General features: G+C 41.1%; 1 protein-coding gene and 1 long non-coding RNA gene across 2 annotated transcripts; both read right to left on the reverse strand.

The window, feature by feature from the left end:
- Positions 1 to 9,615: 9,615 nt before the first annotated feature.
- Positions 9,616 to 10,596, reverse strand: LOC128774277 (uncharacterized). The gene is made up of 2 exons (XR_008418829.1): positions 10,038 to 10,596; positions 9,616 to 9,798 (listed from the first exon to the last, which is right to left on the reverse strand). It is a non-coding gene; the product is annotated as an uncharacterized LOC128774277 (long non-coding RNA).
- Positions 10,597 to 11,297: 701 nt separating this feature from the next.
- CRLF3 (cytokine receptor like factor 3) lies at positions 11,298 to 54,026 on the reverse strand. Its single transcript, XM_019423857.2, has 8 exons — positions 53,811 to 54,026; positions 39,424 to 39,631; positions 36,369 to 36,456; positions 35,700 to 35,877; positions 32,930 to 33,152; positions 32,118 to 32,250; positions 13,618 to 13,730; positions 11,298 to 12,755 (listed from the first exon to the last, which is right to left on the reverse strand). Exons 1-8 carry the CDS (start codon positions 53,925 to 53,927, stop codon positions 12,499 to 12,501), a joined length of 1,317 nt encoding a protein of 438 aa, XP_019279402.1. The 5' UTR covers positions 53,928 to 54,026; the 3' UTR covers positions 11,298 to 12,498.
- Between the last annotated feature and the right edge of the window lie 2,010 nt (positions 54,027 to 56,036).

Raw genomic sequence — 56,036 nt, forward strand, 5'->3', positions numbered from 1 at the left:
AGTTGACAGTTCGGCTGCTCTTGGTTGGTAATAGCCTGTGGCCCATATGCAGGTTGCTGTCTTCTTTGAGCTGAGTGCCCCTGTGCTTCCAAAGCTTACTGTATGTAGTATCTTCTAAGCAGTTGCTTCGCCTTTCATTACGTTGCAAGGCCCATCTCACTGGCCTTAGTACTGCCTCACGGTTTTAGTTGGTGCTCAGATATTTGGTGACACGAACTCGGCTTTATAAGCCATGCTGTGGGTTTGGATTTCAACCAGTAGGAGTATTTGGAGATTACGGCACAGATAGGACACAAACCAACCTGTGTTTTTGGTGAGACGTGGCGGTAAGAATCTGGGAGGGAAGAGGCTCTGCACAGGAAGAATCAATCACTAGGATGCTACTGTAATAGCCCAGGTGAGATATGCAACAGCCCGTCCTGAGAAGCCCTCGTTCAGCGGTGTTGTGGGATGAAGGAGTGATGAGGCGAAGAAGAGTACTGCAGAAAGGAAGCAGTAGTCCTGTAGTGTAGAGAAGGAGTAAGCCACTTGAAGGGAGTGAAGTGCTCGGAAACAGTGTTGATGCGTTGAATGCATGGGAAAGGAGGCTTAGGAAGAGTGTGTGGAAAATGGGGCTCTACCAAGACAGGCAAAGAATTTGGGGGAGAATGGATGGGAGGCTTAAGCATGAATGCAGACTAAGACGAGACAGAAGCCAAAGATAAAAGTTACCAGAAAGGGAAAGAATAAGAGCAAGAACACAGATGGACTCAGCTTTGCTAAAGGAGGAAGTTTTGCTAATACAGTCATTAGAAAGTCACTACCGGCACATCAACAAGCACTCAAGACATTTCCAGTGGGAAAATAAGTTGGTACGAGTCGAGAGAGAGCAATCTGGTATGTTCTTTTAAAATCATGCATTTTGCTTTTGCCCTAACAATTCCATCTTTAGGTAGTTATCCTACAGATAAACTAGAACATGTGTAAAATGACAAATTGCTACCACTGTTGAAAACAGGTTAGACAGAAGTCATCAGGGAACCAGTTAAATGATACACTCCATATGTGGAATACTATGCAGCAATGAAAAAGGATCAAGGTTTTTTGCAACGATAAAGGGTACAGAACAGTTTCTAGCATGCTTCAAATTTAATTGAAAAACGAATATACCCCATTTGGTTATAGAATATGTCTGAAGAGTACATAGAAATAGCTGCTTTGGGGGAAGATAGCTGGAGTAGAGAACAGATGAGGAGTCTTTTCACATTGCCATTTTTGAAACATCTCAATTTACTATGTATTTTTTATAGTTCATGTTTGAGAGAGAAACAGCGCGCCAGTGGGGTAAGGGCAGAGAGAGAGGGAGACACAGAATCTGAAGCAGGCTCCAGACTCTGAGCTGTCAGTACAGAGCCCGACATGGGGCTCAAACTCACAAACCATGAGATGGCCTGAGCCAAAGTCAGCCGCTTAACTGACATAGCCACGAAGGAGCCCTAAGTTCTTATATGTTTTTTTAAGTGTTTTATTTATTTGGGGTTTGGGGAGCAGAGAGAGGAAGATAAAGAATCCCAACCAGACTCCACACTGTCAGCACAGGGCCTGACACAGGGCTTGATCCCATGACCCTGAGATCATGACCTAAGCTGAAATCAAGAGTTGGACGCTTAACTGACTGAGCTACCCAGATGTCCTCCAGTTTTTTTTTAATCTTTATTTATTTTCGAGAGAGAGAGAGAGACAGTACGAGCAGGGGAAGAACAGAGAGAGAGAGGGAGACACAGAATCCCAAGCAGTCTCCAGGCTCCAAGCTGTCAGCACAGAGCCTGACGCGAAGCTTGAACTCCCGAACCGTGAGATCATGACCAGAGCCAACGTCGGCTGCTCAACCGACTAAGCCACCCAGGCGCCCCTTCCTATAGTTCTTATATTTAAAAAATCTTTAAAAAATTAAGTCCAGACAATAGAAAAGGTAATTGAAGAAGGATGGTGTTCTCACTAGGAAAAAGGCAAAATGGGTAAGTGTGTAGCACAGAGCTCTGAGCACAGTAAATTTCTATGACGTAAAAATATTGTCATTGTCAAAAATAGTTTCTAAAAATTCAATTTGGGGGCACCTGGTTGGCTCAGTCGGTTTTGTTCAACTCTTGACTTTGGCCCCCAGGTCATGATCTCAGGGTCATGGGATTGAGCTCAGCATGGAACCTGCTTGGGATTCATTCATATTCATTCTCTCTCTCTCTCTTTCTCTCTCTCTCTCTCTCTCCCTCTCCCCCCGCCCCCGCTCATGCTCTAAACTTAAAAAAAAAAATTTAAAATTCCATTTTATTAAATATAAATAGTATGCTGCTCCTAGAAAGGTGGAAATATGCGAGGTTCTGTTAATTACACCAAGTACCATATTAAAGGAGAGATCTCATTAATGGTTCCTGGTTGTTGTCAGAATGAAATTCATACTCTTCCTGACCTGACTTTATTTATCTTTCCAGTCTTATCTCATGTATGCAGTCTCCCCTCCAACCAAGTGGAGTACCAGGACATGGCAGAAGTTAAATACACATCATGCACTCTGTTGTTCTCAGGATACAGTCTATGATCCAATTCCTGGAGTATCTTGGGTTCCTATTTACTGCTTCCTATGAGGGTAAGGTTGATTTTTATAAAAGGCTAAAAACTCACTAAGTACATTCTTAGACAAGCCTAAGATTGTTACTTAAATGTCACATGGGATGAATCACTTTATAAAGCTGGTTCTAGAAAACAGGGTTGATACTGGACTATTGTATTTATCTTTTCCCATTTTTAAAAAAATACTTATTTTGAGAGACAGAGAAACCATGAGCAGGGGTGGGGCAGAGAGAGAGGGAGAAAGAATCCATGTTGAGCGTGGAGCCTGATGTGGGACTCGACCCCATGAGCTGCGAGATCATGACCTGGGTGGAAACCAAGAGTCAGAGGCTTAACCAACTGAGTCACCCAGGCGCCTATAGATTAAAAGCTTTTATGAGAGATTAGTTTTAGCGAATACAGCTTTTGTCTTTTAAGAAGAAAAGTACTAGGTCTTCATTTAAAAGTATTTCTCAGGGGTGCCTGGGTGGCTCGGTTAAGCAGCCCACTTAGGCTCAGGTCATGATCCCACGGTCTGTGAGTTCGAGCCCCGTGTCGGGCTCTGTGCTGACAGCTCAGAGCCTGGAGCCCATTTCAGAGTCTGTCTCTCCCTCTCTCTCTGCCCCTCCCCTGTTCATGCTCTGTCTCTGTCTCAAAAATAAATAAACGTTAAAAAAAAGAAAAAAAGTATTTCTCAGATGCCCAGATATCAGGCAATGTAGGGTGTCGAGGAGGTCCCACAGTTGTGTATTTCACAGACCAGTAATACACATTTTTCACATTGCTGACTTTTTGTTTTGTCGGGTTAGACGATTTGCAAACAACAATCAAACCTGACTGACGTCCACTGGCACTTTCACTTTATAAAAGGTCAGTACATAAAGAACAGGAGGGATTATTTCAGAATAAAGGATAGTCTTTTTAGTAGAATACATTTAGATTTGCAACAGAATTACTGTGGAGACTGACTTTTGGTTACTTTGGAGCAGTTGCTCCCAAATCTGCCTTCCAAATAGAACCATTCTGTTTCTTAAAACACACACACACACAACAACAAAAGCCTGATCTCCACTGATACGGATTACATCAGAATTTGTTATTTTTAGAAGTTCTCCAGGAAATTTTAGTATGCAGCCAGGACTGAGAACATCTGCTACAGTAGATACAAAACCTCAAGGAACTTACAATCTAGTGAGTTCAAAGCAGGTTATCACCAACTTAAATACCCACAAGGCCAGTGAAATGGGTTACGCAGCTGACTGTTACACCAACTTGGGAAGACCAGGAATAAAGTTTTCCAGACAGAAAATAAACATACAACATACAAATGAACAGGCAACAGCAAAGCACCGAGACTTCTCAATACTAGAAGCTAGAAAGAGCGATGCCTTCAAGTTCTCAGGGGAAATGATCTCTGATCTAGAATTCTTAACCAGTCACCACCACTCAAGTGGAGGAAAAAGGAAGGAATTTCCACATCTCTTTCCCCAAAATCTTGCCTCCTGGGTAATGATTCCCAGGAAGTGGAGGAAATGCTTCACTAAAATAATGGAAGAATCCAAGGAAGAAGACCTGGAATGTGGGGAACAGAAAGGGCGGCACTGGATGCGAGCTGAGCAAAGTCCACGTTCCGGCGTGGAGCTCTACATGCATGTGGCTGCCTGAGCCAGGTTGGGAGACACCCACATGAGTGTGTTTCTGTCAGTAACAGTCGTCACAAGAGCTTGCTGTTACCAATAATTTAATACATTTCACTTCTTGACCTTGGACTAATCCTTCATGTAATAACAGAGGCCCTCAGGTGCTTGCTTTTACCCCTCTACAGGGAAATCCCTCCTAAGAGCTGCATTTACTTTTTCTATTTACTGTTCTATTTTTATGTTTTGACATTAAATCTATCACATAGCTTCAGAATTTATGCTTCTCCGAGAAAACGGAGTATCATGTCTTCCCTATTCCTCCTGGTAAACACAACTAAAAGTTCTGGAAAAAAATGTGAAAAAAAAAAAAAGCCACCTAAGAAGACTCTGAAGATCCGGTCAACTGGCTCGGAATCTCAGAACCCAAGGATCAACACAGTGGTGAGTTCCTTGGATTTTCTTGTCTCGTGTATCCCAGAGCTGAGGCTGAGGAAGCCAGCAACCAGGAAATGCCAACAAAGAAAGACAAAAAAAGCCCCAACAAAAGCCTGCTCTCTCTAGCCAAAGGACCACAAAAGGGGCAGCCTTGTAAGACAGCCTTTAGCCAACCACAGCTCTCTTCCAGGCAAACACTACTGTACAGGGTTGAATAGTGGCCCATAAAACAATATGCCCACATCTTGGAACTTGTGATGGTAGCCTCATTTGGAAAAATAATCTCTGTAGATATAAATAAGTTAAGGATCTTGAGATAAGATCATCGTGGATTATCTGGATGGGTCCTAAAGCCAAGACAAGTGTCCTTGTAAGAAACAGAAGGTGGCCGTGAGAAGACAGAGTCAGACTCCGAGATTGGAGTTATGCAGGGGCAAGTGAAGGAGTATCTGAAGCCACCAGAACCTGGCAGAGGTAAAGAATGGTCCCCTGTAGACCCTTTGGAGGGAGCACAGTCTTGCCAAAACCGTGATTTCAGGCTTGTGTCCTCCAAAACTGTGAGAATAAATTCCTGTCTGTTTAAGCCACTGAGACTGTAGAAATTTGTTACGGAAGCCCTAAGATTAACAAAAATAACTACAGAAAAGACTGTTTCCTTATCCTGGCCATGTTGGCAAAGGCCCGGGGTAGCCTAGACTTCCACATTCATGAGGCTGTAATGAGATACCCCAACACCTCTGCCAAGATGGTGTCAGAGAAGACCAAATAGGGAGGCAAAACTTTCATCCCACTGGGCAGCAAGGAAGCCACTTCCCACGGTGAGAGAGGAGCCTGGACCTCCACACCCACCACCAAGATCCCTCTCCCCCTCTCTTATACGCAGTCTTAGAAGAAGCCTACTGAAGAGTCAGGACTTCCACCACTGCTGAGGGGAATGAGGCCACCCCTGCTGCAGTGTCAGCAGGGGTCACAGAAGGAACCCCCCATGCCCATGCGACCAGTAACAGGCGTCTGGTCTCCTCCTGGCTGTCAACAGAGGCCAAGGGGAAGCTAATCTTCTACTCCACATGGCAGTAATGAGGCAGTGCCCAACACCCCCACCCCCCGCCCCAACTTCTCCCGCTGGAGTGGTATCAAGAGACCAGCTGAAAGAGATCCAAAGTCTCATAACATAATACAAAATGCCCACATTTCAATAGAAAATCACGTTGTATCAAGAACCAGAAAGATCTCAAAAGAAAGACAACAGATGCCAACCCCAGGCTGACAAAGCTATTTGAATTATCTGACAAAGATTAAAAAGCACTGTATTAGAGTTCTCCAAAAAACACAGAACCAGTGCACAATTAGAGAAGCTGAGAAGTCCCAAGATCTGCTGCCTGCAAGCTGGGAACCCAGGGAAGCCGGTGATGTAGTTCGTAGGCCTGAGAGCCAATGGTGTAGATTCCAGTCCAGATAGGAAGGCCCTAGAGCCAGTAGCACTGAGGGCAGGAGATCCATGTCCTAGCTCAACAGGCAGAGAACGAATTCTACTTTCCTCTGCCTTTTGTTCTATTTAAGCCATCAGCAGATTGGATGAGGCCCAACACACTGGGGACAGCCACCTGCTTTACTCAAGTCCATCAATTCAAATGCCAATCTTTTCCAGAAACACCCTCACAGAACACCCAGAATAACGTTTTAATTAGCCATCTGAACATCCCTTTACCCAGAAGAACTGACACGTACAACTACACATCACCAGAGCCATGATTAAAATGTTTCAACAAGCAATTATGAACACACTTGAGCCAGATGAGAAAATGAACAGCCTCAGCAAAGAATATAAAAAATCTGCACGGAAACAGAAGATATGACTATGACCCAAATGGATGCTTTAGAGCTGAAAAATACAATAACCAAAATATATAACAAAGAGCTCAGTAGGGGCCCAAAAGTAGAATGAATGTGATAGAGGACAGATCAGTGGACTGGAAGTACAACAAGAGGAATTACCTAAAATGAACAACAGAGAGAAAGCCAGCTTCAAACAACCAAACAAAACCTCAGGAGTCAGTGGGGATATATGAAAGATGTAAAGTTTGTGTCACTGGAGTCCTAGAAGAAAAGGAAAAAGGGCAGGGCTGAAAAAAGTACTTGAAATAATGGCTGACAACTTTCCAAATTTGGCAAGAGATATAAACCTAACAATTCAAGAAGCTGAGGAACCCAAACAAGATAACCCCAAAGAATCCCAGGCACAGACACATCATAATTATACTTCTAGAAGAATGCCGAAAGTAGGTTCCTGGAACAGAAGGGAAATGGTAATGGACACTTGGAACATCATGAAGGAAAATAAAACACAGTAAACAGAAATACAGATAAATAACAACAGACACTTCTCTTGAGTTTTCTGAAATATTTTTTGTTAGGTCAACATTGACTATGTTCTAAATGTTTATAGAGAAAATATTTAAGAAAGATAATTACTGTACATGGGGGAGGATAAAGACATGTAAAGATTATTTCACTTGAATGGATAAAACGATGACACCAACAGACTGGGAAGTTTTATATCCCCCGTATCCAAAAGTGGAGCATGGCTATTTCATAAGCGGGATACCTGGGTGGCTCAGTCGGTTAAGCTTCCGACTTCAGCTCAGGTCATGATCTCCCCGCTTCATGAGTTTGAGCCCCACATTGGGGTCACTGCTGTTGGCGCAGAGCCTGCTTGGGATCTTCTGTGCCCCTCTCTCTCTGCCCCTCTCCCACTGGTTCTCTCTCAAAATAAATAAGCTTAAAAAAAAACAAAAACAAAAATTTGTGGTAAGCTGAAATGGCATAAAGTGAACAATATCCCCCGCTTTCTAAAAGTTCACATTATGCCACGTCACTTTACAAGAAGACCTACCTCAGTGCGTTTTCACTAATGCAAAGAAATCCAAAGAGGATTTATGCTTTTATGAAAAAAACCATTACCGTATTAATGTAGGTATACCTACATATGTATATCTGTAGAAACACACATACACAACATATATATGTAATGTATATGCTATACATATATTAATGTATATATACTGTGTATATCAATTGTGTATGTTATAAACGTGTATTTTTAATATCTAGAACAATTACTAAAGAAGCTACAGAATGAGACACTCAAAAACACTATAGATAAGTCAAAATGGAATTCCAAAATATGTTCAAGCAACCCACAAGAATGCAGAAAACAGAAAACCAGAGAGAACAGAAAACAAAAAAGAAAAGTGGCAAACTTAAATCCTGACAAATCAATAATAACAATTAAATATAAATGGTCTATATAGACCAAACGCAACTCAGAGACTGACGGAGTAAATTAACGACAAAAAACTGTGGCTCAGCTATATGCTATGGGAAACTGACTCCAAATATATTAATATGGAAAAGTTGAAAGCACAGGACAGAAAATATATATCATGTGAACATTAATCAGAGGAAGGCAAGAGAGGCTGGATTCATATACATAAAGTAGACCCCGAAGGAAAGAAAATTATCAGAGAGGGACATTACGAAAAAATGGTCAGTCCACCAAAAAGATACGGCAATCCTAAGTGTGTATTCATAAGACAAAAGAGTTACAAAAGATGTGAGTCAAAAACTGATTGAATAAGAGAAGAAACGGACAAACCCATTATTACAACACCCCCTTCTCAAGAAGTGATAGAGCAACAAGACAGAAAATCAGGAAAGATATATATAGAACTCTACAAGATCAAAACATTCTACTCATTAAGAGTAAGATACGCAGTCTATTTAAGTGCCCAAAGAACATATACCAAAACTGACCATATGCTGGGATATAAGTCAACAAATATGAAATAATGGAAATCATATACACTGTTCTTCAAACACAGTATAATCAAACTAGAAGTCAATAACAGAAAGATGGCAGGAAAATCTCCCAACACTCAGAAACTAAAAACACATTTCTAGGAAGTCCATGGGCTGAAGAGGAAATCTTGAGGGAGGAAAAAAACTGAGTTCAGCAATTTTGCAGGATACAAGATAAACTACAAAGACATATTCTATATATTAGGAATGAACATGTGAAAACCAAAATTAAAAATACAATACCATTTACAATCGCTAAAATAAAATAAAACAAAACACTTAGGTGTCAATGTAACAAAACTTAGCTTGTATGCTGGAAACTACAAAATGCAGGTAAAAGAAATCAAAAACCTAAATGGAAGGAGAAACATACTGTATTCATGGATTGGAAGAATCAACATAGCAAGGATGTCAACTCTTCCCAAATTGATAGGTTTAACACAATGCCTATAGAAATCTCAGCAAGATTTTTTGTAGATATAAACAACATATTCTAAAATCTACATTGGAAGGCAAAGAAACTGGAATACCTAAAACTTCTCTTTCACCTTTTTTCTTTTTTAAGTAATCTCTACACCCAACGTGGGGCTCGAATTCACAACTCCGAGATCAAGAGTAGGATGCTCTACCAACCGAGCCAGCCAGGCGCCCCATTAAAACAACTTTTTAAAAGATGAATAAAAGAGAAGTCAGCCTACCCAATTGTAAAACCTTATATAGCTACAGTAATCACACTGTGTGGTACTGACAGAGGGACAGACCCACAGATCAGTGGAACAAAGAGCCTAGAAACAGGCTCACACAAATATGGCCAACTGATTTTGGACAAAGGGGCAACAGCAGTTCAATGCAGGAAAGACAGCCTTTGCTACAAACGACACTGGAGCAACGGATCAGCCATATGAACAGATATCTTCCTAAGTGAAACTTAACCTTATAAAAAATCAAAATGGATCACAAACATAAATGTAATAGGTTAAGCTCTAAAACTTTCAGGAAAAAACACAGGAAAAACTCTTTGGGGTTCAGGGCTAGGCAGAATTCACAGACTGGAGAGCAAAAGCACAATCACAAAAGGAAAGATTAATAAATTCAATTTCATCAACAGTAGAAACTTTTATTCTGGAAAAGACCCTGGTGTAAGGATGCAAAGACCAGCCAGAGACCAGGTATTTGCAGACCATAAATCCAACAAAGCACTAGCATCTAGAACATATAAAGATAACGTGCTACTCCAACAACTGCTATCATTGATCCCATGGCTGATTCTTTTTTTCAACTTTTTTTTTTTTTTTTTTTTTTTATTTTTGGGACAGAGAGAGACAGAGCATGAACGGGGGAGGGGCAGAGAGAGAGGGAGACACAGAATCGGAAACAGGCTCCAGTCTCCGAGCCATCAGCCCAGAGCCTGACGCGGGGCTCGAACTCACAGACCGCGAGATCGTGACCTGGCTGAAGTCGGACGCTTAACCGACTGCGCCACCCAGGCGCCCCCCCATGGCTGATTCTTATCTACACCTGAGGCTTTCCCCGTAGTGTCCACTCTTCCCAGGAGCACAACGGTTATGAGTAGGGGCTCCAGACCTAATCGGGTCTGGGCTAGGATCCTGACTAGGCTAGTTACTAGTCTTGACCTTAGACAAATTAGTTCACATCTCTTGTGCCTAAGTTCTATTGTCTCTAAAGTAGAATAACAGTAATAACAGTACAGTATATATCATGTGGATTAAATGAGATAATAAATGTATTTTGAAAATTCAGCATTGTGCCTGGCACGTAGTAGGGGCTCAATAAAGATCAAGTCTTATTATCGTTTTAATTATCATCACCCAAACTCTCTCATCCCTCCAAGCATACAAATAGATTTGGAATACTGGGCTCCTTTATCTGTTTAAACAGAATGAGTTGGCTTTTAACAAAATCTTATGTTCACAGTTCAAGGGGGCAAAAAAAAAAAGCAGGGGCACCTGGCTGGCTCTGTCACAGTGGAGTATGAGACTCCTGATGCGAGACTGCTGGTGCAAGCCCCACACTGGGTGTAGAGATTACTTAAAACCTTTTTTTAAAAACTCTTATTATTTTTTAAAGTTTATTTATTTATTTTGGGGGGGGGGCTAGGGGGAGAGAGAGAGAGAGAGAGAGAGAGAGAGAGAGAGAGAGAGAGAGAGAGAGAAAGAGAAAGAATCCGAGGCAGGCTCCACACCGTCAGCACAGAGCCCAACGTGGGGCTCGAACTCACAAACCAGGAGATCATGACCCGAGCTGAAACTAAGAGTCAGACACTTAGCTTGACTGAGCCACCCAGGCATCCCCAAAAATAAAATCTTAAAAAAACAAAACAAAACAAAAAAAACCCGCAGTATTTAAAGTAGCTTCAGAGTTGAAATTTTGCAATCCACTCCTATCTAGAATTAAGTCAGGTTTTAGTCATTTTTGTGAAAAGGCAGATTCTAAGGATATAAATGTAAGATGTCGCCCTCCTGCAGAGGATAAGAAATAATGAGGTTCAATAACGAACTGACAAATGAAGGAAATGAGATGAAGAAAATAACCCATCCATATTCATTCAATCCAACTTTTACTGGACACACGTTATATGTCAGGCACGATGCTCAGTATCAGATACACAGAAGATAAAGCCTAAGTAACCTGACAACAAGTTACAGTGATATTTGCATTAAAATGACTAGAGACACAAGAAATCCTTTCCTCCCTCTACTTAAAAGTAAAGATTAAAATTGGATTCATCACATCTCACAGAAGAAAAAAATACACACATTTAACTTTGAGGTTTTTATTTTGTTTCAGACAGCTGGACGAGACATCTACACTGTAGCACATCTTCTTAACGGTCACTAAACAGGTGAAAGCAACTTACTTGTATATAAAAAGGCAAGGGAAAAAGGTCATGATTGTCCAACAGGGAATGCGAATCCCCAAATAAATTATCTTACAAAAATATCAAACTTGCGTTTCCACATTTCTACTGTTAAAAATGAAGGAAAAAAATTCACATTAAAAAAAATCTGTAGGCTGGTATAGCAAGTTAAGCTAATCATTTTTACACACTAAGTCCTTCAAATAAATATTTTAAACAAATTGAAGTTTTCCAAAAAATAGGTCAAGTATTTAGCCTATATATGTTTGGTCCACTAACAGACCGTTTATAAAACTGATATTAAACTGGACTGTAGCTCATACCCTATCAGGAGTAACACATACATCACTGAGGCTGGACATGCACATGTGCACATGACATACGTGTGAATGGCCACTGCTGTGCGTACTACTTCGTAGTTTTACCCTGTAAAAATCCTCCAAACTATCATGAATCGAACTGCAAGGAAAGAAAAAAGCAAGTACTTGCCTATTGTAGACATGTGCTCAGTAATTTAAAAAAACACAAAACCTATCACGCTTTTGGGACTTCAAGATCACTGAACAGGAGATAAAATTCAATACTGCTTACAGATACGTGAATATGGACAGCATACTCAACACTCACGTGGAGAGCACACAAGTGAAGGCATATTACAGAACTCTGGCCTCTGGCTGGTCTAGTCCTGTTGTTTTATCCTAAAGTCTTACATGGCCTTGGATCCTTAAAAGATAGAGGTTTAATAAAATAATGTTACACTAGGTTTTTCTGTTCTAATAACCAGCTTTTAAAGAAGTACAGTAGAAGGGTACAGGGCTTTCTGTATCTCCTCATACTTTAAAAGCCAATTTGATTTTTATCGTGATGTTGATATTCCAATTAACACTACGCTAAAAGTAAAACTGACTGCACTACGGTTTTGTCCACAATAGTCAAATCTTTTCTTGCTAAAATGTTCCAAATAAATCCAGTAAACAATTTCCATTTTCAATGGCTTAACTGAGAGATGAATCTAACAATTTTTTTAACCAATTTCGACTAAACTGAGCTGAGGACAGCTACATTTAAAACCCTGCAAACCAAAGCCAATCATCCAAAAATCTAGAACACCAACACTTTCCATCCAGGATAGAAAAAGGAGCATCCAAAATAAAGAGAACCACAAGATTGATCCAGTAGCCAATCAAAAACCACTTCTCTGTTATTCGAACTAATAGTTACTCGAAGCTTGAAGTTTCCTCCTTCGTTATTATTGGTGGATCCTAGAGTCACAGCTTCAATGTCAAATGTGACAGTGGACCCAGAAGTAACTGCTGGCAACTGATTAGTCATTTCTTTTCCATTTACAAAAACTGCACCTAAAATGTTAAGGTAAAGAGTCATTTACATGTGAGCAATAATGAAGAAATGAAACGGATTCTAGATTACTGATAACACAGCTAATTTCCTAAGTCACATCAAGAAAACATTCTGGAACGCCAACTGGTCAAAGAGAATGCATCTCAATATGTTAATTAACCGCCATCCCCAAGGCAGGAGAAAAAGTTAAAGCTTTAATCACATTTCAGAGTTCTGGTCGAGGGTGCTACTCTTTTAGAACAGAGACTGAGTTTCCAATGTGGATGGGATCAAAAGAAACTTGACTCCATTACAAGATTACATCCTGTGAAACAGAAAGACTGTTGTTGCACGTGAAAATAAAGAGTCTTTTTCTACCTACTGCTTGACCCATACCAGGAAATATTAACACATCTTCAGAGGGGATTTTAAAAGTGTGATTACGGTAGAGTAAGGGGCCAAAGAACCCTACGGAGATAAAACAAATTAAGTCAACACTCTCTTCGGTTCATCGATCTGTGTTGAATTTAGATGCCCTATATACACAGAATCCAGAGGTAGACTCCCTGGTGCAGATCCCACAGTCACCTCTAAGCTAAGGGAGTTTAAGCTGGTCACTTAACCTCTCTGTGGCTCAGTTTTCATCATCTATAAAATGGGTATACTACGACTCCCCACTTCAACAAGTTGTTAAAAGGATTAAATAATTTACTATTTATAAAGGGAACAGAATAATGCCTGGTACGTAGTAGCCATATAGGTATGTCATAAAGACTTGAACTTTCTCGTGTCCTGCTACAAATGCGTGATGTTGGAATAGGTTCAGATGTTACCACAGTAATTCATGTATTTCAAAGAGGAGAGCAGTTGTGTCTCTCTTACCATTTGTACTAATGCACACTGCTTGGTCACGCTGCAGAGAGTCATAGCCATTCTGTTTTTCTGCACACACTCCTATACTGTCTCTTCTGTCTGGTTGGCCCACAGTCTCAACTCTGTAAATGAGGGAGAAAGTCATTAATCTTTTTTTTTTTTAATATGATCTCTAACAGTTACTAAGGTGAAAAAGAACAATGTCATCATAATTGCTCTTAGTAATAGCTAACAATGATTCAGCACTTCCTAAATTCCAGGCACTATTCTAAACATTCTGTATCTATCTGCCAATCACCTCATTCGATTCACATAACAAGCCATGAGGTAGGTAGTGCCTCATTATTACCATACCCATTTTATATGTGAGAAGAAACAGGATTAAAAAGAGGCTAAATACCCTGACCCCGATCGCCTGGCTGAGTGCTGGGCCTGTGATGGCAACTCAGGCATTCGAATTGCAGGGTGTACGTTAACTACTTACAGCTGTGATGACGCATTTCCATTTTCTGTTCTGGCTCTGGACATATATTATAGAAAGCCTGTCATGTCATACTTGCCATTATAGTAAATGTGACTGTTACTGCCATCACCTAAACCTTGAACGTGAGAGTGTAAGCAATGGTTTGATTACTGTTTGTCAAGTTTTTAAAGCCTTTAAAAAATAGACACTCTAGTCTTTATCGAATGGATAATATAGTTACGAACATACTTTGCTTGGAGGACTTCATGTGTGGAAAGTTGAAGCATTTCTTTTTGTGTTTTAGTCTCAAAATACATCATCATGCCCTCCAGAAATAGGAAACTTAAATATATAAAGTCAACCTATATCTCTACCACCAGATGCATCTTTCCCTCTGTTCCAGAAAGCCAGACTTTGCAAGGACAGAAAAAGAAAAATTAGCAAGGAACAAGATGTAGCTTTACCACGGGAAGAGGTGATGATTTCTAGTCAGCAGAGCCTCAAAATGTCTTATGTTGCCAAGTGGCAAATATGCAAGATCAAGATAAATACGTAGGCAGGTTTCTGAAGTCACTGCACTTGTGAACTGGCGGCAGTCTTAAAGAGGACAGTGACGTCACCGTTACAGCAGAATTGGGAGTCCCAGTCCTCACTCTACCACAGAAACATGGCTTTCACAATGATACTCAGAAACACCTTTCTGAGCGCTCCAGAATCCAGTTAAGAAGTGGCAGTACCCCCGGGGGGCACAACGCTGAAAACAGCTACACTGCAATGGGTAACAAGAGACATTTCACTTTCCCAAGTCAGTCCCTCTTCCAAGCTATCACAGCTCAATGCCTGGTAAGAACACCTGGCTTCTGACTTTTTCTTTGGGGGGGGGGGGGGAGAGGGAGGGAGGAAGGGAGGGAAGGAGGGAGGGAGGGAGGGAGGGAGGGAGAGAGGGAGGGAGGGAGGGAGAGAGAGAGAGAGAGAGAGAGAGAAGTGAAGGATTAATCCAGCATTCTATTTTTTTTTTTTTAATGTTTATTTTTAAGGGAGAGAGAGACTGAACACGAGCAGGAGAGGAGGAGAGAGAGGGAGGCACAGAATCTGAAGCAGGCTCCAGGTTCCGAGCTGTCAGCACGGAGCCCGACATGGGGCTCGAACCCACAAACCACGAGATCATGACCTGAGCTGAAATCGGATGCTTAAACAACTGAGCCACCCAGGCGCCCCATAATCCAGCATTCTAACTCTTTGGAAGGTTGCCTGAAGGACTAATTTCTGTGATGCCTCATTTGGAGAACTGACAGAGTGAGCATAGTATGGCTTCCCAAATGCTGCAAAGAGCAAAGAAATGTGAGTGGTGTGACTGGGAGAAGGTTCATAACTTCAGGCTTCTCTCCCTCGCGAGGAAGGGAGAAGAGGCGAATGTGCTTCTGCACCAACTTTTCATAGGGCTGCTCAAGGCAATGGTATCTGTCTCACTTGATGTGGGCACTGCTGGGGAGCTGGCGGGCTCTGGATACCTGGCGGCTACTGAGTACAAGAAAGAGGCAGGCGGCTTGCTGCTGTCACATCAGAGAACAGCCGTGGCACCAACAGGCACCAGAGGGAGCAAGAGACTATGAGCTCCAGAAAGACCCGCAACACTCAGCCCAAGAAAGTCACGTTCTCCCCAAAAAAAGGTTTCCGAGGCCCCCAGAATCTCTAGCTGGGTTCATGTGCGAGGGTCACCTCCTATACAAAACCAGATCATAAAAACTGTGAGAGGTGCTGTTTTCTCATGTGTACAGATCCCAACACAACATTATAGGACATATAAAGAAGCTGGGAAAAAAGACCCAAACAAAAAAACAAAATAGGTCTCAAAAATATCCAAATAATTCAAAACAACCATCATAAAGATGCTCTACAAGCCCAAGAAAATAAGACACGAACAAAATGAGAATACCAACAAAGAGATGAAAAATACAAAAAATAACCAAACAGGTATTTTGGAGCTGAAGAATACAGTAAGACCTGAAAACTTCACAAGAGGAGTGCAATATCACACAATCAAGCAGAAGAAAAAAACATCAAAATACAGGTCTTTTGAAATTATCCAATCACAGGGAAAAAAAGCATGAAGAAAGTCTAAGAGACTTACAGGAGAAGAGAAAGGGGCATTGTTTCATTTAAGGAAACAATGGCTAAACACTTCCCAGATAGGAAGTTTTGGGAAGAAGCAGCCTACTGGACACCAACTAGGATGAACCCAAGAGAGCACGCTGAAACACATTACAAACTGTCCAAAGTCAAAGACACAGCGTTTAAAAGCGACTCATCATGTACAAGGAAGCTCACATAAGACTATCAGTGGATTTCGAAGTCCAAACCTTGCAGGCAAGAAAGGAATGAGGTGATACACTCAAAGTGCTTAAAGGAAAAAAAATTCTGCCAACCAAGAATACAATATCTCAAAACTGTCCTTTAGAAAAATGAGGAAGAAATAGGCATCCCTACAAAAGCTGAGGGAGGTCATCCACAGGAGACTTGCCTTACAAGAAATGCTAGAAGGAATCCTTCACGTTGAAATGAAAAGACTGTAAATAGCAACATGAAAGTATGTGAAAGTATAAAGCTCCCTGGTAAAGGTAAATATATAAACATAGAACACCATAATACTGTAATGGTGGTGGATAAATCACTTTTAATTCTGGTGTAGAAGTTAAAAGGCAAAAGATAAAAAATAATATAACTAAAAGATGTTAATGGATATACAATATGAAATGATGTATTTATGACATCAATGACATACAGTGTGGGAGTTGTTATCAGCTTAAAAGAGATTGTTATGACTATAAGCTGTTTTATGTAAGCCCCATGCTAACCACAAAGACAATACTTTCAGAAGACACACTGAAGAAAATAAAAAAGGAATCAAAGCATGTCACTACAAAAAACAAAAACACAAAACAATAAAACACAAAGGATGGCAGCAAGAGAAGAAGAGAAACACAAAGCTACAAGCAATGACAGAAAGCAATGACAAAATGGCAATAATAAGTCCTTCTCTATCAATAATCACTTTAAACATAAATGGATTGGAGCACCTGGGTGGCTCAGTCAGTTGAACAGCTGACTCTTGATTTCGGCTCAAGCAATGATCCCAGGATCATGGGATCGAGCCCCACATACGCTAAGCATAGAGCCTGATTATGATTTTCTCTTTCTCTCTCCCTCTATCCCTCCATCGCGTGCTCTGTCTCTAAAATAAAAATTAAAAAATCTAAATGGATTAAACTCTCCCACTGGAAAGATTGGAGTGGCTGATGAATATAAAAGATCCAGATACTCCATACAAATGGTAAGCAAAAGACAGCAGAGACGGCCATACTTCTATCAGACAAAATAGACTTTTATGTCACAAAATAACAAAAGAGGCAAAGAAAGACATTATATAATTTAAAAGGGTCAACTTACCAGGAAGAGATAACAATTGTAAACATATGTGCACCCAACATCAGATCAAATATAGAAAATGAACAATGAGAGAACTGAAGAGAAAAACAGTTACACAATAATAGTAGGAGATTTCAATATCCCATTTTTAAGAAAACAGAACATCCAGACAGAAAATCGATAAGGAACAGAGGATTTGAACACTGTAAACCAAAAGAATGTAATAGACATATACAGAGCATTTTACCCAAGAGGAGTAGAATGAATACATGTTCTCCACAAACACATGTGGAACATTCTCCTGGAATCATCATGTTAGGTCAACAAGTCACGACAAATTTAAGAATACTGAAATCACACTACCTACATTTTCTGACCACAACAGAATGAAACTAGAAATTAACGGCAGAAGGAAAACTAGAAAGTTTGAGTACTGTCATGCTAGAGGGCCAGGTATCCCACAGAACAATGGAAGCTTCACGTTTGGAACCCCTCAGACCTTGCACTATGGGTCTCTCCCTTTGGTGGATTCGCATTTGTATCCTTTTGCTGTAACAAAACTCTCATCATAGTGTAGTGCTTTCCTAAGTTCTGTGAGTCATCCTAGCAAATTACAGAATTTGAGGGTGGTCGTGGGAACCCTGGGATTTGTAGTTTTCCATGTAGTTAGAAGTGAGGGGAGGCCTTGGAGACCCCTAAACTTGCAGCTGGTACCTAAAGTGAGGCTACGCTTTTTTTTTTTTAATGTTTGTTTGCTTAGAGAACTTGAGCAGAGGAGGGGCAGAGAAAGAGGGAGAGAGAGAGAGAATACTAAGCAGGCTCCACACTGTCAGTGCAGAGCCCAATGTGGGGCTCGATCTCACAAAGTGTGAGATCATGACCTGAGCTGAAATCAGGAGTCGGACGCTTAACTGACTGAGCCACCCGGGCTCCCCTGGAGGACTATGCTTTTAACCTTGTGTCTGGCCAACTTGTTGCAAGTATACATTTTTTTAGTTATTAAACATTTTAAACCAAGAATTCAATTAAAATGTCTTGAAATTAATTAAAGATAGTAATACAGAAAAGGTCCTCAATGCAGTGAGAAAAAAGAAATCCTAGGAAGAAAAAAACCCTCCTAATTTGAATAAATCACAAAGTAATTCCTAAAAGCATCTTACCAAAACAGCACGTAATAAATAAGACCAGCACAGCATAAAAAGTTTACAAAAGTTGCTCTGAAAATGGAATGAACCAGGAAAGTAAATAGTCAATATGCCTGAAACACAGAATTATTTTCATAGTTCACTAAGAAATAGAACGTAAGTTTAAAATCACTGAATTTTTAAATTACAAGACAAGTAGGGAGGACATTATATCCTAAAAAAACTACTGTAGGTGTTCTTTCACATAACAAGTTTTGTAAGAAACTATATAAGAAAGAAAACTACAGGGCAAATGGGTGGCTTGGTCAGTTAAGCGTCCGACTCTTGATTTCAGCTCAGGTCACGATCTCACGGTTCGTGGGTTCGAGCACAAAGCCACTAGAAATGCATCCACTGCATAGACGAAAGTAGTAGAAAGTCCTAGGCAAAATATTCTGAGAAAGAACAGGGCCACAAAGAGGAGCAATTTCGATGGCAACAAGAAAGCTAATCTATTATCCCTATTATTCTGCACTTTGGCTAACTTTGATTGCGTTTAAGTGACACTCTTTTTATTATACAACCTCAAACTTTTTTCTTCACAGTGAATGCTTGGACAAAAATCCAAAACTTCAGTTGCATCGCTAAGAAATATATGAAAAATACCCAGCTTTATGATAAACAGAAGAAATAAAATAAAGTTTTTGTTTTGGCCTAGCAGCTGCAGATGGAATAAAAACAGCCAGGTCTGCAGCGACATGAGTACCTCACACACTGCTGGGAGGCCTGCAAGTGCTTCCAGAACATAGCCAGTCAGTCTGTGTGTCACTAACAGGAAGACTGGCCCAAGAAGAGAGAATGAGCTCTGTGTCGACAAAGAGGGTCATGGCACGGCTTGACACGTCAGGAGTAAGAGAAAGAAGGGATGCCTTGTCAAGTCATGGCAAAGAAGGATTTTTGAAATATATTTGAAATAGAAATACGTTCCTTACCATACAAATCCTAAAATAGCTTTTATCCTGTCTCAAAACAAAACTGGTAACTTGAATAGTCCTTTATTATAGAAATTGGAAATCTTCCAACAAAGAAAATTCTAGGATGGTTAACTGGTGAACTCTACCAAACACTTAAGGAAGAAATAATACCAATTCTACACAAACAGTTCTGGACACAAAAGAGGAAGAAACACTTCCCCATCTCACTTTGTGAGGTTAGCCAAAACCAAAACCAAGGACATCGTAAGCAAAAAAGACAAATATCTCTCTCATGAAGAGACATAAAAATCCCCTATATTAAAAAATATATATATATTAAAAATCAAATTTAGTGCTAAAGTATATATAAAGAATAGCACATGACTCAGTGGAGTTTCTCTGGGGAATGTAAAGCTGGTTCAATGTTCAAAAATCTATCACTGTAATTCCCCATATTAACAGAAAAAAAACTGATTACCTTAATAGATGTATAAAAATAACTAGACCAAATGAAACACTCATTTATGGATAAAATTCTCAGCAAACCACAACCAGAAAGGAACTTTCTTAACCTGATAAAAGGTATCTACAAAAAACCTGGTGCACCCGGCTGGCTCAGTCAGGAGAGCATGCAACTCTGGATCTCGAGGTTTTAAGTGGGAGCCCATGATGGGTGTAGCGATTACTTAAAAATAAAATCTTAGGGGTACCCAAGTGGCTCAGTCAGTTGAGCACCCAACTCTTGATTTTGGCTCAGGTCATGATCTCACAGTTCGTGAGATCCAAGCCCCATGTGAGGCTCTGCTCTGTTAGCACAGAGCCTGCTTGGGATCCTCTCCCTCCCTCACTCTCTGCCCCTCCCCTGCACACATTCTCTCTCCCTCTCTCTCAAAATTAATAAATGTAAAAAACATAATTTATATAAAAAAACAAGTCTTAAAAAGCCCTCAAACCTACAGCTACCATTCATACTTAATGTGAAAGACTGAAGGCTTTTTTTCAACACTGCTATTCAGAATCATACTTCCTAGCCAGTGTGATGAGGCAAAAAAAAAAAAAAAAAAAAAGAGAGAGAAATGACAAAATACTGATGAAAGACATCGTTTAAAAAACTAAATTGGGGCACCTGGGTGGCTGAGGTGGCTCAGTTGGTTAGGCATTTGACTTTGGCTCAGGTCATGGTATCATGGTTTCGTGAGTTCGAGCCCCGCATCCGGCTCTGTGCCGACTGGCAGCTCAGAACCTGCAGCTTGCTTCAGAGTCTGTATCTTCCTCTCTCTGCCCTCCCCCACTTGTGCTCTGTCTCTGTCTCTCAAAAATAAATAAACATTAAAAAAAGTTAAACAATAAAATCAAAATGTTGTCTTAAAAAAAAGAAACTAAATTAAGAAATATACCATAACCAGGGGTGCCTGGGTGGCTTAGTTGGTTGAACCAACTCTTGATTTCGGCTTGGGTCATAATCTCATGGTCTGTGAGACTGAGCCCTGCATCACACTCTGCGATGACAGTGCCAAGCCTGCTTAGGATTTTCTCTCTCCCTCTCTCTCCACCTCTCCTCTACTCAAGCTCACTTACTCTCAAAAAAAAAAAAAAAAGGAAAGAAAGAAATATACCATATCCATAGATTGGAACAATCAGAATATTAAAATACCAATTACTCCCAAACTGATTTATACATTCAAGGCAATCTCAATCAAAATCCCAGGAAAAAAATTTTTCTTAGAAATGGACAAGCTGAATCTAAAGTTAAATAGAAAGACACAGGAACCAGAATAACCAAAATAAAGAAAGAATAAAGTTGGAAAAAATCACATTACTTGATTTGATGACTTACTATAAAGCTACAGTAATCAAGATTTTAGTTCTGGGAAAGGAGAACACATAAATCAATGAAACAGTCCAGAAAAAGTTCCCCACACTGTCAACTGATTTTTGACAAAGGTGAAAGGCAGTTCAATGGATAGAGGACAGTCTTTTCAACAAATAGTGCAGGGACTACTGGACCAGATGCAAAACAAACACAATTCAACTCATATTTCACACATTATACTAAAAGTAACTCAAAATAGCTCAGAGATCTAAATGTAAAATTTAAAAATATAAAGTGTCTAGAAGAAAACATAGGAGACCTTATGACCTTGCATTTGGGCAAAGATTTCTTGGATACAACACCAAAAGTACTAGATGAACTGGTGAATTGTATTTCATCAAAATTAACAACTTCTCCACAAAAGACATTGCTAAAAGCCTCAGACTGCTAAAAAATATTTTCAAGACATATACTTAACAAAACCTTATATTCATCAAATTTCAGTAATAAAAAAAATCTTTTTAAACAGACAAGTGTCTTGAAAAGACACTTCACCAATGGAGATACATAAATGGCCAATAAGTGAACACATGAAAAGATGCTATCTTTTAGCTATCAAAGAAAAGAAAATTAAAACCACAGTGAGGTACAACTACATGATATAGACTAGCTGAACTTAACAGCCAAAAGTGGGGACGCCTGGAGCTCAGTTGGTTAAGCATCAAACTCTTAATTTTGGTTCAAGTCATGATCTCATGGTTCAAGATCACGACCGTGATCATCGGGCTCTGTGCGGACAGGGCAGAGCCTGTTTGGGATTCTTTCTCTCTGTCCCCTGCTCTCTGGCTCTCAAAATAAATAAACAAACTTAAAAAAAAAAAAAAAAAGCACAAATGGAGAACCTGGGTGGCTCGGTCTTAAGCATCCAAGTCATGATTTTGGCTTATGTCATGATCTCATGTTTGTGAGATTGAGCTCGAAATGGGGCTCTGCACTGGGCATGAAGCTTGCATAAGATCTTTCTCTCCATCTCCCCTGCCCCTCTCTCCTGCTCACTTGTGTGTTTGCTCTCCTTCTCTCTCAAAAAAAAAAAAAAAAAAAAAAAAAAGAAAAGAAAAAGAAAAAGAAAAAGAAGAACCAATACAACTGACAATACCAAATACCAACAAGGATGAAGAACAACTGAAAATCTCATATGTGCTGGAGGGAATGTAAAATGGTTACAGCCATTCTGGAACACAGTTTGACAGTTCATTAGACAGATAAGTAAACACAGTATGACCCAGCAATTGCCATCGAAGATATTCATTTACTTAAGAGAAATGGAAGCTTGTGTTCACAGAGAAACCTGTAGACAAATGTTTAAAGAGGCTTTCTTATGGCCCCAAATTGGAAACAACTCATGTCTTTCAACTAGTAAATAAACTGATATATCCACACGATAAAATAATAATAAAGGACTAAACTGCACATACTACATACATATATAATAGAGAGAGAGAACTCCATATTATTAATATATCACTCCATTTGTAGGACATTCTGAAATGGCAAAATTATACAAACAGAAAACAAATCAGTAGTTGACAGGGAGAGGCGGGGTTAACACAAGAGATAACACAAGGGAATATTACGAAGTGATGAGATTGTTTTGTACCTGATTGTGGCAGCGGATACATGACTCAACACATTTGTCAAAACTCAGAACTGTACTACAAAAAGACTTTTCTTTTTCATGTTTATTTTTGAGAGTGAGAGAGAGAGACAGAGACAAGTGCAAGCCGGGGCGGGGGGGGGGGGGGGGGGGGGGCGGTACACAGAGAGAGAGGCAGACACAGAATCCGAAGCAGGCTCCAGGCTGTCAACACAGAGCTGGATGTGGGGCTCGAACCCACAAACTGTGAGATCATGACCTGAGCTGAAGTCAGATGCTCAACTGACTGAGCCACCCAGGCACCCCGACTTTTTTTTTTTAATTATAAGCTCTACACCCAATGTGGGGGCTGCACTCACAACCTGAGCCAGCCAGGCACCCCAAGACTGATTTTTACTTCCGTAAAATTTTAAAAAGTGAAAAAACTGCCCATATACATATAAGAACGTTACTTGATCCAGACTGCTTTATGAAACCTTCAAGGAAGAGATAATCTATCACGTAAAATTAAAAAATGAAACAAAACAAAAAAACAGAAAGAAAACAGGGAGGAAAGATCACCCAATTATTTCATGAGGCTCTTATAATCTTGACACACAAATTGTAAGAGAAAAATTACAGGCTAATTTCATTCATGAATATAGATTAAATTAAAAAAAATAAAAATAGCACCAAATTCAAACCAGTACTGTGAAACAGAAAGCAATACCATCAGGTAGGATTTATCCCAGGAATGCAGAGTTAATTTAACATTGGAACACCTATTCACAGGGCACCTGGGTGGCTCAGCGTCCGTCCGATTTCAGCTCAAGTCATGGTCTCATGGTTTGTGAGTTGGAGCCCCCCACTGGGCTCTCTGCTACCAGCATAGAGGCCACTTGGGATCCTCTGTCCCCCTCTCTCTCTGCCCCACCCCCATGTGTGTGCACGTTCATTCTTTCTCTCAAAAATAAACAAACATTAAAAAAAAAAAGAACATCTCCTGGTGCACATCACTGCAGTAAGAGTTTGAGAGTGGGCAGAGAGATGCAGAGAAGATACGTAACAAAGTTCTACAGCCATTACTGATTTTAAAAAATCAAGATAAATTAGAAATAGAAACTTTCATTTCAGAAATGTTTCTTGAATTGTATTTTAAGGTGTTATGTTCCCACGGTTCTGATTTCCTTTCTCAGGGCCTCTAATTACATTTGCTGGATCTCTTTTTGCTTATCTCTTTTCTTTCATTTTCTCTTGAATCCCTTTTTGATTTTTGTTTCACTTTGCTCATTTTTCATTACTGTCCCTGCTTCCCATGCTATCAATCTCCTTTGTGCTTCTTGTAATTTGGTCTTGATTTCTGAAATAGTGCCTTTTTCTTCTATCTCTCTGCTAAGTTCTGGCAGCTAGCATTTCATAGATTCCTGCTCTCTGTGCATCACCTCCTGCTATTCAGCCATCTCTTCCCTGAGTTCTTGTATTTAATCTTTGTAATCTTCCTTCATAACTGTGATTAATTTTTTTTTTTTAATTAAGGTTGAAACACTGAATACAGTTTTCTCTTCGTTTCTGGCAATTATTTTTGCTGGGGTTTCATTATCTATAGAAAAGATTTGCCGATCTTTTTCATTTCTTTCCCTTATCCTATCTTTGTATAGATACCGTGGACATTCACTTCGTGTTGCTCGTATTAATGCATCGGGTTCCTGTAATAGGAGGGATGAAGGGGGTGGGTGGGAAACCCGGGTAACTCTCAGCTTTACAGCTCTGTGGCCTGTCATCCCCCCACTGCTGCAGAAATACACTGCCTCATAATGTGGCTCCTCTATTAGTCCTGTCTCCTCTGACACTCAAGACCTAATGTGTTTCGAAACAGCTTCTACTGCCAGACTTCAGCTTCTGTGGTTTCTTCAAAGGCTGCTTCACAGACCACTGACCATGGTCACCACTTGCTTAAGATCAAGCATTTTAAACTTGCTCAGGCATTTTCCACATCTTTTCTCTCTGCTTCCTCAATCAGAGCACTGAGGCACTGTTCAGTCCTAGCCCTATTTACAGTCTCCAGGGTGGGGCCTTCTCCTTTCGGGATTGAATATTTGGAGATTTCTACGATCGGCACCTCCACGCTAATCATTTTTTTTTTTTTTTCCCCTCAGCAAACTGTCATGATTTCCTCAGTGGACTTCCTGCCTATCTGCGGCTTCGGAAGTCTTTAGACCTAATTTGGAATTGAGTTTTCTGTATCTTAGTTTTGTTGAAAAAGCACTCACGGGTCCTCCTACCTCTATTCTCCTTATTACTCCAAAAAGTTTCTGTGAGTGGAAAAGATTCAAAACTAAGGTGCCACCACATAGGCACTGGTCGCAGAAGCTCTCATGGTCTCTTTTGAGCCCTCTCACCAAGGCTTCTCCACAACGTCCCTGGAACCGTTCATGTCAGGTCACCAACAGACATCCACACTGCAAACCCAGAAGTCAATTCTCAGTCTTTTTCTTACCTGGTGGATCAGTGCCGTCTGACATGACTGAGCCCACACTACCTCCTCTTTGAAACACTTCCTTCACTTGACTTCTAGGACACCGCATCCACTGGTTCCTCCTCCTCAGAGTCCTTTGATGGCTTTCTTCCCTCCCCAGCCGCTAAATGTTACAACCCTTCAATGTTCTCTGTCTACACTCACTCCTTGGTTGATCTCACCCAGTCTCATGGCTTTAAATTAAATACTCATCTACAATCTAAAAACTCTCAAGTTAGTATCTCCAGCCTGGGTCTCTCCACTGAATTCCAGATTTCTGTATCCAGCTGTCTATCCACATCTTTACTTGTATGTGCAGTAAGGAACTCAAACTTACTAATTTGTGAAAGAACAAACTGATATTCACTCAGAAACACACTCTAATTGCCTCTTACATACCTCAGTAAATGACAATTCTATGTCAACAGTTACTCAGACCAAAAGCCCTGAGGTCACACTGGACTCCCTTCTTTCTCACGTCCCACAAGCAACACATCCTGCCAGTCCTTCCTTCAAAATATATCCAGATTCTGACCATTTATTGTTACCTCCACTGTTCCATCCTAGTCCAAGCCACCATTCACTCTCACCAAGATTACTGTTACAGTCTCCTGACTGGTCTCCCTGCCTGTACCCATACCCTTCACAGACTATTTTCCCCACAGCAGCCACAATGGCCTGTAAAACATGTATCAGGTGATGTCATTCGTTTGCTCAACACCCTCCAACAACCTTTCACCTCACTAAGTCGGAATAGAGGCCTACGGGGCTAGACTGTCAAGATTTGAATCTCGGCCCCACTATAAACAACTGGCACAACCTCAGGCAAGTCACTTAATCTTTTTACATCTCAGTTTCCATATCTATAAAATGTGTCTACCTGATGAGGATGTAATGAGGATTTATAGATATTAACTCATTAAGTCCTTAAGAACTAGGAGCGCCCGGGTGGCTCAGTTGTTTAAGCGTCCAATTTCGGCTTGGGTCATGATCTCACAGTCTGTGAGTTCAAGCCCCATGTCCAGCTCTGTGCCGGCAACTCAGAGCCTGGAGCCTGCTTCAGATTCTGTGTCTCCTCTTTTTGCCCCTCCCCCACTCATGCCTCTGTCTCTCCCTCTCTCTCAAAAGTAAATAAACATTTAAAAACTTAAAAAAAAAAAAGAACACACAGCAAAGCTCAACAAATGTTAGCTGACCATTATTATTTTGTACCATCTAGCTCAACTTGTGAATTCATGAAAAGTAAAAAGGAGAGCATGTCTCCCTCCCCAAGAGAATGAAAATGTAAACTTCACTTGGTGAGGCCTTTGTTGGGGGGGTGGGGAGATCTCCGTATGCAGTGTCAAATATCCTCCTTGTAAATGGCCACAGGCGACCTTCAAAAGGGTATTTCTTTGAGGTATTAAAAAAGAAATATATGCAGCCTGTTCAAAAGTATAGCCTACTTTCCTGGGATCCTCTGACTATAGTGCCTATCTCTATTAACCCGATCCAGACTCATGACTTGCTATTTGTACTTTTTCTACTCTGTATCTTTGATTCTTGCTTTGTTTCCCCACCTGAACTGTCCACCTCTACCTGCACTAAGCCTCATCAACCCCTCATCTAGAAGTAACTTTTCCTCCCTCTGTATTGCAGAGTAGCTTGGATCTTCCTTATACTAATTTATAAACTGCTTACTCTACGATTAATCAAAGATTCTGGGGTTTTTTTTCTTCCTAAACTTCACACTCACGGCAATACCAAGTACTTTATGTAAATACCATCTGAATGGAGTAAAGGCTGAAGGAAATGATTAGCCTCATTCAAAGACTACAGTTGATAAGGAGAACTGTCCTTACATTTAAAAAAAAGTCATTTTAGGGGCACCTGGGTGGCTCAGTCGGTTAAGCTTCCGACTTTGGCTCAGGTCATGATCTCATGGCTCGTGAGTTTGAGCCCCACATCGGGCTCTGTGCTGACAGCTCAGAGCCTGGAGACCACTTCAGATTCTGTGTCTCCCTCTCTCTCTGCCCCTCCCCTGCTCACACTCTGTCTCTCTCTCCTTCAAAAACAAATATTAAAAAAAAATTTTTTTTAAGTCATTTTAGGGGGGCCTGGCTGGCTCAGTTGGAAGAGCACGTGACTCTTGATTTCAGGTTATGAGTTCAAGCCCTACATTGGATGTACAGATTAAATATTTAAAAAATAATAAATAATAAAGTAGTTTAACAAAGAAAGAGTATGGACAGGAAAAAGGTCCAAGAAATACTCCTTAGATTATTTGGAAGAGTTGCTATATGTGAACACTTCAGAGTAGATACACCTTCTGGATTTCATGTAACCCTCCACCTACAGACAAACTAAAAACTAGGGTATAGAATCCTAAAAGAGATCTATTTAGGAAAGGAGCTATCTTATCTCATTCAAATGTACATAATCAAGAGTTTGTGGGGAAAACTCTCTGTCTGGCATTCTCCACATCTGTCATAAAAGCCAAATTCTAACCTGAAAGGTCTACATATCATATCTCTAGAGGGGACCACTTTGGCAAAATACAAAACCCAGCAAAGCTGTATTCTCCCTAGGACAGAGCATTCTGTCTCTATAAAAGGAGGAACCGACAAGATTTCAAAGACTAATAAAAAACAAATTACCTTCTTTTTTAAAAAAAAAAAAAAAGTTTATTCATTTATACAATCTCTATATTCAATGAGGGCTCAAACTCATGACTGAGATCAAGAGTTGCACACTCTTCCTACTGAGCCAGCTAGGCGCCCCAAAACAAATTAACTTCTTAATTCAACTATGACCTGTTGGGCTAACAATTAGTACTGAAAATACACCTGGTAATGACAGAGACCAGCCTTATACAGAAAAGAAAGATCCCCTCAAGCTTAAATTTATTCAGAAAAGGTAATGCTAATGCTTAACCAAAGGCAAGCATTAAACCAAATTCACATATCCCAAGCGACCCCTTTCTTACAGCTATCGACCATGCCATTTCTAAGATAAAGCCTCCAAATTTTTTGACACTTCTCCCATCAAGAAGTGGGGTCTATTCCCTTCCTGGGATCTAGACTCTGTGAATGTACAATAGAATGTGGTAAAGTTAACACTATGCCAATTTCTAGGCCCAGGCCTTAAAAAGTGACAGCCTCTGCAGCTTCTACTTCCTATCTCCTGAGATGCTCATTCTTAGAACCCAGCGACCATGCTGTGAGGAAGCCCAAGCAGCCCGTGGACAGGCCTACACAGACAGGCACACAGAACCAGGGTTAATTTGCCAGTCATGTGAGTGAGCCATCTGGAAAGTAGATCCACCATCCCTAATCAAACTACTGCAGCTACCGACAAGCAAGCAGAGATGAGCTGTCCTTGACACTCTGCAAATTGCAGTTTCCTGAGCAAAATAAATGACTATTGCTGTTTTAAGCTTCTAAGTTTTGGGGTGATTTGTTACACAGCAATTGATAATGCTAACTGTAACATTAACTTTTTATGTTCTTTAAAAGAGAAAGTGTATAACAATAAATAGCCAGCCTACTGCCCCTTGATTTACCACCACATGTGACTTGTGGGAGGCAGATAGCACAGTGGGTAAAAGCACAGACTTTTAGGGCTAGACTGGCAGGATCTAAATAGTGACAAGTCATGTACTCCCTGTGCTTTGGTCTCTTCATCTATAAAAGATGACAGTAACCTCCTAGGCTACTAGGATTAAGGAAGGCTGTTTGAAAAGAAGCTGTTTTAAAGAAAGGAAGTGGTAGAGAAAAGAAAGTAAAAATATGGTTAAAAAAACAGGAAGATCAGGAAATCTTAGAAGCAAGGAGAGGGAGAGCAGGAATGTTCAGGCAGGAAATCAAGGAGAGGCCTAGCAGGAGGAGTTTGCTTTGCAGACCTGGCCACCAAATGAGACAGGGCTCTAGAGACTGACGGAGCCCGCCAGTAACAGGTTTCTTGGCTTCCGCAGCTCTACACATTCCGGCAACTTCATCAGGAATAGACTGGGGGGAGCAACAGGGCAGGGCCTACAGGACTATAACCTTCCCTCTAACTGCAAGGCCTTCCAACACCCTCAAAAAACTGAATAAAGTTTACCTTTAGTCAAGTTGGCCCATCTGTTCCCCACTTATACAGAGGAGGTGCCCCCCATCTCTCACATCTTCTAACTTAGCTGCTGATGCCTGCAATTGCTTTTAACACGGAGAGAAGATATTTTCTTTCCACATTCAAAGGAAAAATGACAAAAATGCAAGGGTCTGGCTATAATAATACTGAGCTGAACTAAGTTTCGGTTAATCACTCTGCCAAGTGGGGCCCGGTCAGACATCTTTGGAAAAGGAGGAAGGAACAAATGGTTTACTGAGGACTACTAAATGTCAGGTCATGGTCCACAGATAGTGAGTAGAGTGACACCAGTTTGGGTCATTTCCAACATCTTAAATATTTACTGAATGACATAAGAAACAAACCTAAGTACACCATCTATCAGACCTCCCCCTGTGTTCACAGAGGAAGCATTTAAAAGCAGGAGAGCATCAGGTCACCATCACTGGGGGGGAAATGGTCACAGAAGAGGGAAAAGGAAAAGAGCTAAGAATACTGACAGAGAAACTGTACATTTCAACACTAACTACAATCACATTTATTCTCCTGTGAAGAAGACAAAAACAAACAATACAGACTAGCTATGCCATTTACCAGTTATGTGACACTGGGTAAGTGACTTAACTTCTGTGTGCCTTGATATCCTCATCCCTAAAATGGGTAGCTATACCTATTTTATTGGGTTATTGTAAGAATCAAATGAATATAGGTGCACCTAGGTGGCTCAGTGAGGTAAGCGTCTGTCCTGGTTTCAGCTCAGGTCATGATCTCATGGTTCCATGAGTTCAAGCCCCGCATCTGGCTCTGCACTGACCGTGCAGTGCTTAGGATTCTCTCTCTCTCTGCCCCCCACCTCACTCTCTCAAATAAATAAACTTAGAAAACAAAGAAATGAATATAAGTGCTTAAAATAGTACCTCGCATGTAATAAATGTCATTTAATTATCAACTGCAGTTATTATTACTACGAGTACTATTCTTACTGTCTGAGATATCAGACCTGAATCTATCAACTCAGGAAGCCCTATCATTACAGAGGAGCACATTGTTCTCCAGAGATTCACTAATGGCAGTATTTCTATAAACAAAGGATATAAGATGAAAAAGAGTTTGTTAGCAAACAAAACTCATGAACTTCCCTTTAGGGAGTAACTAAGAGGACTTCAGGTAATAGACTCATTTCTCTCTCTCCCTCTCTCTCTGTTGGTATCTTTCTGGTTATTAAGTCATTGTTCAAAACCTAAGGTGTGAGAGGAGGTGTCAAAAATGAGCAGGGTGGCTCAGTCAGTTAAGCTTCTGACTGCGGCTCAGGTCACAATCTTGCGGTTTGTGGGTTCAAGCCCCACATTGGGCTCTGTGCTGACAGCTTAGAGCCTAGAGCCTGCTTCAGATTCTGTGTCTCCTCTGCCCCTCCCCCACTCACTCACTCACTCTCTCAAAAATAAACATTAAAAATTTTTTTAAAATGAGACAAAGCATAAACCAGTATATTGTGAGAACTGCTGACAGTTAAGATGATTTGGCTGGGGGAGAACATGGCCATATTGGCTTACATAAAGCTTTCAGATACTCTCCAAGCTTCATATGACAAAGGACTGAGAACAACAGAAACTCTAAGCAACCATTCACCATAAAATCTGATGATCTGGACTTAAAACTTAGAGAAGAGTTGGCTACCCTGCTTTTCCAAATCAAAACTGGGCTTTGGTTTCTAGCAGGACCTATTCAGAAATAGGACTATAGAGAACGCATCTCAGATAACATGAAAACAAGGAAATTGTTCTAATACAGGAAGACATGGATGAAGAAACAGAAAAATGATTGGTGGCAGAAGAGTTTGCTTTCAGTTCTATTTTACAGAGAATTATACACATCACATACATTATGTATGTAATTCTCATTATGTTTACACCAGCAGGTTGTCTTTCACAGAGACTTGCTCATATTCATTCATAAAGGAAAAAAATTCTTGGCCTCTGATTTTTTAAGATTGACTTTTAAAAAAGTTTACCTACTTATTTTGAGAGAGAGAGAGAACCCCAAGCATGCTCTGTGCTGTCAGCATAGAACCCAGCACAGGGCTCGATCTCACGAACCCTGAGATCGCAACTTGAGCTGAAATCAAGAGTGGGATGCTCAACTGACCAAGACACCCAGGCGCCCCTAAGACAGACTTCTGAGAGGTAGTCTACTTACCTCTATCTCCCAAGAAAAGAGACAAACGTAAGTATGTGCTATGTATCAAGCATAAGCGAGACATCTTATATACATTATCTTAGTTCACCTTCGTAATAACCCTATGAACACATATAAGAAAACCAAAGCAGAGAGAAATGAGGAACTCTCCCCAGAGTAACTCTCCCTACAAATGACGAAGTAAATTCAGGTCTACTTTGAATCCAAAGCTCATGTATGTTCTATGCACTTCGCTCTGCTGCCTAAGGCATAACAGATACTGTAATATCCACTTGCCTGAATGTCAATGTCTGCCCACAGAAGTAAGTCGGAGCGCTGGAGTAGAGGACACCTGAGGATTCAGAATCATTCCGGAGGGCTATATTTCTTCGACTACTCAGGCTGTAGCCCTCAAAGCCAGCTGTCCACTCTTTTTAAAAAGCAAAAATATTGAAATTATTGAAACCCTGTGAGGAGTATCTTCAATACTGACACATTAAATAAAACTTGGAAGCAGAAGAGGCTGCTCTTAGGGGTCATGGGCAAGTTCCATAAAAGAAGAGAGGCAGTGACAGGGTATCCTGGTTAACCCTACAAACCACGAAACACATGCTAGTCTATTGTGGCATGGAAGATCAAGTGAGAGCTCTCTCCTACCTCATAAAATCAGGGTGAAGCATAACTGTTTGAGCTTATTCCAACCTGATTAAGAACTAGTTAACAAATAAGTCCAAATGTTTTAAGGTAGTAATACAGGAGAGACCAATTTCATTTTGTTTTGTCTTTTTAGGAGAGACCAATTTCAAATCCTAAGACCTCCATCCTGATACTCATTCATTTGAAAAATCAGTATTCTGATGCAATACTTAAGTCCTTGGATTTAGGGAACGCTAATAATCCTGCCTGGCACTATTTTTGGACTCTGGAGAGAAGAACTGATGAAAATTTCTCAAAAGTCACATGAAGTAATTTGAACAGGGCAGTTTCCGTGTTTTTCTCATCAATTCAGGTTTTACTGTCAGCAAATGTGGTTGTCAGTGTGCTGACGGAACAGGTACAAGTGGTCTGATACACAGTGAAGCTTCAGGAGTGAGAAGGCAACAGCATACCATGAGGCACCAACGTGGAGTGACCCATTTGGGGGACGCTCCAAGGACTCCACTCCTGTCGGCCATCTCCTCGGGCGCAGACTCTGAACTGATAATCAACGTTGGGGTCTATGTGCAATACTATGAACTCAGTTTCAGAGCCTACATACACATCCTCAAAGTGATTTGAAGTGCATTTGCGGAATTGGAGCCTGTAATCTTGGGCTATAAAGTCGTCATCCACCTAAGGAGAAAGGCTTTATGTTAGGTAAAAATCAGGAAATATTTTCTCTCAGCATCATGGCTTAAGAACTCTTGGGCCAAGCACAGAAGCCCATGTACTGAATGTGGGCTATTCACAGGAAGGTCACAGAAAATATGCCATCATTATTTCCCTTCTTTCCTTTATTGAGCCATATTGTTGTACACTTCCCAGTCTGATTTAGAAAACCCTTCTTTTGAAGAATTGTATGTTTTCTATACAATAAAGCCAAAGGTAAAGTATTCAAAATTCAAAGATAAGAATCCCACAACTAGGTGCACCTGGGTGGTTCATTTGGTTGAGCGTCTCGTGATTTCGGCTCAGGTCATGATCCCAGAGTCATGGGATCGAGCCCCATGTCAGGCTCCATGCTAACTGTGGAGCCTGCTTGGGACTCTCTCCCGACCCCCAACCCTGCCTCTCCCTCACTAGTATACGCTCTCTCGCTCTCTCTAAAATAACAAAAATTAAATTAAATTAAAATTAAATAAAGAAAGAACCCCCCAACTACATCATTCATATAACCAAGAGAATTAATATCTAGAATATATAAAAGACTACTAAAACTTAAAAACCAACCAATAAGGAAATGGACAAAAGACCAAAATAAACATTCTATAGAATTAAAATATAAGCAACCAAAAATATATAAAAATACTCAACCAAATTTGTAACATGGACAATGAAATCTAAAACCAAAATGAGGGAGGTGCCTGGGTGGCTCAGTTGGTTAAGCACCCGACTTTGGCTCAGATCATGATCTCCTGGCTTGTGGTTTCGAGCCCCGCATCAGGTTCTGTGCTGACAGCTCAAAGGCTGAAGCCTGCTTCAGATTCTGTGTCTCACTCTCTCTCCTTCTACCCCTCCCCTGCCCTCTCTTTGTCTCTATCTCTCAGAAATAAACAAACATTAAAAAAAATTTATAGACCCAAAATGATGGGTGCCCGGTGCGGTGGTTCAGTCGGTTAAGCGTCCGACTGTTAATTTCGGCTCAGGTTGTGATGTCACAGTGGTGAGATGGTGCTGGACGTGGAGCCTGCTTAAGATTCTTTCTCTCTTTCTCCCTTTGCCCCTCCCACGCGTATGCACACACTCACTCTTAAAAAAAAAAAAAGATATAGAAAAAAATAAATAATAAAGAAATAAATAAAACCAAAATGAGATACCATATCGGCAAAAATACGAAGTCTGACAAAGCCAAGTATTGGTCAGGATGCAGAGTAACAGGAACTCATACACTGCTGGTGGAAACACTGGTACAATCACATTAAAGAGAACTTAGTATTATCTAGCAGAGTATGGATCCTATACTCTAAGACCTCATAATTTTACTGGGTATACACTTAAGAAAAACATCTTACACATGTACACAAGGAAACATGAATAATACTACGTTTATAGCAAAAAACTGGAAACTCTAGGTCCACTGACAGGCAAAAGAATAAAAATGGAATGACAGTCTTTGTTTTGAACGAACAAAAACCTCTCTATTTTTTTTCTATTAATAAGGCTTCATTAGAAAACCCATTTAAGAAAATTATTTCCAGAATATGAGCACCCACTCTGAATGATGTATTTATCGGTCAACAGCCAAGACACTTATGACCCATTTAGACATGGTTTCTTTTTTTTTTTTTTAAGTTTATTTATTTATTTTGAGAGAGGGAGAGCACACGAACATGCACAAGCAGGGGAGGGGAACAGAGAAAGGGAGAGAATCCCAAGCAGGCTCCGTGCTATCAATGCCAAGCCCAATCCAGGGCTTGACCTCACAAACGGTGAAATCATGACTGAGCTGAAATCAAGAGTCAGATGCTTAACCAACTGAGACACCCAAGCACCCCGAGTTACCATACTTTAGATAGAAACCATGTCCAGGGGCACCTGTGACTTAGTCAGTTAAGCGTCCAACTCTTGATTTCGGCTCAGATCATGATCTCAGTTCAAGCCCAGTTCAGTGCTAACAGTGCAGAGCCTGCCTGGGATTCTCCTCTCTCTCTCTCTCTCTGACCCTCCCATGCTCTCTCACTCTCTCTCCCAAAAATAAAAACCTTTTTAAAAATTAAAAAAAAATATATGGTAACTCATATACATAACATGATTTAACACACAAAATTCTCAGCAATGCTGAGAATGTGAAAAAACCACATTTTAAGAACTTTATTTCAGAAATATTAGTTCAACGTGGAACAGAAAATATCAGACACCCAATCAATATTCAGTACGATCTTTTGACTTTCGTAATAAACAGAAACGGGAGAGATCTTCACCTCACTAAGGGTTAAGTTTGGGAAATATGTGATGGGAAATACTGTTGTGATACAGAGATTTTTAAAGGCATCTTCAAAACTATCTCAAACTGGAAGAGCTACCTCCATTCAAGTTCCCTGTGACTTTAATTGTAAAGCCAAAGAGACTTTTGTTTGTGAAGAGAAGAAAATCTTCAAAGGTAATTAATAAAAAACATCCTAAAGGCCCTCAAATCTCAAATCCACAATGTTGAAGCCACTTCTACAATTAATTACATACCTTACACCATCGAACAATGATGCCTCCAGGTTTCTCTATTAGTTCTTCTATCTGTACCGGTGGGCGAGATGCTACCGTTCCATGCTTGAAAATGTGGTCTTTCACTATGTTCAGAATCGAGTCATCCAACTGAGCAGATAAACAAGGCACATCAACCAGTAAAGGCACTTCTGGTAAGCTGAGGAAACAAAGCTTATGTGTTTATGAGGCTTTTAACTGGAAGTTAGAAATACGACACGGAGTTTCAATCAGTCACATACTATAATGATGCTGAAGCCCCCAGAAAATAATGCCAATGGCAACAGAGGCTTTGCAAGATGTTACATAAAGATTCTCTTCCCAGGCAAATATAACCAACAAAATAGAAAATTGGTAGGATCACCACTGTCAAGTTTATACTGAAAGATCCAATGTACTCAGTTTCAATATGTGCAGAATATCTAAAATTTAACAATTCTCTTACACATTAGAATGGAAGAAAATCTATAATAAAACTATACCAAAAATTACAATCACAGCTATTTCATACTACTAATGCTGGTATTGGGCAGTGGACCTTGAAATCTATATTCTCTATCACACTTACTCAGAATCTTTAATAGGGAGGGGAAAAAAAAGCAGACAGTTTAAATGCTTAAAACCAAATCCTGAAGGCACTAACTACTTTACCTGTCCAACTGAATGTGTGAGGCCTTTTGGGTAAAGTTCCACAGTTTTTCATTCTGTTCTCCTACACCACCCAGAATGGCGATCTCCCCTACAATCAGGAATAAGAGAACAAGTACAGTGAAAAACGGTCCTGTTACAAAGTAATCACTACAACCCGTGTCAAGGTGGGTCTCTGGTTTTCCTACAAACAATTCTTAAGTGATTCCAGAGTCAAATTCCCAAAAAGCAAAAGTAGGAACTATTTTAGAAGTGACTCTAAGGTGAAGCTCATGAGGAAAAGGGGTACATGATGGTAACATTTTGCCAGAAATGAAAAAATGTGCTCTAAACAAAGAAATACCGTTTATCAACGAAAAAATTTTTATACATTTTTTTAAACGTTTATTCATTTTTGAGAGATAGAGAGAGACAGAGTATGAGTGGGGGAGGGGCAGAGAGAGAGGGAGACAATCTGAAGCAGGCTCCAGGCTCTGAGCTGTCAGCACAGAGCCTGATGCGGGGCTCGAACTCACTGACCTCGAGATCATGACCTGAGCCGAAGTCGGATGCTCAACCTACTGAGCCACCCAGGTGCCCCTAGTTTGTCAACCAATTTTATGCAATGGACAAGGTGCAGGTACTTTCTGCCATCTCTCCTACAGAATCTTGACTTACAGAACTCCAATAGGAGCCAGTACAGGTATTACCCTGACAGAAGAATAGGGCACGGGGTCTTATAAAGTCAAATGATACAGCTATTTTCCTGAAAGAATATCACACATTAGAAATTATTCCACAGAGGGGCATCTGGGTGGCTCAGTCGGTTAAGCGTCTGACTTTGGCTCAGGTCATGATCTCGAGGTCAGTGAGTTTGAGCCCCGCATCAGGCTCTGTACTCTCAAGCGCACCTTGAACCTGCTTCAGATCCTCTGTCTCCCTCTCTCTCTGCCACTCCCTCTTTCATACGCACACTCTCTCTCTCAAAAATAAACAAACATTAAAAAAAAAATTATTCCACAGAAAAATAAAAAGGAGGAGCTATGTAAAGACAACTTCTGTGTCCTTCCAGGACCCCAAAGAAACAGTACCGGGACTCTTTCCATCTGAATGTGCCCTGGAGTGACTCAAGTTTTTGGGGACCATATAACATGACATTCTCCCTCACCAACAGGAAAACAGAGACATATTGAACAATGCCTGAAAGTCCTCAAAATTCCATCAATAAGGCTTTATCCCTTGAGAGGAAGAGATTGAAATTCAAAATATTTCTGAAATATAAAAAAATTTAAGCATCAGATGCTGTAACAAACAAGTTTGTGCCTCAAAGGATTTCTTTTCTAAAATAAAAACATTTCTCAGTCCTCAGGGTGATGGATGACCTGTGAACTACTTCTGGGTTTGTTTCCAAATGCAAAGCCTCCAGGGAAAGACGTTCTGTGGTCCCACTAAGAAGCATTTTCTCAAAGGCACTGCTAGGGTCAGTGTCAAATAAGCAGTTCTCACTGAAGAGAAGACAAAATGTAATAAGCATCTACAGATAATACCAATAGCACATTCTAAATGTTACCACAAAGGGATGAATTTCCAGTTGGAATGACAGACTTGTTAGCCACTCACCCTTGTTATCGCATGCCATTCACAGCACTCAATGCAGAATGGGTGGTATTCAGTCTCCTCTGGCTCCTTTTTCCTCAACTGTCCTTTAAATGCTGGCATCCCCCACCATCTACCCTCTGGCACCCTCTCTTCTCAATATTGTACACTAACTCTTGATGATTCACTTACTCTCATGGATTCAGACTCGATGTATACACCATCATTGTCATACTGCCATACTGATCTCTCTCCTAAGCCACATGCCACATTCCCAACTACCTTCTGGGCATCTTGCCCCACACTGAATGCCCAACTACCCAGTGAAGCCCACCCTTCTCCTTTGTTTATGTCCATAAACAGCACAATTCACCTGGTAATCCAAAATCAGGCTGGTTTTGGTCATCCTAAGGCCTTCCCTTTATCCTCCAATATCCAGACAATCACCAGTAATCAACACTCACTAAGAAGTAAAATCATCAATTCTCTTTCTGAAAAATCTTAAAATCAGCTCCACATCATCTCTACCTGTCATTGCCTTCATCATTTCCTGTCTGGATTAGTGCTACAACTTCCTAATTGGCCTCTTTTACCTCAGTCTTATGACCTCCAATACAGTCGCCAAACTGTAGGCAGTACCATTTTGTTGTGGTTTTTTTTTTTTAATTCAAATCTGATTGTGTAACTCTGCTGCCTAAAATACTTCAATAGATCCCTGATACACCATTCACTTCACTCGTGATGTTACTTCTGCTTCAAATTGTGCTGTTACCTCCTTTCTTCCTTTGTCTGCTTAATGAATTCCTTCAAGCCTCTGTGCAACTCCTCCTACAGAAAGCTACCCTACACTCTCCCGGAGTTAAGGGCTTTCCCTTCTGTGCTCCTGTGGGTCTTAGATTGCTCTCAGCATGTATGCCTCTCTCACTGTACTGTGAACCCCACAGGGCAGAACTGTGATCTTTTTAATTAATACACTCAACAAAGAAGTATGTGAAGGGAGGAAGGTGGGTGTGAAGACGGGAAGGTAGCAAGGCAAGATCTGGGCATGCTTTAACCACAATAACGGGCTACAGATAGGTACAGAACTACTACGATTTCAGGAGTAAACACCGATCGTAATTTGTAACCTTCTAAAACTAACAATGGAATTAAATTATTTGAACACTGAAAAACATTTAAATAGACTCAAAAGGACCTTAAAATCACTGTGTTAACAGTGAGTAAGACCCTATCATAGAACCATTTGAGAAAAACCTTGTTTTTGTTTTACAAAACTCCTTGTTTTGTAAATAATTATAATTAACACTTTAACTGCACTCACCCTGGGATACCTCACAGTATCTGCTGTCCTATATTACAAACCATCCTAAGGCAGGAACATTCTAAGCACCCCACAGATGGCAAGAAGCCTGTTGGCACCCTGAGAAATCGACAAAGTGCCAATCTGAATGTGCCACACTTAACAGGCTCCCTGGACTCCCACCTTCTTGGACTAAGTCCTCTGCGGTATGAACTCCGTGCTCTATGAGTTTCTGGCAATCATCTAGAGGTTTAATGGTCTCCTGTTCAATGGTGTCCACCTCTTGCAGAAGGGTCACCAATCGCTCATCCAGGAGCTTCCCAAGGGTTCCCTTTAAGTCATTAAAATGCTGTTTGAGGACATCTCTGGTCTGGGATGCACTCTCTTTGATCTGAAAAGGAAGAACATAAAAACTCAGAATCTCTGAATAGGCTAATACACGGGCGGGCATCACTCAAAATCTCAAGGCATTACACAACAACCATCTTCCATTTCTTGATAAATCAAATGTGACTGATTTGCACAAACTTGCAGAAATGCATAAAACTGGCCTTCAGGTAAAACTGAATGGGCTCAAATCCTGGTTCCATCGTTCACAAACCCCGTCGATTTTGGTCACGTTAATTAAGCACTCTACACCTCAATTTCCTTAATTGTCAAATCAGTGTAATGCTTACCTCATGGGGTTGCTGTAAGGATTAAATAAAAATAATCTATGTATCACACTTGGTAAAATAACTGGCACACTGATGTTCCCAAAAAATGTTAGAAAGTATTACTATCTACGCAAAGTAGTTCTTGGCAACAGTATGTTTCAGTACAAAAACATTTTAAATTAGGAGGGGAGTAAGGTTCATTTTACTGAAAAGTAGTAAATAAAAGGTAGATTAGAAGGCCATTAATATATTTTTTTAATTACCTAATGGATAAAATGCCCTCATTGTGGTAAAACTAAGAATTTATTTAGAATTCAAAGAGGCTCACAGAAGGCAGAGAATGTTCATGAAAACACACCTCTGGGACAACGCTTTCATCCTTTCTGAGTCCCGTTCCTCTTCGCAAATCTCAACAAGAGGTTTATAGACCCTCTTCCCAGCAAAATGAATAATACGTACCCTAAAGAAATTAATTCAATTTCAAAGCTACAAATTCCCTCAAATTTCAACCATGGCTTGCCTGAAACAGTAATTCTGAAACTTGGTTTGCAGAAGCATCATGTAGGCTGCCTGTTATAATTTAGATTGTAGGGCTCCATCCCAGACCTAATGATTCAGAACCTTCGAGAAGGGTGAAGGGGTATATGGATACAGTTCTCATGTTTCACAAGCACACCTGTGATTCTGCAGCCCAGACTCTGAGAAACACTGCCCTCAGGTCCACAGAGCCCAGAGTAAGAGCTGCTGTTCTGGGAGGTAGGGCAGGGAAATCTTTACAGCTCAGACATATTTTGAAAACAAACCAGTTGTCTATACAGATACAAGATTTTTTTTTTTTTTTTTAAGAATATGGATAACACACAATTCACTCCCACTTAACAGGAAAATTCTAACAAAAGCCAAAAACTTGAATTAAAGCAAACACATACTTACTTTGCAGATATTAGTTTCATAATGACATTATTACATTTATACTCTAACCCCTTTTGCTAACTTTATCTTTGCAAGAGCATTTGAAGTCCAAGAAAATCCACAAAGCATACGACTTTAACAGTTAACAGAAATTTAAAAAGTTTCCATTTATTCTCTAATACTAAATTTAAAAAGCAGAATACAAAATTGTTTTCCAGAAATATTCACAACCATGTAAAAACAAAAGATGCCTATGCTCAAGGAGTACAAAGAAATACAGGGAGGAAAATACAGGGACAGTCTGACGATTAGATGAAGTGGAAGGATCATGGAAATAATTTTTTCTCCTTTCAACATTAATTTAACTTACAATAGTATGTGTGAAGTGAAAGAATTCCTTTTTTTTTTTAATTTTTTTTTAAATGTTTATTCATTTTTGGAGACAGAGACAGAGTATGAGTGGGGGAGGGGCAGAGAGAGAGGGAGACACATAATCTGAAGCAGGCTCCAGGCTCTGAGCTGTCAGCACAGAGCCTGATGCCAAACTCAAGCTCACAGACTGTGAGATGATGACCTGTGCCAAAGTCAGAAGTTTAACCAACTGAGCCACCCAGGCACCCCAAAGAACTCCTTAAATCATAAAGAAAAAGAGAGATTCTGGGCGCCTGGGTGGCTCAGTCGGTTGAGCGGCCGACTTCAGCTCAGGTCATGATCTTGCAGTCTGTGAGTTCAAGCCCCGCGTCGGGCTCTGTGCTGACAGCTAGGAGCCTGGAGCCTACTTCAGATTCTGTGTCTTCCTCTCTCTGGCCCTCCCCCGTTCATGCTATGTCTCTCTCTGTCTCAAAAATAAATAAACATTAAAAAAAAAAAATTTTTTTTAAAAGGAAAAAGAGAGATTCTAATTTAAGTTTGTTGATCACTGTCTGTGCAGTTGCTAAGGAACTTCTATGAAATTAGCCCAAGCCAAGGTTGAAGAAAAAAAAAAAAAAAAAAAGGGAGGGAGCCATATTCAAAATGTACTTGATTTGCTTCATGAGTCACCTGTGGGATCTTTAAGACTCAGGCCCTAACATACATAGCACCAGGGAAATAAATGTTGCTGAATAAAAATGAAGTTAATCATGTACATTTTTAAGACCTTTTTTAAGGAACTAGGGAAAGAATGCCTTATGATTTTGATGTATCACCTGAATGCTGTTAGAAATGCAGACTCTTGGGGCGCCTGGGTGGCTCAGCCAGTTAAGCGTCCGACTTCAGCTCAGGTCATGATCTCACAGTTTGAGTTCAAGCCCCGCGTCGGGCTCTGTGCTGACAGCTCAGAGCCTGGAGCCTGTTTCAGATTCTGTGTCTCCCTCTCTCTCTGCCCCTCCCCTGTTCATGCTCTGTCTCTCTCTGTCTCAAAAATAAATAAAAACATTAAAAAAAAAAAAGAAAGAAATCCAGACCCTTAGGCCCCAACGAGAACCACAGAATCAGAACCTACGTTTTAGACAAGATCCCTAGGTGAATCATGACAGACCTTACAGATTCCAAAATAAATGAAGATAACATGTCAAAACCCTGTAGTACAGTTCACACTCCCAGCACCAAGAGGAAATTCTGCAGTTGAGAAGTATACCAATGAGGTCCTGTCTCACTCTTTAACGGATACTACACACACAGGAAGTGCATTGGTTAGGTAAAGTCAATTTCCTCTTTAGAAAGAATTCAAAAGCTCCTTCAACTGTTTCAGAGGCCAAATATGTTTTGTTTTTATTTCAGAACCTCAGAGGGGGGAAAAAAAAAAGGAAGTATGTGAACATAAAGCAGTGAGAGGGCCAGGGAGGGGAGACTCCACTTCCAAATCTACTTCCTACACTTCCATTGTAAGTGTGGTCCCTTTTGTTCACAGAACCCCAACCATTGCTGTTTCAGACCTGATACTACCTTGGCATCATTTTCTTCTCCACAAAATGGTTCCCCCCCACTTTTTTTTTTCGAAAGAGAGAGACAGAGAGAGAGCGAGGGCCCAAGTGGGGGAGAGGGGCAGAGAAGGGGAGAGAGAATTCTGAGCAGGCTCCATGCTCAGCGCAGAGCCCAATGGGGGGGGCTCAACCCCACAACCCTGGGATCAGGACCTGCACAAAATCAAGAGTCAGATGCTCAATGGACTGAGTCACACAGCACCCCTGAAACAGTTCATAATTTAAGCCACAGTCACCTTTTATCCAATCATGTAACTAATCAAGTTCATTTGCTTGGCTTTATGAAACTAAACAACACAGACTAGACTGCTGAGTGGTTTCTTATTTGACGTGTTACCATGGTCCAACGTGTTCACCGTTAGCTCATTAACTTCACAATGACTCTAACAGGTGGGTCTCCATGGTTTACACTGAAGAGGGTGAATCTTGAAGAAATCAAATAACTTTCCCAAGGCTTCATGGTGCCAGAAACAGTCTGACTCCAAGGACCATGGTCTTTCCACTTTTCCCATTTTCAGGAGTTCCCAGGTAAACCTATAAATTATGTACTGACTGAAAACACTTCCTGCTGAAACATGTATTTATCCTTTTTTTTCTTTTTAATGTTTATTTATTTCTGAGAGAGACAGAGACAGAGTGCAAGCGGGGGAGGGGCAGAGAGAGACACATACAGAATCTGAAAACACTCCAGGCTCCAAGCTGTCAGCACAGAGCCCGACACAGGGCTCAAGCTCACCAACTGCAAGATCATGACCTGAGCCAAAGTCGGATGCTTAACCAACTGAGCCACCCAGGCGCCTCTGTATTTCTTATCCTTGCATAAAGAATCATGTGGTTGGGGGCCCTGGGTGGCTCAGTTGGTTGAGCATCAGACTTTTTTTTTTTTTTAATGTGTATTTATTTTTTAGAGAGACAGACACAGAGTATAAGCGGGGGAGGGGCAGAGAGAGAGGGAGACACAGAATCTGAAACAGGCTCCAGGCTCCGAGCCGCCAGCACCAAGCCCAATGAGGGCTTGAACTCACAAACTGTGAAATCATGACCTGAGCTGAAGTCAGACCCTTAACCGACTGAGCCACCCAGGTGCCCTGAGCATCAGACTCGTGATTTCAGCTTGTGTCACAATCCCAGGGTTGTGAGATCCAGCCCCACATGGGGCTCCACACTCAGCATGGAGCCTGCTTGAGATTCCCAACGCCCCTCACTCCATCCAGCTCCTCTCTTCAGCTCTCATGTTCTCTAAAATTAAAAAAAAAAAGAATCATGGTAGACTACCAAACAGCCCCAAATTCTACCTAGCCATTCTAGGGCAAAACAACTGTGATAGTAACAAAGTACATTTAAATAGAATACAAATGATAAGCAACTCAAGGTCTCAAAAAGGAAGTTGTCATATACACTGTTTATGCTGATTAATAATATTCCAAACCAATTTTCCATCAAACCTCTACTGTAACAGACCATTAAAGCTTACTTACAAAGTTTCTACTGCAGTTTAATCTAATCCTTTAATCTAATCCTTAAACTGGGGGGGGGGGGGGGGGGGGGGGGCCTGGGTGGCTCAGTCAGTTAAGCATCTGACTTCAGCTCAGGTCATGATCTCACGGTTCTTGAGTTCGAGCCCCACGTCGGGCTCTGTGCTGATGGCTCAGAGCCTGGAGCCTGCTTCGGATTCTGTGTCTCCCTCTCTCTCTATCCCTCCCTGACTAGTGTCCTGTCTCTATCTCTCAAAAATAAATAAATGTAAAAAAATAATTTTTTTTTAATAAAAGTTAAAAAAAATTTTTTTTTAACTAGGTTTCACACCCAGCACAGAGCCCAACCAGGGCCTGAACTCATAACACTGAGATCAAGACATGAGCTAAGATCAAGTTGAATGCTTAATTGAGTGTCCCCTAAGCAACTGTGATTTTTTTTTCAAGTTTATTTATTTTTGAGAGAGAGAGAGAATGCAAGCAGGGGAGGGGCAGAGAGAGAGAGGAAGAGACAGAGAATGCCAAGCAGGCTCTGTACTGTCAGCCCAGAGACTGACTCAGGGCTTGAACTCACAAACCGTGAGATCATGACCTAAGCCAAAACCAAGAGCAGGACACTCAACCAACTGAGCCACCCAGGCTCCACCAAGCAACTGTATTTTTAATGTTTTAACATGAGGATGGGTTCACAAAATGCCAAAAAGTCATCAAGTTTACGTATCAATACTAAGGCTTGCAAAAGCCTAGTAAATGCATACTTCATAGCCCTCCAAGGTAACAGAGACTGATATATTTTCCTCATGAGTTTAGATACTAAAAAGGTTATAAAACCTATGTAGAATGCGACTTAAAACATCTGTGGTCTTCAGTGGCAATATACAGTTGCTACATCAATATAATGTAAAACAATATGATATAATAAATATAATAGCATATTTCAGAAAATTAAGAAACCGAAATCTCCATCTCCTCTAAAACAATTGACTTTATAGAAGAAAATAATTTTTATCCTCCAAGTTTAGTTTCCCAATTAACAAACAAGCAACTAAAACTCTTTTGTTATTTTTTTAAAAGGTTTTATTTTTAAGTAATTTCTACACCCAACATGGGGCTTGAACTCACAATCCTCAGACTGAGGAAACATGTTCCACTGAGTAGGCCAACCAGGCACCCAAAATTATTTTAAAATTAGAGACTGGCTTTGAACACTTAGCTGAAGAACATAACGATCAAAAATAAGATATAAAATAGTCCACTGAAATTGGAAAAGCCAACCACAATGTTTCTTCTCAATTCATGTGAAATGTACTGCATCAGCCACTTGTCTTTGCACGGACACCAAGATATCAGTCACTGAAAATAATAATGATGATGGCAATAATAATACAGCAACAACAGCGATCATCTGCTGAACACCTACTGTGTGCCAGGTACTTACAGCCACGGTCTCATTTAAATGCTACCACAACCCTGTGAAGAAAGCATCTGTAGATGAGTAACATAGTGGAGTCAGAGAGATAAACATGTCCACATCACAAAGCGAGTAAAGTGACAGAGAATTTGTATTGTATGACTCACTTACGGACTCGTAAGTGCCGCTACATTTCCTCCTTGCCTCTCTGAGAGTTAGGCGCTTTTTTTTTTTTTTTTAATATCTATTTGAGAACATTCAGAAACATTTATTAGTGGTCCCCAGGGAACCAAGAACCACACGTCCTAATACTCTATCTTTGTTCAGTCCCCGAGAGTACGAGCTGGGCTGTGATGTGCACTTGCAGGCATAAGTGCACAGTGGAACTAAAGCTGTGTCAGTTCCAGCTCTCAGCCTTTAGAAGGTCTGGCAACTGCTGCTTCTGCACTTTTGAGGGTCTTGAGCCACTCCTTTGTAAAGAGTGGAAAGAGGAGAGAAGCGGGAAGGGAGGGAGGAGAGAGGGAGACTAGCATCCAGCCCAGCCATGACAGCATTCCAACTGAGTCCCACTGCCACTAAGGCTCCTAACAGGTAAGTGAACGTTCTTTCTTGAACTTTCCAGTCTTAGCTACCATCTGACTGCAATTACACGAGTGTCGCCAGCAAAACTGGAAGAAGTGCCCAACCCAGTCCCAGTCAATCCCCAGAACAGTAAGCAAATAAGATGGTTTTTTAAGCCGTTACACTTAGGCATAGTTTATTATGTAACAACAAATAACCAAACTGTATGATAAAACAAATTTAATTCTTGATTATCTGCATTAATGAATCAAGACCATGAATAATCTAAAAAGAATGTCTGCAAAATTACACCCACATCATTCATAAAGGCACTCATTCAGCATTTATTGAAGTCTAATATGTGCCAGGAGCTGGGGTTATAAAGATGAATAAAGCATGGGCCTGACCTCAAAAAAACTGTCATTCTGGTAAAAGAGATAGTTGCATGCACACGTAACTATAATAAAACGTATTAAGTTCTTACGTAAGTGGGATGGCCACAAACTGCCATCTACACTCAAAAACGGCATTCTGCTGGGAAACACAGTAGGAGACATTTGAAGAAGCAGGGAATGTCTCCTTGAATAACAATAATATTCAGTGGTATTATTATTATTATTATGGCTAATATTTATTAAGTGCTTTATATGTCCCAGGCATTGTGCTAAGCATTTTAAATACATTGCTCATTTGAATTCCCACATTGGCCAAGCAAAGTAGGTACTATCTTTATCCTCACCATACAGATAAGAAAAGTGAGGATCAGAAAAGATAAGCTTCTCGGGGCGCCTGGGTGGCTCAGTCAATTAAGTGTCCAACTCTGGCTCAGGTCATGACCTTGTGGTTCGTGGGTTCAAGCCCTGCATCAGGCTCTGTGCTGACAGCTCAGAGCCCAGAGCCTGCTTCGGATTCTGTCTCTCTTGGAAAGAAAAAAAAAAAAAAAAAAAAGAATAAATATTAAATCTATATATATTAAAAAAAAAAGTTTCTCAAGGTCTCATGGCTAATAGGAGCAAATGCTGGCAAAGTAAAATAACTGCAAATATAAGTGACCCCTTGATAACCCTCAATAAAAGCCTGTCCTACATTTGGTTGACTTTTTAGATCATAAATTAGCCAGATTAACCGGATTTATAGCAATAAGTAGTTTTTCTCTATCAAAATTATACATACACTACATTTACACCGAAAACAACATCTACACAGAGAAAACCTGGGCACCCCTGTGACGTTCACACACTCTGTAATTAACATCACTGATTTTAACATTGTTGATTCAGAAGGCAAGCTTTATTTTATTTTTTTAATTTTATTTTAGAGAGTGAGAGAGCAAGCAGGGTAGCAGGAGAGAAAGGATCTTAAGTAGGCTCCATGCTTAGTGCAGGGCCTGACCTGGGGCTTGATCCCATGAACCATAAGATTATGACCTAGGCCGAAATCAAGAGCCGGATGCTTAAACAACTAAGCCACCCAGGTGCCTTCAGAGTGCCATGTTTAAAAACAATTTGTTGGGGCACCTGGGTGGCTCAGTTGGTTAAGCATCCAACTTTGGCTCAGGTCATGATCTCGTGGTCCATGAGTTCAAGCCCCACGTCAGGCTCTGTGCTAACAGCTCAGAGCCTGGAGCCTGCTTCGGATTCTGTTTCCCTCTCTCTCTCTCTGCCCCTCCCCCACTCACACTGTCTCTTTCTGCCTCTCAAAAATAAAGAAACGTAATAATATTTTTTTTTAAATGTGTGAAAATAATTGAGAAAATATGTTTGAAAGCCAATGTAAACACGTGGTCTTTTGCACATAAATATGTGTGCAGCTTTTTTCTTCCCCCTTGGCTGTTGGTTAGTTTTGCTTCTAGAGAGTCACTTCCAGTATTCTGGCATACCTACGTCAATACAGCTTTAGCCTACCAACAAATGCTCCCTAAGTTGCTAAATGTTCCATATAAAACTAACCAAAAGGAAAAAAAAATGAATATGAAGTCGTATATACAGTAGTCTCTCAGTTTTGCAAAATAATATGCCTAGAAGGATACACCAAAATGTTAACAGTGGTTGCCTGTAAGTAGTAGAATTATAGGTTATTTTAAAATTAGTTCATCTGTTCCTGGTTTTCCCCAGCTCTAGATTTAACCTTTTCTTAGGACACTATGAAGACTACTACTGTAGTAACATCATTTTCAGTCAGATTTTTGGACTGTTTTGAAATGGGTAACAGAAGGGGAAGTGGGAGATAAAAGCAGCAATGATAGCTTTCTTTTCTTTGCTAAGCTACTAAAGACTTCCTGCCCTGCTTTTCTGAAATGACTTTTTCCTCCCCACTGAGTTCTAGATCTGTCCCAGTCTTTAGTATGCTGTGCGTTTTCAAACCCTGTGGAAATAATGATCTATAGAGGACATGGTATTATGCATTAAGAATATCAAGACTGCTAGTTAAATCAAAAAATTATCTGAACTGACAGCTCAGAGCCTGGAGCCTGCTTCAGATTCTGTCTCCGTCTCTCTCTGCCCCTCCCTGGCTTGTGCCCTCTCTATCTCTCAAAAATAAATAAACTTTAAAATTTTTTTTAAAAAAATTAACAAACCTATGCTATCTCAATGTTTGTTTTGTTTTGTTTTGTTTTTTTTAAAGTAGGCTCTACAACCAATGCAGGGCTCAAACTCAGAAACCCAAGATCAAGTTCACATGCCCTACCGGCTAAGCCAGCCAGGCTCCCCTCAAACAATGTTTTAACTTTGAGGATAAAGGACAGCAATTTTTAACAACACACCTATGGGTTTAAACTAGGGAAATCAGTAGAGGTCTCGGGGTGCCTGGTTGGTTCAGTTGGTTCAGTGTCTGAGTCTTGATTTCAGTTCAGGTCATGATCCCACAGTCTTGGAATGGAGCCCCGAGAGGGGAGTATGCCTCAGTTTTTAATGTGCATGCATATCATACCTGACAATCTTGTGCAAGTACAGATTACGATTCAGTAGGTCTGGGCAGGGCCTGATTGCTATATTCTTCATAAGCTCTCAGGTCACGAACCACATCTGTGGTAGCGAGGATCAAAAGGACACCACTGTGGGGCGCCTAGGTGGCTCAGTTGGTTGAGTCTCTGACTTTGGCTCAGGCTGTTATCTCACATTTCGTGAGTTCGAGTCCTGCATCAGGCTTGCCGATGTCAGCGTGGAGACTACTTGGGATCCTCCGTTCCCCTCTCTCTGACCTCACCCACTCATGCTCTTTGTCTTTCTCAAAAATAAACAAACATTAAAAAACAAAGGACACCACTGTCCAGAGCTATGCAGGGTCCTCACCAGAGTATCTTAATTAGGTAACAAGATCTGGCCCTCTATTCTCAAAGAACAGAGACTTGCTTTCATCAATGCCCCAAGAGACACTGAATCATACCAAAAGGCACATGAAGGGGATGCCTGGCTGGCTCAGTCAGTAGAACAGAGCGCAACTAACTCCTGATCTCAGGGTCTTGTGTTCAACCCCGAGGTCATAGATTACTTAAATAAACAAATCAATCTTAAAAAAAAAAAAAAAAAAAAAAAAAAAAAAAAAAAAGGTATATGAAGGCCAACATGTTCACTTTCTAGCATGCATTATAACTGTACACAGGCTAGAAAATTGGTATTTCTCACTGTAGGCACCTCTCGTACCTCAAACTAATCCATCCCCCTTTATCACATACAAAGATGGAGTTTCTGGACCTGCAAAGCTTAAGGACCAGGCCCCAGACAGTGGCAATGTTATCAAGGCAGTGTCACTCTGTGAGGCACATCTGACTGGCCAGATGACATCACTACGTGACATCTTGATCAGCTATCTCTACTTACAACAAGCAGGAAAACCAACCCTGCAGAAATAAACAAGTGAGGAAAAACACAATGGAAGTGAAATCTGAAAATGAATACACAAGGATTTAGGTGTTTCCTATTTGTTTTGTTTTCAGGGGTAACAGTCCCAAGACCCACCAACAAAGGGAAGAGTAAATCCATGAGAGCACTAGTCTGTTTCCCTAGCCACAGTATTTCTAAGACCTAGAAGTATCTCTGAGCCAGAGCAGGCACCTAATAAATATTTACTGATGAATGAACAAATGAGTATTTAAGGAGAGTGGGAGTTAATTTCTCTGGTATTTACATCTTAGTACCAAGGAGTCCAAGGAACTATAGCGAATTATTCTTAATGATTTCAACATCAGTTAGGCCAGGCTGGCTGTAAACATCATCTGATTTCCTGAAGACAACGAACATACCTCTCTAGTCTTTAACTTATTTAAACAGCAAGAGTTATAGAGTACCCGTGCATTCCTGCACAGAACTTCCTTTTCTGTAAAGACAGAGGGTAGGGCCTAAACTAACCACAAGAGGAGAAACTGCTACATGCTGGCAGTTGTTTCTGACAGAATAACAAAATATTTTTACTCTTCTTCCTTCTAGATTTTCATAGACATGATTTCTTAACATGAGACAAACTTCGTAAGACATTTCTTTTTGTTATGTTTTAATTTATTTTTGAAAGAGAGAGAGAGCATGAGCAGGGGAGGGGCAGAGAGAAAGAGGGTCAGAGGATACAACAGGTCTCTCCACTGATAATAACAGCAAGGCTGACATGGGGCTCGAACTCACAAACTGTGAGATCATGACCTGAGCTGAAACTGTGAGATCATGACCTGAGCCGCAAGTCAGATGCTCAACCGACTGAGCCACCCAGGCACCCCTTCGTGAGAGATGTTTAAAGGGTAAGAAACAAAAGAAAAAATAAAAAGTGCTCAAAAGTGTGTTAAGCAAAGGGTTACCATACAGCCCAGCAATTCCTAAGTATATACTGAAAGAACTGACCATGTATCCACATAAAAACCTGTACATGAATGTTCACAGCAACAGTATTCATAATAGCCAAAAAGTGAAAGCAATCCAAGTATCTATCAATTGATGAATGTATAACTAAAATGTGGTATATCCACGCAACAAATGTTATTCAGCCATAAAAAGGATTGAAGTATCGATAACGTGCTACCACAAGGATGAACCTTGAAAACACTGTGCTAAGTCAAAGAAGCCAGTCACAAGGGGCCACATACTGTATGATTCCATCCATACGAAATGTTCTGAAGAGGCAAATCCAAATAGAGAAAGTAGTTTACCGGCTGTCAGGGACAGAGGGAGTGATACCTCACAGGGAGGAGATTTCTTTTTGGGGTGATGAACATGTTCTGGAATTAGTGGTGATGGTTGCAGAACTTTGCAAATATACTAAAAAATGCTGAATTGTGCACTTTAAGGCATGAGTTTTATGGTATGTAAATTATATATCAATAAAAAATCATACACCAAAAGGAAACAAAACCAATGAATAAAAAATATACACAAAGGGGAGGATCTCTCCTCTGAGCTCATCCTTCCCCCATACAAAATCTTTGACTAAAAAGCCAAATATTATGTAGTTATTCTGAAAATGACTGGGACCCTAAAAATACCCTAGCCACTAAACAAAAGCAGCTGCTTACTTTGATAACATTTTTGTAACACAGACTTTCCTTAAAATGCAAGTTGACAGAGGGCTTATTCTACAAACCCAAACATATACAGTCCACTAGAATTAGCTTTGAGGGGAGACGCCTTGTAACTGGGACTGGCACAAAACACATTCCAGTTCACAAGAGAGAACTACGCTATTAGTCTAGTCAGAAGGCAGCGTCATCAGGAACCTGTGATGGATGTTCTCTTGGTGTTTTCTGTCTCAAGTCTGACACAATGGGCCTCAAAAAACAAAACAAAAACCCACACTGAACTACACCAAATTGTAGGAAAGTACGTCCTGTATTTAAATGACTGGATATAAGAATTAAAAGAATATAGGCCTGGAAACTGAATTCTAACCCAATCAGAATGGGATCATACTAAATTTGTTAAGTGAATTCAATCTTACACAAGAAATTAGTAAGTACTACTCCCAGGTGCTAAACTCATTCTTTTAGCGTCAACACTACTATTTCTTAGTTGCAGATGAGTTAAACAAAAGTCCTGCTCATATATAAGATATCTTAACTGGCTTAGACATTAGTCAAATAATAAGAGAGATACTTTAATCTCTTTCAAAACAATGAACCTCTATTTCAAAATAGCAGAAGGAATAAGGCAGATGTTTTCAAGTGGAAATCAAGATGAACGCATTGGAAGGCCATGAAAAGCATTCACCAGACTGGTGAAACCATATCTAAATTTTGCTCCCAGTTTTACTACTAGGCTACAAATAATGCCTGGCCTACAGGAGCTCTATAAGGTTTGTTTTTTTGTTGTTGTTGTTGTTTTAAAGTTTATTTGAGAGAGAGAGAGAACAAGAAGGGGAGGGGCAGAGAGAAGGAGAGACAGAACCCCAAACAGAATCCCACCACGGAGCTCGAACCCACAGGAACCCCTGAGATCATAGCCTGAGCCAAGATCAAGAGTTGGATCCTTAACCGACTGAGCCACCCAGGGGCCCCTACAAGGTTTTAAAAATATATAAAACCTAGGGTATGTTGAATATCCTTAATGAGGAAAATATCCAAAGGCATTGTTATCGTAGCACTTTTTACCAGTTGTACATTTTCAGATTCTGTGCAGCATGGGAGTTACTAGGATAACAACATAGATTAATATCAAGTGTCATGTAGAAAAATCCCATTCACCCAAATGATTCCACTCAGATGGAACCCATTCACTCACACAGCATTTACTAAGCACCTGTGTGACTAGTAGCTTGAGGATTATCTGTCCTAGTAACACATTGGCAGTGGGTTGTATCTTCTATGTTCCAGGGTGTTCCTTTATCTTTGATAACCATGTCCCCATTGAACAGATAAAACTGTCACTTGAAAGTATATTTAGCTTCTCCTTTCAGCACTTTCTTTAAATCTGTTTTTCCATTTCCCTACACTTTTGTATTCTTTCCTTCAAGTATTCTGATCTCCTTTTGCCCTTCCAACATAGCTCCGCCTTAAATTCTAAACCATATAGAATAGCGTTCTGCTAAAGGCTTTTTTTTTAATGCATCCAAGGTTATATGAGATATTAAGTACTACTAATCCCATTCATTTGGTGTTAACTCAATTGCTTCTCAATCACCCTCTGTCTCTGTGTCTTCAATCCTCCCCTTCCAATATCCTCCCCAGGCTCTCTAAAATCAGTCTCCATCCCCATGGCAGGTTTTCCCAAAGAATCCCCACCTCCCCCAGCGCTCCACGGTCCTCACTGCCCTCTCCTCCGTGACGCCCTCGGTTTTTGCTCTGCTCTCCCTCTCCCCAACCTCGGACCCCACCCCTATCCCCATCACCGCCCCCACAGGGCTTAGGGAACGCTCCTCACACTCTCCCGCGATCCCCCAAAGTTGTCTCTTCCCCTTAAGACTCCCCACTACCGCACCCCACCCCCCCGCCAGCACCCACCTCCCTCGTTCCCAGACCCTGCTGGGCCTCCCGCACCTTCAGAGCCCCCTCCCTTCTCCCTTCAGAGTTTTCGGACACTCGCGCCCCTCCGTCCCTCCTGGCCTCCACCCACCCGCCGGGCACCCCGAGCCCTCCCCGGGGCCCTCGGCGCCCCTACGGGCGCGGCCCTCCGACCTGCCTCTGCGCCTCCCGCAGCCCCTGCAGCCTCTGGCCCAGCTCCCGCCGGTAGCTCTGCGCCGCCTCCACGTTCTCGCGGGCCTCCTGCAGCAGCTGCTCCGGCTCCAGCTCCATCGCCCCCTCGTCCGGCCGCGCGGCCGGCGGCTGCGGGCGCGGTTTCCCCACTGAACCGGGCGCCGGCGAGCGGCCCCGCGCGACCACGCGCAGGCGGAAGCGCCGCCCCGCCCCGCCCCACGGCCGCCTTGATTGACAGCCACGCCGGCGCCCGGCGCGACCCGCCTCCGGGTCCCAGCGCCGCCCGCCTCCAGTCCCACCGCGCAATGACCGCGTGCACGCGCAGCCCCTGGCTGTGGTGCTTCCTCCAGACACGCGTGGGGTCGGGGAAACATTAGTAAGGACACTTTGCGGGGGTGCTTCCCACATCTTATCTCATTCTGGCCTCCCCGCCAGCCCCCCTTGTGTCTCCATTTCACGGAGGAAGAGACGGGCTGAGAGGGAAATCAACTTTCTCGAGATTTCAGCCCAGATGGCTCTTAAATCGTCCTTGTCCTACCTCCTAAGCAAAGGAGCGTCCCTGCAGCGGCTTACTATGAACCAGGCACCACGCTCAAAGGGTCAGACGAGAGCCCCACCGTCCAGAAGCTCGCAGACTAATGAGGGAGCCAAGGCGATGACCAGCGGCCAAGATGGGTGTAAGCAAGCCTTTTCAGTAAGGGGCAAGTAGTAAAAATTGGGAGCTTGGCGGGCCACCGTGTCTCTTGCAACATCGTGAGTAAATGGGCGTGATCGTGTGCACATTAAACCTTATGGACACAGATTTGAACCTCACATAATTTTCACGTGTCACAAAATATTCTTTGCATCATTTCTCAGCTATTTAAAAATAAAAATCATTCTTCGCCAAGGGGCCCTACAAAAATAGGCGGTGGGTCAGATTTGGCCGTGGGCCGTAGTTTCCTGACCCCTGGCCATGGATGTTAGAGCTGAAAGTTGCCTCGGCCAGGAAAGAGAACAGACAGAACGGGTTTTGCTGAAGGTTACACAACGAGACTGTAATAAAGGCTAGATCGCAATTTTCCTGACCAGAATAAAGCTCTTTCTACCACCGTGTTTTGTGCTAGGTTAATGACACTTGGAACTAGAGAAATTTAGAAAAGGGGAGCCCTTCTAGAGAAAATGGGAAATTAGCTTTATCTTGAAGGTGAGGTAGTTGGGCACTTACTAAATACTCAACAAATATCTGTGGAATGAATCAAGGTATGAACTAACCAAAAGGGGTGTGGAAAGGCATCCTAGGTAGGACAAAATTAAGCGAGGAAAGGTATATAGGTCTTGGAGACAGGAATGTAAGCGAATTGTTTAAGAAAAAAGTACAGACCACTTTGGAGAGGTAGGACTGAATAATATATTGCGAGATGAGGTTGAGAGAAGAATAAAGGCCATGGAATTCCTGTTAAAAAGTTTAGACTGTAGGGGCAGTTGGGTGGTCGGTTAAGCGTCTTTGGTCATGATCTCAACGTTGGTGAGTTCCAGACCCACATCCCCACTCAGCTGTCAGCGAGGAGCCTGCTTTCCATCTTCTGTCCCCTTCTCTCTCCCCCTGCTCACTGTCTCTCTCTCTCTCTCTCAAAAATAAATAAACAACTAAAAAACATTTTGACTTTAATGAGTAGACATTAAAGATTTTTACATTTACATTTGCAAAAAAAAAAAGTTTTAGGATGATAAATGACAGACCTGGCATTTGGGTGTGTCTTAAGATAAAGAAGGGGGTGCCAATTGTAAATTCTCAATAAATATTTGTTCAGTGAAATGAAAATACATAAGATAGATGGATGGAGTGATAAATAAGAAAAGACCATAGGCACTAGTCCAGCTATGATGTGATAGAAGCTTGAATTAGGATGTTGGCCTTTATAGAGGTTTGAAAGTAAAGCAGAGGAAAAGATAGTCAAATGGTTCGAGGGAATAGGAGGGTGTAGGCACAGACTGGGTCAGTAAAAAACAGGATTTACTAAATGTTCTTGAACACAGTGTGTTCTGTGTGATCTCTAAAGCTAATTGAACAGAATTGGATCCTACCCCAGAAGGCTTACTGTGTGAAATTAAAAAAAGAAAAAAGAAAAAAGAAAGAAAGAAAATGTCTAAAGGCCAAGACTCTAATCTTGGTCTCGTTCAACTTTTTTCCTTGATCTATATACCACCTGATGGGAGGCAGGAAAT

This window comes from Panthera pardus, unplaced genomic scaffold (assembly GCF_024362965.1).
Source record: "Panthera pardus isolate Hobbes unplaced genomic scaffold, ASM2436296v1 HiC_scaffold_3, whole genome shotgun sequence".
In the NCBI taxonomy this organism is placed as follows: Eukaryota; Metazoa; Chordata; class Mammalia; order Carnivora; family Felidae; genus Panthera; species Panthera pardus.

Coding starts and splice junctions, on each gene's coding strand:
- CRLF3 (XM_019423857.2), bottom strand. CDS start 53,927: ATGGAGCTGGAGCCGGAGCAGCTGCTGCAGGAGGCCCGCGAGAACGTG. Junction 32,251..32,929: donor CTCCACGTTGGTGCCTCATG/GTATGCTGTTGC, acceptor CTTTTTAAAAAG/AGTGGACAGCTGGCTTTGAG. Junction 13,731..32,117: donor GGGCAGACATTGACATTCAG/GCAAGTGGATAT, acceptor CCTCATTTACAG/AGTTGAGACTGTGGGCCAAC.